Below are 72089 nucleotides of genomic sequence, written 5' to 3' on the forward strand. Positions count from 1 at the left end.
TTGTTTCAACTATACTGGCCGGATTGGTGTTTCCCGGATTAATTGGGGTATACTTACTTTTAAGTGGACTTGTTCGAAAGGCTAAGGGGTGTCCAAATAAGGTTAATTTACCTAAACACCCTCACCAAATTCTTTTTTTTCCAACCTGAAAACCACTTCACTCCCCTCCCCAACCTAACAACCACTATTTCTAATCTTTCATCATTGTCACCGTCGATTAAAAGTATCCCCTTGTTTTTATCAAACTCAAATGAATCCATTTTCCTTCCCAACCTAACGACCTTATTTTATTGTTTGATTTCAAAGTAAGGTCAAAAAATTGAAATTGTTGATTTGCAGTTATATAGTCGTCAGGTATCTCTGTATCGACCTTCACGACTTTTTAAGTTTTATTTTGGTCGTCATCTTCTTGGAGTGAATATCGTGACGACTTTTATTTCCGACTAGTGCTATGTTAATTTTTTAGAAGTGTATGGCTAGTATGGTTTCATTTCCGTTACAAACAAATATTCTCAAAAATCTTCTGACAAAATCCGTAAGTTCAATCCAACCAAAACAAAATTTGATAAGTTTTAGTTCAACTCATTAAATTAATTAAATTAAACATGTTTATTAGTGCTAATCAAACAAGGGCATTTTAGCCATTTTTTTGAAAATACATGGCTAAGGAGCTTTGATTTTACTTCGTAATGACCATATGTTGTTTTATATGGTATATCTCAATTAATCTGGGTATGCCCCAATCTCGCAAGTTAAGCTATAACCCCTTGTATACTCGATCTAATGATGGATTTTTACAGGTATCTCAATGACCTTCGATTAGTAGGCACTTTACCAGATTTTAGCGACATGGATGCTCTTGATGCCATGTGAGTCAGTGTTGCAGTAAGAAATAACCTTTTGATTTTGATATAATTTTTTTTAATTGTTATTATATTTTTATCTATCTATTCTACAGAGATTTGCACAACAACAGTTTGACGGGAGAAATTCCCGATTTCTTTGGCATACTTCCCAAGCTTAGAGTACCGTAAGTTCAAAGTTTCCTTCGTAAACCTTAAAAAATGAATAAATTGTTTTTATTTATTTTTTTGCTTCTCGTAGAAATTTGGCGGACAACAATTTTTCAGGAACAATACCTCTATTACTATCAAATAATGTCAATTTGAAATTAAAGTAAGTTTATCTTGTTTTTGGTTCAGATTAATGCATCCAATTTATCTTACAAATTTGAACTAAGTATCGATTAATTTTCTTTTTGTAGTGCATCGGGTAACCCAAATTTGTCTTGCAAAAATACCCCAGTTTGTAATACTGACACTAAATCGAGAATTCCTTCGCCTAGCAACAAAAAGAGTTATGTAACATTAACGCGACTAGTATTAATACTCCTTATTCCGCTTTATGGCTTATTATTATAAGCTGATCACAATCACAATGGCGCAACATGGTAAAGTTAACGAATGATTACTTCTGTTTTCGTCTCCTGAAAAACTCATCTTATGGAGAATTTTATGTATTTGTATAGAATGCTAACTATGATTCTAATTTTTGTGGGTTTCATTGTATGTGGTGTGTCGTGCTAGTGTAAAATCATAGGGTACTTATAGATATGTGTACTACAAGTTGGATGAGATACTTCTTGATATCGCATTATTGTGATGGTATTTCTTTTTGTGGTGGTGTGGTGAGACAATCATAATATTTCCCGATAATTTTTTCTTTTTGTCCCCCAAAAGAAAAAGATAGTTCACTTATTAAAAAGCTACGTATGGATGATATTGATAAGATTTATTCGATCATGTTCACGCTTGGAAGTAATATTATTCAGGTAGCCAGGGGTAATTCTATTTTTCTGAGAACTGTAAAAGTCAAGTCATGGTAGCGAGTACATGAACTATATTTATTGGTATGCGTAGATACAAAACACCCCAACCACAGAGGGTAGGAGAATCGATATATTGAAGTACCCCTTCGGGTGTGAGTAACATGCTCAAGTTGGGTCTACTCACGTAACAAAATCGACTTGAAGCTCACTGTCGTCTGGTAATAATTTTATATTTTTTAGATCTCACTGTATCATGAATAACACTTTAAATCCAACCTAACGTGTAAACAACCAATCTATGGTCAACCTTGAATGGAATTGTCCCCAACTTATGTACAAGCATTTCGTTTATATAGTGTGTAATATAAACTTTTGTTTCCTTTTATATCAATCTTGGTTTGACTGTTAGTACTATTACACAAGTTTAACGACACTAAGTATGCTTGAAAGAAGGGAGGTTACCAGGTACACCACTAACTTTTTTGTCACCTAACCGATAGACTATTTTCTTGAGTAAACTTTAACTCAGTGATTAAATCGGATAGGAAAATATCCTTGGATAATCTCTTATAAGATATTCTTGAATCACAAGGATTTATTAACTTACAATTTGTTTGTACTTTTAATTATAAAGATACGATTAATAATACGAAAAATAAAAGTAAAGAAAGACACCAGAAATTTTGTTGAAGAGAAAACCTGCAAACTAGCAGTAAATCCTTGTGATTGTGTCCAGTTTGAAGACGCACTGTATTAAGCCGCTACAAATACTAGCCTAATATAAGACATGGGTCTGGAATTTATTTAAGACAAAATAAATACTCCAAGCTACTCTATCACAGTTGTGCGCATACACATCTTGATTCTCTCAAGAATATATGCACTTGATTCTCCTAGGTGATATCCTTTATATCCTAAGAGTTTCTCCATAGTCCATCGTTAAGACTAGCGCTACCTTCCTCTAACCAGATGCCTATAATTTCCTTTTTGATCAAAGATCAAGGAAAAATCTTTCCTTTGATAAAGATAAATTTGTTAGAGCATTGCTCGGTCGAACTCGCAAGTGTTGTTATCTCAAACTTGTTGTCAAATTTAGTTGATTAAAATATATCTTGTTTTCTAGTGTACTACGTAGTCATGTCTCGGTTTATGATAAAAGTGTGTAGTTGAGCATCAGATTTCAGTGCGTTTACCAATTAAAGAAGAAGATCAACTGAAGACTTTAGATTGGAGATCAATTGAAGAACTTCGTCGACAATAGGTATGTGAAAATTGAACCATCTATTCACTCAGATATATTCTATTATATCTACTAAAACGAGACTAAGTAGAATATAAATTATTACACAATGAAAATTTCGAGATGTGTTTATTCCAAATATATTCCTCGAAATATGAGTTAAGTTATATGTCATTCGAACAATTTATTGTTCAAGATGATCAATTAAAAATAGCCTCGAACAATGATACGTGTGAGATTATCATTGCTCAGGAATGTTTCGAATTGATTCATTTCAATCATTTTGAAATAACCTTGAACATTTTATATTATTTGTGTGAGACAATCTTCTAACGTTAACTTGGGATGTTTCGTATTGATTAAGTAATCATTTGAGAATTACTTGGGTCAAGTGGTATGTGTGAGATTACCATTGTCGTCTTCCAAGGATGTTTCAAATGGATTATCTAGAGTTTTACGGAAATACTGATTTCTGGATACAAGATAGTATGCGTACCTAGTACGCATACTGGCGAAACTAGTTTGGGTCCGGAACTTCAGTATGCGTACTCGGTAGACGTACCGAAGAGACTAGGAAATGTCTAGAACTTTAGTATGAGTACTCAGTACACGTACTAGTCAGTTTATGTTCATCTAAAGACACCTTGGTACACATACTCAGTATGCATACCAAAACGTCTGTGCTCGTGAACTCAGGGGAGTATGCGTCCTCAGTGTGCATATAAGAGTTCCTGAACTGTAACTTCCGTGAGGGTGCACATACCTAGTATGCATACCTTAGCATTACAACTCACGAACTAGATGTAATACACAATATGTGTACTTACCCAGTCGAATATATTCAGATGCATTCGAAAATATTTCTATGAGATATCGAGCATTTGAATAACTCTCTAAAAACACATGTTAGATATATATTTGATTGTTGATTAAGTTTTGATTGATTATACAGTTAAATCTAAGTGTTTTACATAAATGACGAGAAACTTATTACATTCATATGGCTAAATTTGATTAACAGTTATTGAGCCTACTGATGCGTGTCGTAACCACAAGAAATTAATGAATATTTTTCCACTTAATTAACAAGTAATATGGTGGTAGTTAAGTTCGTTCCCACGAGGAGAAAGAGGTTTTAGTTGTCTTATAATGTCATAAAAGGGGGTTTTGGTTTTACATTTTAAAAAAGAAAGAAAATAAACAAAGCAATTAAAAAGATGAAGTTGAAACCAATAAGAGAGATTAGATCAAGGAATCCTTCTTCACTGCAAAAAAATGAGTCAAGATATGTTTTTTTCTTCTTACCCAAAAAAAAAGAAAGAAAAGGTTATCTTCTTTTCCACTTTTTATTAGTCACAGATTATCACCAAACTTAGGTTAACAGGTTCGCTTAGCTAACCCCAAAATTCCTCGCTTCACTGAGTAACATGTCTGCTTAGTTATCAGATTTTATTCCAAAGAACCACCTTGAGGTTCGCTTACAAGATGTAATTCAATTGAATGCATTAAGATTTATGAATTTAGGTTTGATACTAGTAGTTAAACTTGGTTCGCTCGGTCCACTTTCTAGCGTTGTTTTCACACACAATTGCTCCACAGAATCCCTCTACAAGGTCTCGTGTTTTCTACTTGTGTAAAGAGTCAAGAAACAGTTACTTATACCCTAACTTCTACTAGCTTTAGATTGAGTTAACAAATCGATTTAGCGTGCACTCTAAACAACCTATCAAACAATCATAAACACTCATATTAATAAAAACAAACGATAATCATGTGAAAACTTCAAAGTAGATTTAAAACAAAACTCAAAACATGTCAAGAACTAGGAATTCATCCTCGATAATTAATAAAATTATCTTCTCATAGTTTGGAGTTCATAAAACAAATTAAAACAAAACAAAACCAAAGTTTAGTGTGTGTAAAAGTGTAGAGAAAAGTTGTAGAGAACTTCTCTATTTATAGGCTTCACTTTGCTTGCGATCCTCTTAGGAATATGATCCATTTCCCATAATAATTCAATTTCCAAATTATTGTCTTTGTAAAATTCTTCCATATTCTCTTTCCAAATTCAAGCCCAATTCTTCATCCAATTCCAAGTCTAGGTCTTCAAATCCATGAGAAATACTCACACAAAACCTGTGCAACTTGGCTTGCCTGAATATCACTGGGATCACCGGAAATCAGACAGAAACGTTACTGTGGGTCACTGAATATTCTTATTCGTCACGATGTCGTCAAATATAATTGTCAAACTAACGGTATTTTGTTAGTCAACTGGGTCAAAAAGATGATAGTCAGCTAAGTCAGTTGATCTTAGTCATGGTCTGAGTTATCTGAGTTGCTGGGTTGGATCGGTTCATCGCCGGTACTGAGTTGAATTGTCAGAGTTGAAAAACGGCCAGGTTCTGAATGTATTCTGGTGCATTTCCTGGCCAACTTCAGGCCATTACTTCGGTCTTCTTCCTGCAAGATTTGTGTCCTAACATTCATCTATTTCTGATTCAATCATTCATTCTTTTGCTAGTGTTAACAACGACGCTTTCTTCTCATTCAATCAATAGCTCTTCTCAAAGATTTGACCCAATGTTTATCTCCTTCCTTTCCCTGTTTGGCAGCACCAAGAAAAACCATTCCCTTCTCTTCATCTTGGTTCATTGAGCATCTCATTCAACAACTTCAATTCCCTTTCTTCATTGTATCTCCGTGACATCAATTCCACCACTGTATCTCTAATCATCAGTAACAGGTTCAGCTTCTACCTGTTTCTTAACTCCAACCAAATACATAACCCATCTTCATCACAACATCAACATACTCATCTCCTTTTCCAACAGATTCATGATAGGACTAGAAGATGCTTACAATATTAAACCGCAAATGCACAGCGTCTACTATGTAAAAAAGGGAAAATACAGGTCGAGCCCACAGAGACTAGATCAGTGTAAGGTCAAATTCATAGATTTGATATACTAAATTAGATCAAACAAGGGGTTGTCTATACGACAAGATGATTGCTAAGAATACCAAACTATAAACAAAACAGAAATAAAGATGCAACGAGAGTCGAAAACAATCAAGTAGGGAGCACTAGGGCAATTGAATATACCACATAACTTATTCTAGATATTTCAGCTAATGAAAATACTCCTGTCCTTACAACAGATAACGGTGAAGATTCGAGTCTGTCGTGTATCTAAGGTGATCCTAAATGGATAGTTTAGTCACAACTAAAGTATCAATCCGATCATTGTCGTATGCGTCAAAAATAATTTCACTTTCTTACTTACAAATAATATATAATATAGCAAAGGTAAGAAAGGATCGTTTTCACAAAGAGGTCTTGGGTTATCAATATGTTTCGGTTTCCAATTTAAAACAATGGGGGTTTTCTGATTTTTATAAGGTAAACTAAAATAAAAGCAAATAAAGAAAAGTAAACAAATTAAATTAAGTAGAAGAGATATTGGTCAAGGATTCATCTTCATTCACAAACATGCTTTCTAACAATAACTAGAATTAATTTTTAATCTCAACTTAATCAAAAGCCCTAGGATACCTTGATCGCAAGAGTATCCCGCTAATTTCCTCTTGTCATGAACAAACATATTAAAAGATGCGAATATGAATTCTACCTAAGAGAACAACCTAACGTGTAAAAGAACTAATCAAGTTTAATTCCCTAGATGTATTAAGTTCTATGAAATCAGGCCAATCAAAGCAATCGAATGTGTAGAAGCACTAATCTGATTTAGCAAAGGTTGCGGTCCACTTGTGACTATTAGGATGTATCACTACAAGCAATATCCACAATTTTGCTACTTGCAATCATAAATTTATCACTTTTGCGTATAATAAACTCTAATCTAGCAATAAAGATGAAAGTAAACTCAATCGATTCGCGACTCGACTAAACAAGCATTCAAATCATGTAACGATATTATTGGTGAATCATAAACGATAAAGCATGGAGACAAAAATAATTCATTCCACAAAAATCATGTTTGGAATTCCAACTTATTCCTTAACCAAAAGAAAACTAACTCATATTCATGGAGTTCATCTAAAAAAGAAATAAATCTATCATGTTCACAAACCCTAAAACAAAAGTAGAGGAAAAAGTAGAGATCCCCTCAAGAGAACCCAAAAGATAGGTTATATATCTTCTCCTATTGTGTACTGGCTTTCCTAAGTTAAGACTTAAAAATAGTAGGAATTACCAATAGGTACTATTACAGTGGTCTTAGTTAGTGGAAGGTCCACCCACTAAAGCCCAGTAATTGGAGGTCCATAATAAAAAGAAAACAACAAAATTGGACCTAAAACTTTATCCTCTGGTCCTGTACACGTGTGGAACATATGAGGACGTATTTTTAAATACCGAAAACACCCTTAAGTATATAAAAGCAGTAACCAAATCCATTTTTTCTTCATTTTCTCGATCTATTTTTTTTCTTCTTCATTTTCTCATATGTGCTTTGGTGAAGAGCTCCGGCTATGAAGATCTCCTGAGGTATCTTGTAAGTTGATTTACCTATATTGATCTTTAATTATTTTAAGTTTCTTCTTGATTTTATCTTAATCTGAGATCCAAATCTCTTGATTTCATGGAGAAAAATTCAAAATTCAGATTTTAGGGTTCCGAAAAGAGGAATTGAATTCATTGTTTTTGTGTTTATGTTCTTCATGCTTGATTCGTTAATTTTTTACTTCAATTTTGGTAAAAATCCTTCAGATCTAGATAGAAAGTCATGTTTTATGTTCATTTCATTAGTAAATCTGATGTTTTAATTCCATTTTGTTGGTATTTGGTTTTTTTTTAGTTTTCTTTGTGTATTAATCATCAATACGTATATAATGTACTGGTGGTTTTTGATGAAAATAGTCCACATCTAGTTATAAAATCATGTTTTACGTTCGTTTCGTTTGTAGATATGGTATTTTAGTTTCATTTTGGTGACTTTTGGTTTGGTTTCAGTTTGGTTTTGTGTATTAACCATCAGTACGTATATGACGTACCGATTTTTCTGTGTTTACAATGCTTCTATATGTTTGATTTCAGCTTTTGCTTGTGTATTAAACATCAGTACTTATATGACGTATTGTTTTTATGAATCTTGATCCTAATTATCCGATTTTTTGGTTAGATTACGATGGTTTTAACTTATTTGAACTCTCAATTTGATTTTCTTGTTATTTTCGTTCTTTATTTTCTCAAAATCATACTTATTTGTTGTTTCAGGGGTATTATCCATCAATACATATGTTGCATACTAATACAAACTACTTTTGATTCTATTTTATTCTTAGTTTTATCACTTGTTGTTTGATCCATAAGTACATATCTTCGATACTCAAATAAGATTATGTCGATTCTGTTTTTTTGATAGATTCATTGCATGTAGTTTTTTTTCAGTTCATCAATCAGCAGTACATATGTGGCATATTTATACGAACTGCTTCTGATTATGTTTTATTCTTAGTTTTATCACTTGTTGTTGTTTCATCCACAAGTACATATATGCGATACTGAAATAAGACTATCTCGATTCTGTTATTTTTTTTGCCATGGAGTTGTTTTATATAGTGAATTAACAGTACACATACTAAAAACTGAAAAACTGCTTTTTGAATCTGTTTTATACATAGATTTTAGTCAGTTAATTCTTATGATTTTGGCAATGCATATATGGAATACCGAAATAAAATTGAACCATCGTTAGGTAATATTAATTTTGATGTTTGTCATATTACTTGTACTGTTCATTTTTATCTATTATTCATATATGGATTGTTGTTGTGTTTTAATTGTTGCATTTTGGTCACGTTTACAGGTTCAATATGTCTACTGTTAAGAAGAGTGTTGGCGCTTTGGGAGGACGTGGTCCAATGGGAGTGGAGCACTAGAGAGATCCTGTGTTTTTGTAGGATATGAATTTTTACATATATGTAGTGAAAAAATTCATTTTAACCAGTTTCTTTTAAGTACATCATATATGTACTGCTGAATTATATTGTAAAAAACAACTAAAGTAAGTGATGAACTTACACAAATAATGAAATTTAACCTGCAAGCAGTGTAGCAGATATGTACCCAAATTATGTAAGCAGTGTAGTAGATATGTACTCAAATTATGTAAGCAGTGTAGCAGATATGTACTTGAATTTGTAAACAGTGTAGCGGATATGTACTCAACATAATGAGCATGTAGACACACATGTTTGGTAGTTGAGGGTATTATGGTAATTTCCATGTTTTACTTAATTTTGGACCTTCGGATAAAAGAAAATTCTGGTAGGACCCTACTATAAATAACTATATGGGCTTAGGACCAAATAGCAAATTTTCCTGCAATACCACTTCGACTAAGCCTGACCACTTCCAGCCCAGTAGCAGCCACGGCCCAGTCAATACAGGCCCATGTAGATCACTAAGCATGTCAGTCTTGTGGAACTGACAACGCATTCAGCTCTAGAACCACCAGCTAACTCACTAACCTTGTAATTCTTCTTCCCTGCAATACCAGCTCATCCATCCATTTAAGCTTATGTTCCACAACCACATTCTCATATAAACCAGATCAACACATACGTTGTAGCTCATTCTTCTCTTCTTGAACTGCAACATTCTTGCCACCATAACTCAGCTGCAACATATCCATTAATCCTAGTGCAGCATATGACAGCATCTCCAGTACCACATGCGTACAACTTCAACTCCAGCAGCAACGACTATTTTCTTTTTCTTTCCCAATTTCATCAGATGCGGAGATGAATTGAATGTGTCTTAGACAGTCGATCCCAATTAGGTTTTAGATGTGGGGCGAATATTTGCACCCATAGTGATTGGATACGGCCACCCAATGACAACCCCTTAACCTCAGTTGGTTGTCTTTAAACTCCTCTAAAAAAGAGTTGTCCCTTAACCTTGACTCGACTCCCAATATAATTATCATGTGAGATGACCTTTTTGCCCTTTCGGCTCAGTTTCAGATAATTTCTTATTATTTTCCTCAGTATGACTCCAAAGTAGCTATAAAACTCAAAACACGCGTAAAATACATAATTTACAAGAAAAAATAGCAAAAAAAAAACATAAACAATAGATAATAAATATGCTTACACCTATCACCTACTCATTGTATACGTTTAGGTACGGTTCATCCTTATCCAAGATTGTATATTTCATTTGTGTGAAAGTCAAGCTAAACCATCTAACGGTGGATATGATTGCTTATTTTTTAAGCTATCTTAGCTTGAATCTCAAGTTAGAATTTCATCTAACGGTGGATGTTGTTTGCTTGATTACAAAGCTATCTCCGCTTAAATCGTTAGCAACCTCTGATCTTGAAAGTCTATATAAAGAGAACCTCTTGCATCTGGGAAAACTAATCCCAACACTTTCGTGTGCCCTAGTTGCAAACTAGAGTTGATTCTCTCTTAACTTAGGTTTCCAGATTTTTTTTGTGAAACATAATTAGGTTTACGACTTAAAGACTCTTGGAATTCGTGAAGCCAGGTCCGACTATTTTATCTTTGATAGTTCGTGTATTCTGATCTAACTCTTCTATCCTTTTGAGTTTACCTCGTTTCTGAGTTATCTCGAGTGTATCTCTGATAGGTAAGATATAAATAAATCACAAACTTCTTCATATCAGACTTTGTGATTCCACGATAACTTATTTTATCTATTAATTAAGTTATTGTGAGGTGAATAATAATCTAGGTTGCTCTTCGAGAGTCATAAGTACCGGATTTTAAGGATTGCTGGGATTTATGCTTATTGCAATTGATTTCCTGTTTCACCTTGATCTTTGATCTAAACGGAAATCAGAATATACTTATCTATGGGTGATAGATTGGTTTGTAAGTTTTCTTCTTTGGTTTGAAGCAACCTTTACACTAGTACAAATCTTCACTTTGGCCACACTTAATCACCGTGTCCATAGGCTTTTGGTCATGGATTTTTTTCACTCCAAAAATGTGGCATCAGGTGCCGAGACAAAAAGGTATCCCTATGGATACGTAAACTTTGAGTGGCTATAAAATATGATTTACCATGGCCATAACTCTAAAACCGTGTCTATATGGTACTCAATATTTTTTTTGTAGTTAAGCATTTTCACTATCACCATGGCCATAGGATCCTTATAGACACACAATTTAATTATATATGGCTAAATTTTACCTTAAAGTCACGTGAATTTTATCATAGCCGTGGCCTTTGTCATCAATTGGACATGCAAAATTCATTTTATCATGGCCAATTCATGAGTTGCAGTCACACTAATTTTTCTCAACCATGGCCATCTCTATCATTTGGATACACGAAAAATAATTTAACATCGCTAATACATGATTTGTAGTCACGTTTAATCTATGGTACCATGGCCATCCATATATTTGGACACATGATAAACATTTTACATGGCCACTTAATAAGTTATGGCTACTAAAAATTTGTAGCACCGTGGCTAAATTTTTTCGAAAGACACATCAAGTGTTTTGAATGTAGCTATTGTTCACCTTTTGGACACATCAAGTGTTTTCAATGTAGCTATTGTTCACCTTTTGGACACATAGAATACCACAAACCATGGCGATAACCTTTATAAAATGACACAAAACATATTCAACGTGGAAAATATTAGCTTTTAGTCACTCGAAAAAATTGCAATTTTTATCGCCCAATTTATCTTCACGGACCTATTGGCCCCCTCTTTTATCATTTGTAGCAAAATTCACCTAAATAACCATCCATAAAAAATTAATCAAGACTACAATTATAATTGAACCAGTCTAAGATCTCAACAATTATCGAATCTTAAAATATACCAGCATTCATTAAAATGTAATCCATTAAAATGTGACAGTATTCCAACACTTGAGCTCTTGCAATTTTCTCCTTTATTAGGGTGTAACAAAATAAGACCAGATTTGTACAATGATAAATTAAAAAGAAAATCCAGTCAATAACCTAGATAAGCATTCAGGTAGTTGACCTTCCACCTGCACCTTGCGGATGTTTTGTATAGACATCACACTTCAAAACTGACCACTCAAAGGAGCAAGCAAGTGATCTGCAGCTGACAATTGACAGTTTCAGCTTGAACCAGGGATTCATCCTTGTCCTTGTTGATCTTCTTTAGACCTGCAGAATTCAAATTACTTGTTTTTTAGCTGAACAAATTGAAAGAAAATTATATCATATGAAGCTATATGCGCTCTAATTTTTTATTTCAAAATTAACGATGAGAGATAAAGAGTAAGTTGTGTTGGCATGTATATGCACAATTAATTTAAGTTAGGTGATTATCATGTAAGAGGGTAAAATCTAAGTTAGGTGATTATCATGTAAGAGGATAAATAAAGATATCAAGTTACACTTAGTTTTGTTCGAACCAAAGCTTAATATTATCTTAGTGTGACCGACAGTATGACACCATGATGGAGATCACCCTTGATTGGCAAGCAACTTAGCCAGGCATGGACAACCTTCCAAACAACAAAACATGCATATGTTATGTTTCTGAATTCCTGACCAATTCTGTATAACAAAGATAACTGGTCTAGGTAAATAAAACTCAAGTTATGAGTCGAACAAAATAGTTGATTTAAGTTTTTGGAAAAAAAGCACAATCAGGCATCAGCAACTCTAAAAATTGATTATAAAGACATAGCGAAGAAGGATGATATCATACGAAAAGGACCAGACTCTTCCATAATCTTAATTAAGAATCATCATGCTATAAGAAGGAACTCAAATTCCTTTTCACTGAGAAGTGCATATAGGAATATGAGCTTGAAAAGTCATATTATGAAGGAGAATAACTAAGAATATGAGCCTCAAGTGCAACTAATACCTGAGATGAATCAATACTGTCTCGATGGTACCGTCAAATTTTCCCAACAGCTGAAAAAACATTGTCATACGCCATAACATTGTCCATAGATAGCGTATTTGGATGCCTAATCACAACATTTAGCCTGGAAAGTTCCTCTGAAATGAAAATTATGAATACAAGTCGGTACGCTTTTATATATCTTTATACCAACAATTATTATTGTTCATATCAAGAACCCACAGCCAATAGTTCATAGAATGCGCAGTAAAAGTAAGTTACCTCCTACTAGAGGTTTGAACGATGCTCCACCAATCTCTATGCAAATACCAACTCCGTATACAGCAGCCTGAAGATAGTATTTCATATTATATGAGATCCATATATAAAGAAGAGATAGAAACTGCAACAGGACTCAGTAAAGAATGAACCTGGCGAAAATCTGAATTCTCATCATTGCAAGCCTCCAATAGGAAGATAAGTATCATAATATTCGTGTCAGCAAAAGTAAATTAAATAGATTTGAATAAAAAGAAATCTAAACATTCAGAATTGAACCTTATTATATGGTGCTTACTTGAGAGCAGCTTCTTGACACTGCTCGGCAACATCATCAAAAATGCATATAGCAACCCTTTTTTCTGCAATCACCAGCTCAAGCTTACCTTACAAGCCTAGCCTGAAATTATGACAAGCTCTCAGTAGCAACATTTGGCCCCTTGCAATCTCCATCAAGCTCACTGCAACACACCTGCAGTTTCACTGCAACCAAACAACAGTATCAGCTTTAGCCAAATTCATTCTTCAACACCGCTAGATGGTGTGGTTAGAAATCACACAAAAACTCTTGCAAGTATACAAGGCCAAGTTTTAGTATAGAAAGTAAGCAAGGGATCATTCCACAGGGACTTGGGGTGTATTGAAGTTTCCTAGACTAAAGTTATCTAAACAAGTAACTAAGTGGCAGTGAGATAGTGACAGTGGAAGTTAAACAAAGGCAGTGAGCCTAAGGCAGTGAACTAAAGAACCAAAGAAACAAAGAAAAACTTAACCAAAACAGAACATGGGAAAGAAATTGTGGATGGGAATGAAGTGTATGGAGATGGATGAGAATTCCCTTCACCTAGCTAGTTCACCTAGGTTAAGTTTTTGTCATATGGCTAGTTAACTAACCTTACAGCCTTAGCTAACCCCTAGTATTGGCTGTCTGTTTAAGGCACAGGCAATCACAGGTCAACTAGGCAGTGGATTACTAACTAATGTAGCTGATTAACCCCTTAGAGCCACCACTGACCCCTAGCATTAGTGGTCTTCTTACAGCACCACTAATCACAAGTCAGTTGGGCTTTTAGGAATCTAACTAGCCTAAGCTATTTTGAGTTCAACAAAAACTATCCTAATGGCTAACCATCATGGTTCAGTTGTCTTCTCGCCCTAGTGGTGAATTAGAACATGTTGCAGTTAGGAGTCTTCATGGTTGTCAAGCATTAAGACTCAAAATAAGAGCATGTGAGTTAAACAGGGGAATTACAGGATCATGTGTAGAAACAATACAAACATACTAATTAACACAAACATAACATGAACAATACATTCACATGATGAAACTGATATTTAATTGAAGAAACTAACATTTAAACAAAACCTAAGAACCAAACAGTGAAGCATAAATTGAAATTGGAAAACAAAGAAATCTAAAACTAAACCTAATTGACACACTGGCTAGTCCAGGTATGCCCCAATTTCACACCCAACACCTTCTATTTATAGTTTCACACGTCTAACCCTAGAATCCCCAAAATATCATAATTAGGGTTTCAAAGAAATCAAAATTAAATCATACCTACTTTCTGAAAACACTCAATAACGTCGACCCATTCTTCTATTGTGTCTTCTGTGTCTTCCCATGCCTTCAATTTGTCCATTGATGCCTACCAACTATTCTCTCCAATTTCACACACAAACGGCTAGGGTTTGGGGCGATGTGAAATTGAAAAGGCTAGTTGAGAGACATAGAGGTGATGATGGACTTAGGGTTGGTGGTAAGTGGAGTTAGTGGTGGTTGTGGTAGTGGCAGAGAGTTGGTGGCGGAGCAGGTGGTAGAAAAGGTGGTGGTATGGCGTCTGTAGAGGAATGGAGAAGATGGAGTCGATGGAAAGAAGGAGGGGAGTGTTTGGCTAGGGGTATAGGGTGTTCGATACTTGGGTGTTAGGCGGGTTCAGCGAGGTCTGATGATCTGCGACAAGAAGCGATGGATGGGAAGATAGTAGGTGGATCCAGCGGCGAACGGAGGTAAGCGTGGAGCGACCGTCGGATGAAGGGATGTAGCAAAACGGACGACCCAAGATGGAGATGGGCGTTGCGATGTAAAGCAGGGTCTTCGGAGTTTGATGTGCGATGATGGAGCGACCGTAGGATGCTGAAATGCTTCGATCTGATGGCTGAAATCCGAGACGGGCTTGGATAGTGGAAATTTGTTTGAGTAAGGGTTTTGGGCCTTGGGTATGCCAAGCCCATATCTTATTTAAGGACAATTCTTCTTCTTCAAGACCATTCCTAGCCTCTTGGTTTTGTGCACAACGTTCTTCGCGGCTTCCTTGCGTAACTCCTCCCGGATTTTCACTACTTTTCTGCTCTATTCCGCTCCGCAATTCATCAAAACTTTATTTATTACCTAAAAATATAAAATTAAGTAAGAAAAATATTTATTCTTGAAAACAATGAAAATACAGAATATGGGATAAAATGTAGAATTAATGCACAAAGGATGAGTTAAATGCCAAGAAAAATATATATAAATATGCACTTTTTAGCACTCATCACTAGAACCTACCTTCAAAACAACTTTTCAAGGCCATCAGCTGCTCAAACCACCTGCAACTTGGATTCAACTCAATCATTTCTTCCATGTAGCTGTGTGTATATCATTTATCGCATCTTCTCAGATTCATAACCCGACAACCACAAACCCATGGCATCAATATCTCAAACCCTTACGTAAGGACTCAATTCAATCAAACCCTTACACAAAATCTCATGTAATAAGAATTCAAACAAACCCCATCTCTTTATTCTTCTCATGTAATACGAATTCAAACAAACCCAATCTCTTAATAAGAATTGACATGTTGAATCAAGAACCAACCATGTTCAATCGAATCACAACAACAAAACTAAACCTGTTACACTATCGTTCAAATACTAAATCAAAACACCAAATCAAACATCTATATTATGAAAAACCCAATTATAAAACCTAGGGATTCATTATGATGAAAACCCCCAAAAAATTGAAACAAAATCGAATCATTACAAACAAAATGAGGTGTAAAGATAAAAGTAATCGAAACGAAATAAAGAGGAGGAGCAGAAAAACCAGTTGAAAAAGAAGAATTAACTGTCTGATCTTATGAGAAGAAGACTTCATATCCTCACAAACAATAACAGAAAACATCATATCCCACCACTTAAACCCTAAAATCGTTTCATAAAAAAATCAATAAAACCCTAAATCCAATTAAACAACGTAGATTGAAAATATAAATCAAATTACTATCACCTTATTGTGCTTCTCTGAACTCAGTCATGGAAAACCCATGTTCCTATTTATCTGAACTCCCATTATGTCAAACAAATTCAGGGTTATGCATCAAAAACAAAAGAAGAGAGATCAGGGTTCTTCAAATCGTAAGATGATAAAATAATAAAGATGAAGCCAATTTGTTTCTCTGGAAATTTTTTTTTGGTAGAGTTAGGGTTTTCTTTGTTTGAGAGGCGGAAGAGATGAGGGAAAAGTGAGAGAAGGAAAATGGGAGAATTTTTTTTTTTGGTTATATGTAAAAGAATTTGAACGGCGATAAGAGTTGATTTAAGACTGTCATGCGGATTGTGAAACTCTTTGGATGGCCAAGATTTGATTTAAGACTGTCATACGGATTGAGAAGCTCGTGTATTTTTCTTTGCGCTAGTTCAAACTCGTGTATTCGATCTTATTACCAACTTTCGATATGAAAAAAAAATCCGAAAAATATATGGGAATGAAGCAGAAAAATAAGAAAGTGTGTTTTTTTTTGTGCTTTCTCTTTGTGTTTTTGTGCTTTCTCTTTATGCTTCCGGTTTGAATTTCGACTAGTCACATAGTTCATGAAGCAATTTTGACTAGTCATACAGGTCATGAACTTCAAATGTGGTACAACAATGCACAAACTATGAACCAAAATCTTTGGTGGGTTCTGATTTCAGCAGGATACATCACCGAAATCAATCAATATGAAGTTAAGTGTCGATTCAAACTTCAAATGTGATATGAAGACACACAAACTACGAACCATGAATCTGCAGGAGGGTTCTGACTTCAAACTTAGCATGATACATCATCGAAATCGATCAATATGAAGCTTGGTGTCGATTCGAATTTCAAATGTGGTATAACGCCATGCAAACTACGAACCAAGAAGCTATGGGAGGGTTTTAACTTCAAACTTAGCATGATACATCATCGAAATCGATAAATATGAAGCTCAGTGTCGATTCAAACTTCAAATGTTGTATGACGACATGCAAACTATGAACCAAGAATATCCAGGAGAGTTCTGACTTCAAACTTAGCATGATACATCATCGAAGTCGATAAATATAAATCTCAGTGTCGATTCAAACTTCAAATGTGGTATGACGACATACAAACTATGAACCAAGAAGCTCTATGAGGGTTATGACTTCAAACTTATCAGGATGCATCATCGAAATCGATCAATATGAATCTTAGTGTCGATTCGAACTTCAAATGTGGTATTATGACGTAGAAGCTTAAGTCGGAAACTTTGTAAGAACGATGAATCCAACCATTCATATGTAAGATTCCATCGAAATATTCTACGGAACCTTAAGCTAACCCTTTTCTGGCATATTATATGCACATCCTTGCTCTAAGATCGAAACCTGGCCATGAATGGACTATTATAAGTCAGAAACTTGGTTAGAACGATGAATCCCTCCATTTACAGGTAAGATCCCTTCAGAATATTCTCTGAAACCTTAAACAAACCCTATTCTGGCATATTGTATGCATACCCTGGCTCCGAGACTGAAACCTGGTCGTGAGTGGACTACTATAATTCGGAAACTTCGTAAGAACGATGAATCCATCCATTTACAGGTAAGATTCCTTCGGAATATTCCACGAAACCTTAAATAAACCCTATTCTGGCATATTATATGCATACACTGGCTCAGAGATCGAAACCTAGCCGGGAGTGGACTACTATAAGTCGGAAACTTGGTAATAACGATCCATTTACATGTAAGATTCCTTCATAATATTCTCTGAAACCTTAAACAAACTCTATTCTAGCATATATTATGGACACATAAACAAACCAATGTGGCTAAATAAATCCTCTTTCCGCCACGGATTAATAGGTGTGGCTATTGCCATCCTACACTTTCGACACATACATAATTATTTAATGTGGCCATATAGGCATCTATGGCTACATGTGATGGGATTAGACTGAAAACTATGACCAAACGATACCCTATGGATACAGTTGATGGGTTTAGGATTAAACCCATGACCAAATGGTGAACTATGGCTACATGGTAACACAAAACGTGGCTATAGTTATACTGATGACCAGTAGACACACAAATAACCCGAAACGTGGCTGGGTTGTAAACCAAAAAACGTGGCCTATGTGAAGGTTTGTACTAGTGTTAGGCTGTAAATGACGTCAGCTAGGAGAATCAATTACGCAGAGTCATGATGGGATTCAAAGGCGTAAGGAGAGCGACTATACCTGAATCGGTGTGAGACTGGGTTCGGTCTCAACTACATTCTAGACCGAAGTTATTCGTAGTAGGATAGAGTTTGTAGCGGCTTAATACAGTTTGGTGTTCAAATCTGGACTAAATCCCAGGATTTTTCTGCATTTGCAGTTTCCTCGTTAATAAAATTTCTGGTATCTGTGTTATTTACTTTCCGCATTATATTTTGTTTATATAATTAAAATATCACAAGTTGTGCGTTATATCAATCATAGTTGATAAATCCTTCCTTGTTTGTTGGAAAATACTTGATTAAACTTGGATATTGATTTTTGAGATCGTCCAAGTACTCTCACGTTATAATCAGGTTTACATACACATTTCTGTTTAGCGGCTGATTGTGTAGAGAAAAAGATAAAGCTATTTAATATTGTTCCTTGATTGAGTATCATTAAGTTGTCACTCTCAGAATATTATTAAGGCTTAGTCCATACAGGTTGCCGAACGAAAAAAAGTTGGGCATGGTTGTTGTACCCCGGATTTTCAAAATTTAAATCACAAGATTATTTTTTATACTTTTAAAAATATTATAAGAATACATAATCAATCTATCTCACAAGAAATTAATCTGAAATCAAGTCGTGGGAGTAAAATAATGATACCGATTAACCCATTCTATACAAGGGTATTTTATGTAAAAAAAATCAGTCATTTCAAGTCAGGTCTGACTGAAAAAACAAACACATTTGCTAAGTCAGATTTTAATGAGTTAGATCCAGATGAATCGGGTGATTTCAGTCAGATCTAGACGACTCAGATGAGTCAGGAATAAACAAATAAGGTAGAGGTCTCATTTTTCCTTGCAATTTGTTGCAATATTTTCTTTAATTCCAGGACTCAATAAAATTAAGAAATATTGGTAGGAGATCCAAAGTTAAAGTTTGACATTTTAAGGCCTATCTTATGCACAAGGTTAAAAAAATATGTTTGACATACCAGGTGGCATGGCAAACGAGTTGCGCCACTTTGAGAAAACCACTAAGCGAAAGAGTTTCTAGCGAACTAAATAGATAATATCTCCTGCTTTAAAGTCTTTATCGTCAGCGCTACCATGAATATCGCTCGATATTAACTATTTCGTTAACGTTCAAAATAATATCGCCGACGATCGACTTTGTAACGCCTATAAATACCGCACCTTTCACATCTTCCCTTCTCATCTATTCTCTTCTCTTTGCTAGTTTTACTTCCTAAAAAAATATAAGTGAGAAAAGAAAAATAAACAAAAAAGTCAAAGGATCTACTAGTACCCCAGCCAATGGATTAAGTTATGTTGTGGATAAATAATATGAGTTTCAAAATGTCAGAAAACAAGCCAGTGATGATGCGCACCTTATGCATATATCTGGCCATCTGGAGCGAGTTAGTTCAGTATCCATCTGGAGCGAGTAAGTTCAGTATTTCTAAGAGGTAGATGGTCTGAGTTCCGTATGGTGTTTGGGTTGCTTCCCCCTGTTGTTCAAGAGAGAGTCCGAAGATATCCTTGGCGACATTTATATCATATACATCCTAGAAACCACATGACTCAAGTAGTTCAAGTTATATTCGGACGATGGTGGATGACTACAAACACGTTCTTTTTCAAAGATTTTGAATCTGGTAAGTTAGTTTTTTTTTTGTAATTAAATTGTTAAATTATGTTTTTTGTTTTATAAAATTCAACAAATTTAATTATGAATATCTTGTTAAATAGGAGTTACACCGTTAGATTTTTACATGTTAACGGGAATTCCATGTGAAGGTAACTTACTTCCATTTAACAGACTAAATTGGGTATCAGAAAATAGATGGAAAGTAAGACTTCCTTTATACTCCAATGATTTAGAAGGAAATGATACATATAGACAAATAAAAGCACATGGTTTAAAAGTGGCTGGATTGAAAAGTTTTTTGCAACGTTATGCTAGGAAAATGAATGGGAACGGGATAACAAATAGTCAATATTTGTTCCCTGCGAATTATGAGGAGCTCGAACGTCTGTTTGTGTTGTGGAAAATAGGTCAATGTCTGTTTCCAAATGCTAGCTCAGTGGTGTTAGTCAGTTTTTTTGAAGTATTTGAAGATTTAGAGAAAGCACCAACATATGACCGGGGGTCTCCAATTTTATCAGAGCTTTACATATTCCTCGGTAATTGCTCGACGTGTATTAAGGATAGTTTTAATGCTTTTTGGAGAGTATTGGAGGTAAGAACCAATATTTTTCACACTATTTATTTATTATTTTGACAATGAAAATTTATTAACCAACAATGTTATTATTTTCAGTATTGGTGGTATACATATTTCCAAGCTTTAGAACCTTCTCTTACCAATCCCAAAAATGTTTTTCCGGTCATACTGAAGTACTATTCTGATAATTGGCAAGAACAGATTGAAAATGGTCAACATGCTGCTATTGTCCAAAGGCTTCAACAGTTTAATAGAACAAGCCTTAACCTTATCTCCATGCCATATGAAGAAATCCCTGAGTTCGAAGAACAACAAGTTCAGAGAATGCTACATCTAAGCTTTAAAATGATTGTGTTATACAACCCTATTTCTGAAAGGGTGTTTGGTATTACGTTGAAAGACTACTTCTTCAGTTGCATAGAAAAGGGAATATCGTCGTTGGGAAGAAGCTGAAAATTTGATCCAGGAGCCAATGGACAGAACTCGCTGCCTATATTGGTTTAACACTATTTTCAAGCCCAATATTGATACAACCGCAACATTTGAGTCGGATAGATATTCTTTATTCAAGTAGGATGCCACTTGGTGATGAATTTTTTCCTTCCCAACCTCCACCAGAGATGGGCGACGCATTTGCATATCCTACTCAAGCGGGTTCATCGTCGACTATACCATCTTTTTCTTGGATGTACATACTATATCCACCATATCTGGACAGATTGTTACTCATCCAATTTTTTTCAGTGCACTTTAATGGATTTATCCATACTAGGGGGTCAATGCTACATCTGAGCAGTATCAGAACCAGTTGAACGATTATCGTGCTCTACTACAGGGATTTTAGAGATTCCACTTGGATGAGTTGTAGAAAGTGAGGGAGAGCATGATGTTTGACATGAGTCCAGGATGTCTCGGTCATGATAGTACAGGTACAAGTCATGGTAGTAGTAGAGGCATGAGTCCTGGTAGTAGAGGTATGAGTCCTGCTGGTAGTAGAGGCATGAGTCCTAGTGTTAGAGGTATGATAACCAGTGGTAGAGGTATGAGTCCCAGTGGATCAAGTCAGCGAAGTCGCAGAAGTGAAAGAACAAGTTTGAGAATTTATTATATGCATGATGTACCAGAAAGTTCTACTCCATATGAAGTGTTAGATACTCAGGTAGTGCATGCAGCTGATGCAGAAATTGACATGGATACAACTCCTGGACATTTGTTTAACCAATTTCCAACAAACACTATGACTCCTGGTGATGGTGTGAATATTAAAACAGTTAGGCAAACGAATCTTTTTACCCCAATTTCCTCAATCGCATCAGCATTTCAACCATTTCATCGAGCACTAGCATTTAAACCTCATGCATTTCAAGATTTGTATCATGTCCCCGAGTGAACCCGTCGCCTATCAAGGTTATGATGATTTTGATGAGACTCGATCACCAAGTCAGTATCAAACCGCTCAATAACTGATATGTTGAACAACACTCTCTTGATCCAGAGAACGGGTGCAATTGGATCTTTGGTCAGGGAAGTAACTATTAGGGAAATGAGTAGTTTATGGGCGTAACTTAGTATAAATGTTTCTAATATAATATTTTTGTTTTAATTCGAAAACTATCTTTTAGGTTAATGTTAAAATTGAAACTAGTTTTACAGTTTATTAATAATTAACCTTAATTGCATAACACAATACTTAATAAAAATTGAATCCCTGCACGTGAACCTTATATAGTTCATAATATTTTTCATGAATAAACCATCTTCTGTTCTCTTCAGCAAATTTGGTATGAGCACTAATTTTTAGTTCTTCAGTTGACAACCCAGCTTGATCCCCTTTTATCATCCACATAATTTGCGCACACTTTCTCATATCCTTATTGATGAAATAATAACGATTTTGAAGACACTCATTTGTTCTTCTTGAATTTACACGACTTAACGTCATAAACCTATGAAACACAGTGTCCCATAAGTTAAGAGTCTCTAAATTGAGATTTTTATTGCTTGCAACTGAAATCCAACATTGAATTAGAGAAACATCTTCTTCTCGAGTGAAGGGAGCACTAGCCACTTCAGTTATGCGAATACTAGGCATGTTAAAATGAATTTGAAATTGAGATGGTGTTCGTTGAATTGGGTATTTATAGAGGGGGGAAATTGCAGTCGTTGGATGACAACTCAGCGAACGACATCTTGACTATCGATGGCGCTGGAATGACAAACGAGCGATACTATGATCATATAACGATGGACACTCTATCGCTCGTTAGAGACTCTGTTGTGTATGCCTAAGTGGTATTTCTGGTACTTATGTTTATTCCTATACACATGTCAAACACTATTATTTGGCACTTTAGTACCCACTACGAGTATGCCAAAGTGTCAAACTCATATGCATATAGGCGTACAAGATGGAGTTTCTATCGGGCGATGGTCTTTCCATCTCCAGCGATAGTCTCTTTATCTCCGAAAAATATATATTTTTAATCAAATTTGTCATATATATCATAGTAGGAAAAATCATTTATCATGCCACATGGCATGTCAAATAGAATTTTTTAACATGGTGCATAGGAATAGGCTTTAGGAAAATATGTTTACCACTTTGGCATACCCATAATGAGTGTTAAAATGGCAAAATCAGCTGCTTGACATGTGCATGGGAATAGCCCTAAAGACCCATATGCAAAACTAGACAATTTATCGCGACTTGAAGTCCAAACGACCCTAAATTACAAATGACCATAAATACAGCAATTGCAGCTACAGCTACAAGCCTTTGAATTTGTTTACATTGATGTGGTCATACTACGACTTGATCCAACACCTACAAGGTGGTTGTCCACGATCATCACCACCATTTGAGAACACACCGCACCACCTTGATAACATTAAGCACTAATTAAGTACCAACTTGTAGTTAACAAATTCAGACTTGAAGCTTATCCATTTCAGATGAAAAAATTATATAAGCTCCCTCTCTAAGTTACTGGCACCCTACTTCCCAATCTTTTCAAGTTAAGATTACAACATGAACTCCCTACTTCTCAATCTTCTTCTTCTTTCACTCTTTTCGCATTTCTCATGTTTTCTGGTCCTTGTACCAGTAGAAGCAGAAGGTCATCACTCTTAATCTCTAATATTTTACATTATTGTTACATTAAATGCTCATCGAGTACTAACGTTTTATTGTTTGTAATTACAGTTTTTTTGAGCATAGATTGTGGTTCTTCTTCATTGAAACCTTACACTGATGATAATTCAATCGTATGGGTCGGGGATGATCCTTACATACGAAGCGGAGAAACTCATAAAGTTATGATCGATGCACCTGATGTAGAGGCCTGGGACTCTCGTGTTATGAGCAGTCTTAGAGCATTCCCAACTCGTAAAAAGAACTGCTATTCCATAGATATTGATAAAAAAGCCCAAGATTCTACAACGGTTGAACGAGTCCTTGTTCGAGCTAGTTTCTATTACGGTAACTATGACAACAAGTTGAATCCGCCGACTTTCAATCTTCAATTCAATGGGAATAGCTGGTCACAAATTATTACAGATCAGGACGATATTATATATACAGAAATGATATATTCATTGAACAATGGAAACAATATAAACATATGTCTTGCTCAGACGGAACCAGACAACATTCCGTTTATATCAGCTCTAGAAGTCAGAAGTGTGGATCGATCATCTTACCATTATGTGGATTCAACTTATCCACTGTTTTTCTTTGAAAGAATTGCTTTTGGTGCCAACACAACTATAAGGTACGCGCATTTATATATTCCACCTGCAAGGGCTGCTGAGTAACTCCATATGCATGAATAAATACTCGCAATATATAAAACCTTGGTTGATCATGTTCATGTAGGTACCCTGAAGATACTTATGATCGAATTTGGGGGCCAGTTGACACTAATAGTAGGGTTAGGAGCAACTCGTTATATCGAAATGTCAACATTGACGACGCCAAAACTCTTGAGGGTCTAAGCTCAGAACTTACACAATTGATTGAGGTTAAAAAAAGTAACACGTCCTCCCCGCCTGTCTACATGTCACCCAAAAATTTCGATAATCCTCCTAAGGTTCTACGAGAGACGCATTTGAGTTCATTTGGAAATATGGCGCATACTGGAGTTTCAGATCCTAAAGTTCCTGTCCATTACAATGCGTTTTTTGCAGAAGTGCATAGACTAAATGCTACACAGAAACGATCATTTTATATATTAGTGAACAATAAACTCCATACTAGTATTCGTCCTAAGGGCGCTGTGATTCCACCTCACAGAGGAGACATAGATGAGGTCCACATTTTCAATGTGACTTCTTCTGCCACCAATTCTTCATACTCGATTGATTTTGTACCGACGAATGATTCAACTCTTCCTCCATTAATCAATGCCCTTGAAGGATATACCATTGGTGATAAATTAGTTCAAGGAACCAATTCAGATGATGGTAATTCTCTCTCTTTTTTTCTACAAATCCTTGAACTATATGGAGTTTCTTAACTTGTTTTATAAAATTTATTTTAGTGAATTCGTTGAGTTTATTGCAAAAGAGTTTTGTGCAACTTCGAGATTGGAATGGCGATCCTTGTTTACCTTCACCTTACACTTGGGATTGGGTTGCATGTAATGCTGATGCAGATTCTCCTCGCATTACAGCACTGTAAGAATAATCTTTCTCTTACATTTCTTTATTTATAAGCTGCATCCTAGGTTTGAATTCGTGTTGGGAACAAACGTGAAAAACACAAATAAACTCGGGGAAGCTATAATACTCAGAATGTGGTAGTTGTAAGCTATAACAAAACCTAAGCTAATGGTAGCAAACCTAACCGTTGATATTTTTTAGCCATCTACGATTTGGTATTGACCTAAATAATCATTTATATCCAAACAGTTATCAAAGGGTATGTATTTTTTATTTATTTGAGAGATGAAGCACCGTATTTTAAACTTTTCACTGATATTATTCACTTACGTAACAAAATTCAAAATAATGTGGGTTTCATGAAAAATAAAAAATAAAAACAAAGGATTTTTTTTTCTTTGGGCTTTTTGATAAAGTATCCCCACTTTTAACATTACACTAAAAAAATGTCCCCGTTTGTTTGTTTTAAGTTTGTTAAAGTACCCTTGCCTTAACAGTTTTATTCAAAAAAAAAAACGGTAAACGCCAGTTAACAGTTATTAACGCTTAGGTGGCAGAGTCAAAATATCCAAAAATCCCCTTCTCCTGAGTAGAGTTGGATTTTCTTGAGTCACTGATTTGAAACGCCGAGTCGAGTCTAGTCCCAGTCATAATGGCCCCTTCTTCTGCTGCTCCAAATCAACTCCACTTCACCATGCTCTACAATACAAACCAGTCCACCAACATGCATTCAACCATTCTCATGCTCAGTTCATATACATTCGGCACATCATTGCATTTCTCTAGCTTCTTCAGTTCCTGTATTCTCAGCTGCTTCATCCTTGATTTAAATCCCAACTGCACAACCTCAAAACTACCTGCAATACATTACTTCCATGAATTGCAACAAATACAGCTCTTGCAGCTTCACCATACCAACTCCATAATTACCTCCATCTCTTCAGTCTTCTATAGCTTCAATCCCACAACTGCTCACCATCACCTGCAATTCAGACCTGCGCATCCATTGTCTTCCCTTACTCCAGACCAGCAAAATCATGTACTCCGCTTACCATTAAGCTTCAACAGCAACATCTTCGTCAATTAAAGCTTGAATTCATCACTACCTAGCCATGAAAGTATCACCAACCATCTCATTGCAACTTCAGTTGAGACCCCTCTCTGCTTCCATCTTTGACTCAGCTTGTAATGTCACCAGTTTGAGCTAAGCAATCCAACTCAAATCCTTACAATTCAAGCAACACCTCTCTGTAAATTCCTAACATACATCTATTGAACATCAAACCATCACTTTCTCAGTCTTGTATTCACACTGTACCAATTCATTCCTAAGCATACATCTACAGTTCATCTCCTCCATTAACATGGACTGCAATTGCAACCCATTCCATTATACAATCACCAACAGAGAACATCTTCTTCTCCATCTCTAAAATTCACCAGTGACTCGAACAATCTCAACATCCAGCTGCAACATTAATTGCAACTTCATCTCAGTCACAGATTCAACAGCTCCAACTGCAACTGCATTACCAACTCGAGAACAATCAATTCAGCTCATACCAACTGCCACCAGCATATCCACCTCATGTGACCTAAGCATACATCTAAGCAGCCACCTGCAATATCATGTAAGTCCACCTGCACTCACCAGAACAACATCAGCATCAACTTCATGGTTTGAACCCCTTCTATCAACATCTTCTCTAGATCTCAAAAAGGAGACCAACCTCTTCTGTAGCAGCCATATCGTCATTATTGTCATATTTATCATAAAGCCGATGAAGCTGACGACTGAAGTGCATTTTGCATACTAGTTTGCACTCGCAAACAGACTCAAGTGGCACCGAGAAAGTATCTCTAACATAATATCTTACGGAAGAGACTTCATATTCCCTATCACAAAACAAAAAGCCACCCTGTGAGACTAAAATCTGCAAAGTGTTTGAACCAACAGAATACGAATTGGCAACAACACAACCACAATCAACACTGACTTTTTAGTGAGTCAATTACACAAACACTTTTTGTCCTAACAACAGTATATCCCCAATACATTGGTTGATTCAAATCCATTACAGTGATATAGCAATAAAGATAAGAAGATAAAAACAAATCTATAAAACAATAGTACTTTACAAGTTAGACTCTTTCCTTGAAGCATTAACAACCCATTTACACTGATATTGATATAAACATGGATGAAAACTTACCAAGAGATGCAACAGCGAACATAATCAATTCAACACTGGAATATGAAATCGACCTAGATTCTTCTTCTAAGAACCCTAAATCATCATCAATTGATCTAATTTCATTCACCATCAGCACAATCATCATCACAACCCCATGAATTTCTTCTCAAATCAAACCCTAACCCTGTATTATTTCTCCATGTTCTTCTCTTCCTTCCAAGCCTCTCGACTCATCAAACCCATCTATTACTTGACCACAAAACCTCAATTTATCCCTTTCTCTGAAACTTTCATTCAAATCCACTTATTCTTCTTCTGTAATTCGATTAGCAGCACCCTCTTCTCTGTCGAACTTTGAGAATTCAGGAACCCCAAAACCCCTTTTCTTCTTTGCTCTCAAACTTCGTTTGGTGAATACTCCACTGATCTCTAAACTGTTAAACCCTTACTTTTTGCTTCTCATCCAACTCAGACCACCAATAAAAGCTCTTGATTTTCGGAAACAGAAGAGAAGGAAGAAGAGTATTTTCGGCTGAATGAAAGAAGATGAGTTTTATTCTCTCACTCAGATTTAGGTTTACTGTGGATTTTATGGTAATTTAACTCGTTTTTTTTTACTTGGTAAACGACTATTGACTCAACATGTGGGCCCGAGACGTGAAAGCAAACAACAAGGGCATTTTAAAAAGTTTTTAAAAAAAACGGGGCCTTAATTTTTTATGGGTATCAGAAAACGGGGGCACTTTATCAATATTCCCTTTTCCTTTTTATTCTCATTCGCTCTATATAGTATTTTTTTGCTTGGTAAAGATAATTTAAATAACATAATATTACAAATTATATTTTAAATGTAAATGCAGAAACTATTCTTCTCATAGGAAATTTGTAAGAAAAACCCCAATCACATGAGTGCTAGGGCTGCACAATGGATAGGATGGGTAGGATATGGCCTATAACCGTAATCCTACCCGTTTACTGGCGGTTAAGAAAATCTTTACCCGCCACCCTACCCACCAAATAATGGATAGGGTAGGATACGGTTAAAAAACTGGCGGGTAGGGTAGGGTTGGCGGGTATGAGTAGGGTATGTGCACCCCTAGGTAGGGTGGGTAGGATATGGCATATACCCGCCACCCTACCCGTTTACTGGCGGTTAAGAAAATCTTTACCCGCCACCCTACCCGCCAAATAGTGAATAGGGTAGGATACGGTTAAAAAACTGGCGGATAGGATAGAGTTGACGGAGATGGGTAGGGTATGTGCACCCCTAATGATTGCTATAGAATGAAGCTTTTCTTCTCATGAGAAATTTGTAAGAAAAACCCCTATCACATGATTGCTATAGAAGGAAGCTTTTCTTCTCATAAGAAATTTGTAAGAAAAATCCCTATCACATGACTACCGTAGAATGAACGGTTTTTTTGGCACCATCCTTTTTTTTTTGGCGGGGGTCATTATGTGATAATAATGTTTATTCTATAGTTATAAGGGGTGTCCTAAAAGTGGAAATGACTAACCCACCGTTAACCTAATTTAATTTATAACTAACCTAATAACCACAAATATATATATATATATATATATAACAAAATCGTTAACAACAAAATCAAAATTATAACAAACCCATTAAATTTAATTTTTCACAAACCCATTATTTTTAGAGGGTTCATCTTCTTCTCTTCTTCCCCTTACCTTGTCATCATCGATTCAAAAAATTTCCACAACCCATTACTTGTGATTCATTTTTGGTTGAAAAATGAGTAATAATCATCAAAATGAGTTGAAAATGGAAGTTGCAGAGAAAAATTCGGCTAGGAATTATGTGAAAAAATTTATTGAACTAGCCGAACTCAGCTTTAATGGAGTTTTTTCTTTCTGAGAAAAGTTCGGTTACGTCGCAAAAAAAAAATTCCTAACCGAACTATGGTTACGTCGCAAAAAAATTCCTAGCCAAACTCTTAGTTCGGTAACGTCGCAATTTTTTTTCCTAGCCGAACTTTTAATTCGGTTAAGTTGCAATTTTTTTCTCCTAACCGAACTTTTCTCTGAAAGAAAAAACTCTATTAAAACTGAGTTTAGCTACCTGCATCTTCAGAACCATTAGCCGAACTACACTAGCAGAAGAGTTCGGCTACCTGTTCTTCAGATTTCGTAGTTGAACTCTACTGTCATAGCCGAAATCAGCTTATAAAATTTTCATTGTTTCGAAAGTTTTGGCCAATCCAAGCAACATTAACTAAATTTGAAGCATACCTAAGTACCAAAAACCCTCATTTCCATCTTAAAAAAAAAAATCTTCTTCCTCTCAAAAATTATTCGTCTAAAAACACTCAACTAATTAATCTAACCTCACTAATCACTAATTAACTTAATTTAATTATTTAACTAATCATTATACTAACCAATTTAACTAAGAAAGATAAGTTTGGTATTAACATAAATGTTTAGATAAGAGGTGACTCAAGATTACTTCTTAATAACCACCCAAAGTTGAAATCATGGTCCCCATGAAAAATAGGTTGTGCCCAAAAAAAAACGATTCTATAGAATAACACCAACAAAGTTTAGAAGCCCACTTCAATTGACAAACAAACACAACCCTTTAGAAGCCCACTCCAATTAACAAAGAATGATTTTTTAGGGACCATGATTTGTTTGAGGGGACCATGATTTTATTAAGCCACCTTCCTTATAGTGATAAGGGGTGTCTTAAAACATTGAAATGACTAACCTACCCTTAACCTAATTTAATTTAAAACCAACCTAATAACCACCTATATATATCACCACCACCTCCTCCCACCACCACCGCCGATTACCACCACCACCACCTCTGATTATCACCACCACCAACCACCGCCCACCACCGCCGATTACCACAACCACCAGCTCCGGTTGTCACCACCACCAACCACCGATTACCACGACCACCTCCTCCCACCACCACCGCCAACGCCTATTTAAGAAATGTAACAACATCAATGCAATCACAATTAAGTTCGGTTACATAATAATTTTATCGAGTATAAAAGACGTCAGTCGCAACCTGATTCTGCCATGGGACCACTCCGGAGGTATTTTCCAACAAACCATTCACTTTAATTTGATTTTGATTGCTTCAATCGAATAGAAATCATCAAAATAGGGTTTTAATAGAAGTTACAGAGCTATGTTTGGTTAGGCCGATTTTCCAAAAAACCCTAGTTTACTAACCGAACTTCTTGAAAATGAAGAACACAAAGAACAATTCGGTTCTATTGGATTTAAAACTAAGTCACCGAACTCTCTGTTCGGTTGTTTCGCAAAAAATTTTAAAATTACAAAGTAACCGAACTCCACGCTTAGAACCGAAAAAAAACAAATCCAGTCTAACCGAACTGTGTTGTTGTGGCCACTATATTGAGTTCCAAAATAACCGAACTTAGCCAATAAAGTTCGGTTTATTCGCAAAAACTTTTAAAACTACAAAGTAACCGAACTTGGCCAATAGACGCTGGAACTTCACATTTTTTTTGTTTGTTAAGGTCGGTAACTTCACAATTTTATCGCAGAAACCGAACTCAGAGTTTGGTTAGTTAGCTGTTAGGTTCAAGTTTGCGAAAGAACCGAACTTTGTAAACTTATATGCTCTTATATTACGTAAAGTTCGGTTAGATCAAAAGTGCATGCAGTTTGCGAACCAACCGAACTTTGTACACCAAAGTTCGGTTAGTTGAGAACTAACCGAACATAACGCTGTAACTCCTAGAAATTCTATTATTTGAGAGTTCGGTAACCTGCGTATTTGGAACAAGTAACCGAACTACACTTTAAGATGAGTTCGGTTACTTGTTCATCTCACGGGGCAACCAAACTACAGCTTGAGATGAGTTCGGTTACTTGTTCTTCATATAAAGTAATCGAACTGTTCAAAATCCAGTTCAAATCCGGATCATTTTGAAGATTAACAAATATTCTAGGAGAGGATGGAGATGAAGAATCAGATGAGTTTTCATCATTTGAATACTCAAACTTAGTGAATTGGAAAAAAAAAAATTATTTTCCATGTTTTTCTCCTTCATCTTCTCTAACTCTACTCTCTCAATAATTCTACTCAACTAATAATAAACACATCTTTTAATTTAATCTCATTAATTGTTTTTAACTAAATCATTCACTAATCATAACCTAAAATTAATTAAGAGGGTAAATTAGATATTAAATAAATAACTAAATATGGGGTGACCTAAAATTACTTCTAATGCCTTTACCCAAAATAAAACCATGGTCCCCCAAAAAAACCATGGTCCCCAAACAATCGTTCTTACCAAACATAGACAACCCTAAAGAGACTCAAGCCCATACCCTTTTATCTTTCTCAGAATCGTTGGCTCTAAAATTTTGAAACTCTAAATCTAACTCACCGCCAGTAGCTACAATTTAATCCAACTAAACTAGACTAACTCATTGATATAATCAAATGAGAATAATCAAGTGATTATAGAAAATATTTGAATAATGAGTTTTAGTTTTACTTCAAAACAACTATATTTCATGCGTATAATCATGCGATCCTTCAAGTTTTTGCAGCTCTAAAAACATGATTTTTCAATTCTCGTAGACTTTTTTGACATGATTTTAGTTTTCTCTGCATACTTTTAACTAGTTTAGCCCATAATGTTTTAGCTGATCACGATTAGTGAAAATATATATTGCTTTATCATTTGGCCCATGTTGTGTGTTTTTTCTTCTCAATAACTATAATGGATTTTCCTACCAAAAAAGGGCAAGAATAATACTTAGTAAAATGGATTTTATTACAAAAAAATAAATAAAAGCAATAATCACTAAAATGAATTTTAACCGGACAATTTATTTTTCAGAAAAAAAAAATATAATCAAATATCTTTGGTGTTATTATAAAAAAGAATAATCAAAGAGGCCTAGATAGTGAAAGTATACCCGCAAAAATATTTCAATTTATTCTTGAGCATAAAAACGTGTTAAGATATGTGAAACTTTCAACATACATGTGTACGCTCACGTCTAGAATGAGTCTACATATATGGGATGTACGCTAGTTTATGTTATTTAACAGATTTTCAATTCATTTTTCAGATTCGAGATATACAAGATAACACTAGTACTAATTATGTAAAATCATACGGTTTTGGAAACTGTAGACAACCTTCCAAAACTTTTTATACATAAAGCAAAAAACAGATGATCAATTGAAGAATTAAAAGAGAGCTTGAAGATTCGTATATAAATATGAAATTAATTATTTTTCTATTTTTTGGCATGAGCCTTCGGGCTCGTTTAAGTCATTTTATCATCTGAGTTAGTTTTAGGTTTACAGGGTGTGATTTGAAAGTTATCTAGGATGTTTCAAGAAAGTCTCTAGCTTCCAACAGGGTGTGATTTGCAATAAATTAGTTTAGAATCGAAGGAAATATGATCACCTGGATAATACATGTGAAATATGAAAAACATGATTGAACTGACAACTACCACGGATATGTAGACACTCTCATAAACATGTTTATTTTGGAGTTCCTGGTGTGTTTAAAGATTATATAAAACATGAAATACATCTTTTCTTAAGCTATACATCCAACCATTTTCGTTTCATTTATTTTTTTCAAAAAGTAGTAGTATTTTCCAAGATTTGTTTTAAATGATTTTAAGCTCCAAATACTTTACCCGTACGATAATTTTGTAATGGGTTATTTAGATTTTAGTACCCGTCTTTGTGTCCAAAGCTGCGTTTAGATTCCAGAAAGTCCAATATTAAAGTTTGGTACCCAAGATTAATTTTGAAGTTAACGGACGTCAGTTAACCCTAAAACTTCAATTTGGTTAAGATTAGATATATATAACTTGTGGACGCCTATAAACCATTCATTAGAAAGAGTAAGATTAGCCATTGATTAGTGTGACACCTCGCTGGTTATAGGTTATCCTTTTCAGTCCTCATCTTTTTCATCCATTACTCTAATTAATACATTCGACGCCACCTCAAATAATCCATATTTCATTATTCATTAGTTAAAATTGATAAAAAAAAATGTGTATTTGATCGGAGATATATATCATTAGTATCATCACATTGTAATGATATGAACTTATCAAAAATGTAAACATGAAACATTTAAACGGGATGAGTTAAATGATATTTTTCTTCTTTGACCACTTTGACTTGGTCAAACACCAACAAATAGGTTGAAAAACATTAATAATGGCGTTGTTTTAACTAAAATCCATTTTATACTTGACTTGATGATAAATCTTTACAGGTATCTTAATGACCTTGGATTAGTAGAAACTTTACCAGATTTTGGTGCTATGGATGCTCTGGAAACAATGTAAGTCATGAAGTTATTTGCAGTAAGAAATAATATTTCGATTTTAATATAAAATATCTTAAATATTTCTTTTGTTTCTATACTTGGTAGAGATTTGCACAACAACAGTTTGATGGGAAAAATTCCCGATTTTCTTGGCACATTTCCTAAGCTCAAAGTACTGTAAGTTCAAATTTTTCTTTCAGCTTTTTTTTGTACTATATAATAATCCATGATAAAAAATAATAAATTGTATTTTCTTGCATTTTCGTAGAAACTTGGCGGATAACAACTTTTCGGGAACAATACCATTATTACTGTCAAACAAAGCCAATTTGAAGTTAAAGTAAGTTTATTTTGTTTGTAGTTCAAATTGATACATTCAGTTTATCTTACATAATTTATCTAAGTATTGTTTAATTTTGTTTTTGTAGTGCATCGGGTAATCCAAATTTATCATGCACGAACACCTCAATTTGCAATTCTGGCACTAAATCAAAAATTCCTTCCCCAAGCAACAAAAAGAGCTCTGAAACATTATTACGATCAATAATACTCTTAATTACACTTTTTGGTTTGTTATTGTAAGATGATCATAATACAATGGCGCACCAAGGTGAATTTCATTATCAATATTGATAAGCCTACATAATTACTTAAATTTCTTGCTTTCTGAAAAACTCATTTTATGGAAGATTTCATCAACTTTTACAGAATGTTATAATTTTAGTTTTGTGGGTGTCGTTGTATGTTGTGCGTCATGCTAGTGTAAAATAGTATTGTATGTACTATAAAGTGGGACGAAATACTCTTTGATATCACATATGTTATTACGACGATATCTCCTCTTGTGGTGTTGTGGTGATCCAATCAAATACAATGTTTTCCGGATAAATTTTTTTTTTCCGATCTTCCCTCCAAATAGATAGCCCATCTGTTGAAAAATTACATATGAATGTAAACGATAAGATTTACGTCGCCAGAACCAAAATTGGGAATAATATTATCCAGATAGTGAGGGACAATTGAATTTTTCTAAACCTGAGTTGATCCTGAAGTATTCTTAGTATAGCCAAAACCTGGGGGAACATTAGAATTACTAAACTGACCTTAGTCCTTAGACCATGAAAGGTTCGGATGGTTTCTCCAACCAGGATTATAGGTTTCTGAATATGGGTCAAACTTCTGACGGTTATCAAACCTAATGTTATTATAGAGAGCATTTGCTTGCTCTTTATTATTCTGGCATTCCCAAAAAGGCTATACTCCACCGCTAGTGTGACCCAATTCTAAAGCTTCTAACCTTTTTGTTATAGCAGCAATTTTGGCATCTGATTCATAGCCTCCTTATACCCTATTAACGTTTCCTCTACCTAGAAGAATTGTTTTCTTGGGTTCCCTACAATATTCCCATTGTTGGGTCTTTTCGGTGATTTCATTCAAAAATTCCATCGCCGCGTCAACAGTTTGGTTTTCAAAACCACCAATGCATAGAGACTCAACCATGGTTGTTGTCGAATAATCTAAACCCTCATAAAGGATTTGAACTAGCCTAACCTTTTCTAAACCATGATGAGGACATTGGGCTAATAAGTCATTGAACCATTCCAAATACCTATATAACGATTCTCCCTCCTGTTGAGAAAATGTGCAGATTTGCGTCCTAATAGACGATGTTTTGTGCCTAGGGAAAAACTTGTTCAAAAAGGCAGATGTAAGTTGTTCATATGTTTCTATTGAACCGGAAGCCAAACTATATAGCCACGATTTGGCTTTATCTTTCAGGGAAAACGGAAATAACCTAAGTTTCAAAGCATCATCATCAAGGTCTCTAATCTTTAGGGTACTACAAATTTCCTCAAAATCCCTAACATGGAAGTATGGGTTTTCATTTTCTTTCCCTAAAAAGATTGGGAGCATATGTAGGGTCCCAGGCCTAAGTTCATAATTTGCTTCAGTTTCGGCTAACCTGATACAAGAAGGACGAGTAGTCCTAGTTGGGTTCAACAAAGCTTTAAAAGTTGCCATTGCTGGCACTATCGGAATATTTGGGATTCTATGCAATCACAAAACAAGGCTGACTCAACCAAATCAAACCTAATTTTCTAGCAAACAAAAAGCATGATGGTTCCACTTAGATTGTTTCTAGACCAGCTTCTATTCTTTCGAAAAGGAACTCGTTACAATCTGAGCAAACCCCTATGGAATCAATCTGAGTCAAAGTAAGTTGAATCGAGGCGAGGGAAACTCAGTGGAGCTTTGATACCCAAGGCCTCACCGGTTACAAGGCGGCGCTATCACGCATTCAACTCACAGAAACCATCATGAACTTCGAAGTATGCTCAAAAGAGTAACCAATATTTTTCGAACGACTTTCCTATTAAGCTCGTTACCCTATCGGTCTCGTTCGAGTCAAAATTTTAGGCTTAGGTTCGCGTTTGGTTTCGTTTTCCTAAGGCGGGAAAGAAGAGAACGGTGATGAAATCCGAACCCTTATCTTGTATGGCCAGTCCTTGCCCTTTACTAGGAAATTAAAGAAGCCGTTTTCAAGTCCTCAGCATATATGCAAACGAAGGAATACAGTAAACCCGCTGACAGGGGATTCGCGGGTGTTTCTAAAAACTTACCTCTCGTACCAGACGGGCGAACAACCGCTGAAGTCGACTCGGGCCACAACTCTTATGTCATGTACGAACCCGAGGGGCCGAGGCGATATCGTAATCACCGTCCTTCTCTGCACACAGTTTTTATTTAAACCAACCCTTTCGTAGGGTTTAAAAATAATAATGTCCCAGTCCAAAAATAAAGTCCAAAAAGTATCCAAAAATAAAAGGAAAAATTACAAAAAAATAAAACCCTATTTACAGTTTCTAAAAATAAACCAAAATAACTATATACAAAATCTTCTTCTTCATTCCTTTCGGATTCCTCTTTTCTTTCCTTCTTTGGCGATGCTTTCCTTTTATAGCACTTTTTCTTTCCTTGTAGTTTCGCTCGAAATCTGAAAAGAATCAAAAAATACCAAAGGCGTAAAAGAGAAAAAAAATTCTAAAAGAAATAAAATAAATCTAAAACCTAATACAAATCCGCGTCGGCGGCGCCAAAAATTGATGTAGTTTTTAAGTGGTAGTAAAGTTCGTTCAACTCGGATTATGTAGACTCGATTTTAGACACAAATTAAAATAAAAAACTTAAAAAGAAATTGTATTCAAGTTTATAAAAAGCACTGAGACTTTGGATTCCACCAATCTCCAATTTTTATGTGATTTAATCTAGTCAATATTTATGCAACTCTTTACGTTTAAAGTGATTCTAATATTTTCGCCTAGACAAGTATATTCTCAAAACAATAGTTGTAAATCGAAAGCATGGACCATCAAAAGATTAACCTAAGCATGACCCATCAATTGAGAACACAACCACTTAATCAGAATCATATATTCGATTTCAGTTCAGTGCAAATAATCATAAAAGAATTACGAAAATTAAATTAAATAGAATTTACCACATAATAATTGGAAAAATGGCTTCCTCCGTCGCCTCAGCAATGGGGTTTAGCTCCTCATATTAATCACTTGCTCAAAATATTTGTTTATGGTTCAAAAGTTGATTAAAAGATGAAAAACTATAACTATGAATGTTTGCAACGGTGTATTGGAGTCGCAAAACAAATGACTGACTGTTACAAAGAAGTTATTGTAGCAGAGTTACAAATTTGAGACGATGTTCTTATTTGAAACGGATGTTCTTCAGCAGCAGCAGCAGAAATACGGGTATCCTGCAACTTGATCAATTCTCCTCTGTAGTGTTACAAACTCCTCTGTGACTGCTCCAATAACTTCCTTTTCTTCCCTGGGACTTAAACACACCTTTTATACTACTCAGAAACCTAAAAATAGTGATTAATTCTCTCTTTTTCTTTTCGTGCAAGCCACGGCAATAATCTCTTCTGCCGACTTCCTTAATCGTTTCTGAGAATTCCAAACCATCCTAAACTCTTCCTTAGATAGAATACTACCTTAGGAAACAATATCACGCGTTTAGTCTCCCTGGAATTCCTAAAATAATTCCACAAAATTTCCGTGCAAAACTCAAACTCTGTTTCCTTTTTCCGGCTTATCCAGCCCAATTCGATTGATTCCAACGCACATACAAGGCCTTTTTAGTTGAATCACGTCCAGCCCAGCAAATTTCAGTGATTGAATCTCACTAAAACATCTTCAAAATCCAATCGAAAGTTTGGTTCTTCTCTGGTTATTTCTTCCCGCCTTTTTCTGAATTTAAACGAAGAAGATGACCTCCCCCTATCCTGTGCTGGTCTCCCTTTAGCAGATGTCTGGAAATGGAAAAACCATTTTTTTAGCCAATTTCGACGCAAAAGCTTATTTCTCCAAAAATACCTACAGGGACATAAAAAGCCATAATAAATATAAAATCGAGCACTAATAATATATACAATTGAGATTATATAAGACACAAAAATGTGCCTATCAGAGTACGTTTGAAATTAGAACCAAAATATGAGATCAAACCAAGTGTTATATTAATGTACAATTTAGTTACTTTAATTGTAAAGATAAATCAATATAATGCGGAAGTCAAGTAAATCACACAACACACAAGATTTTGTTAATAAGGAAACTGCAAATGCATAAAAACCTCAAGACCTAATCCAGTTTTGAATTCTCTCAGAATGAAACGCTATACAAAGATACCTACAACTTTATATAGTTGTGACTAAGTAAACTAACCCCAAGTTACTTAGTTCTTCCAGTATCTCTGCCCCTACAATCAATCTAGTCTACGCATGTAAATACTTAGATGAAATCTGTTATCTTAAGTTGCTTCACCTGCTGTCAGAAGTCTTCTATCACTTAACTCCCACTTGTAGTAGGGTAAAAACTGATCCTGGAGAAAATGGTAAATTGGGTGTCCCGGTGAGAATCAAATATGAACCTTAAACAAATGTACTGCACGGCAGTACTTTAGATTCGAGAGATAAATCTGTACAATCCTGTACTAAACCAAGAATGGGTGTTCCAGGCTTTCTTCGGTCACAAAATGAAGGAGAAGTGTTGATCTTAGGGAGGAGAAGCAAAGAAAGTGTTGAGATCAGAATGATGAATTCTGTAAAGTGTAGTTTTATGACTTGTGTCAGAATGCAGACTGCTTGCAAAATGTAAGTTGTGAATCCTGGATGGTTTTCTGAATAATTGTGTTGATAACCCTCCTGGTTGAAATAGATTTAAAACTTATTTATACAAGTCATAGTCTAACACACTGATCTCGCTGGAAGCGGGAGTTGTGAAGTAGTGGAGATCGTGGGTGAGTGGTGCAAACTGTATCTTATAGTTATGGGAAGAGTGGACTGTTTGTACTCCCACTACCCCTCTACCTGTCACTTATCCATTATTCCGGGCACTTTCTCTTAATGGGCGTGTTTCATGCCGCACACTGTAAACCGCCATACGAATACCCTGATATACATACCCAGTTGTCACATGTTTGATGTCTTGAGTATTTGTAGGAAATAACACTTAGTCATGACTGGAATTATTTATATTACTATGGATCCCATGTAAAATCCTACTCGTATAATATGATTTACCTGAATGAGGCCCTTGAGTAAGTCAATCCGTACGAATAAGATTTATTGTGAGATGGCGCTCAAAAAATAGCTTACAATGCTTTTAGGTTAAATAATTAAATTATTTGTAAAATCGATATTTATAAAATATCGTCTTTGATCGATGCATGTAAAATATCGTTATTAAGCAAGCAGCTTAAGCATAATCGATGCATGTAAAGCATCGTTGTTCATAGACTACCCAAACCGGTCGCGGATTTCACGGTCTTATAAGGAGCATGACCGACTATCTGGAGCATGACCGGCTATCTTTGAGCAGCTTTCAAGAGCCATTTGATGTAGGTTGAGGACGGGTAACCGGTCCTCAGAGGAGAGGGAAGAACGGTAATCATCATGGCACCTCATTGGTTAGCTCAAATTAAATCTAGGCCGGTCAAATCAGCCGGCTAACTTGAGCGGTTGCGATGATTTGCGACGATTGTTGGTTGTCGTTAAATTTATTTTAGATTTTATAAGTATCATAACTCACCTACTTTGGCCTATGATTCAGAAAGGTACTTGCGGGCTAGGAGCGACGTGATTGATCAAGGCCAAAGATAGGTCCCCGATGAGCATAATGACACTTCATTAGTCGCCCATGTTTGAATCTAAGCTGCCATAAGTTGAGCGGTTGTTATCAATTTAAGACTGCCATGGGCGGTTTTAACCTGATTAAGACCCTTTTAGGGCCGCTTGACTGGCTTGCCTCGGCTTAGTGATTGTGAACACTTCTTGCGGGTTAGGAGAGTTCTGATTGGCTGGGATAATAGAGGGCCCATCTGAGAACATCATGGAACTTGTTTGGTCGCGCTAGGAAGGGGTCAGGCTTTCCAATCGATCGTCGTACGGCCGTGATCGTTTTTGAGACTTCCATGGTCAGTCTAAATTCAATTTCCTTGATAAAAAAGATGTTCAACTAGCATACTTTGACCAGCGATTTGTATTAAAGCCGGTAGTCTAGGAGCGATGTGATTGGTTGGTTGGGAAGAGGGGTTGACGGATAACAAATTGGAGCAAGGTCGGTCGGTGATGGAAAGCGCCAGCGAGGGAAAACCTACCGGCAATTTGCGTGGGCGCGCCTGTTTTGCTACTGCTAAAATTGGTCACGGATTCCCTTTTCTGGTTTCCGATTTTCGGTAGAATTTTATTTCTACTAGCCCCAGGGCAGGTTTACTAGATTTCCTAGGTTTAGTCTCGACCAATAGGGATCGATATATCGTACAAGCTCCATTTTTTTTTTTTTGGGGGGGGGGGGGGAACCTAATTTTTGTAAATTTGCAAAATTAGGTCAAAATTGAATTTTGTGAATCGACACAAAATTAATCAATTTTTTGGTGAATTTTTCACGCTGATACAAAATCACTATTTTTTATCCTGGAGAGCAGCGCATCTCTACGCGCCTCCGATTGAGTATTTTCATGCGCATCTTAACCTTGACACTTCGGCAAATTCATGCTACTCCGCTGAGAGTGAGCATTAATTGTCATATCATGTCAATGTTAAGAGTTCAGTCGGGAACATAGCATAGGATAAATACTCAGCGGGATCTGCATTAATGAATAATGCGACCAGGAGCTTAAAATGAAATTCATAGAATATTTTGGGATTGTTGCAACATGCACCAATATTACTCTAATAAATTTCGTAAATACTGAATTACACAGTACATATATAAGTAGAGAGGTATAGACGCTCATCAGCTTCCTGACAGCCCTACTTCTTTGTTGAAAGCAGGCATACAAATATGGAGTTTTATAGTTTTAGCCTTGAACTAAAAACCATCATCAACATTAAGTTCCCTGCTTAGTACGTAACGGTGACATTGTTGCGGGGTAAGCACTAGATGGTGACGGACAAAACAAAATCAATGAGAAGAGGCAGATGTTACCAGGTAAGCGATTGGCTTTGATCCAAACAGAGACTGAAGCGTCAGTCCAAGGTGCATGGTTGGTTGAGGAGTGACCGGGAATCAATGTATGCTGGTAGGACAGGGCATGGTCGGTTGGGGAGTGATCGAGCATCCCAAACCCCATACAAGAAACAAATCCTTCTACTGGATATATTTCCACCGCGAAGCAAGGAGGTAGCAATGGCTTCGAGTTCAAAAGGATAAGTATTTATTAAGAATTCTTCGCAATAGCTTACACGATTGTCAGGACTCATCCTAATAATGCGATGATTCTTCTCATCCTTGAGGATGAACCGACTATGCAGTCGATTTCTTCTGAACGTATAATAAGGGTTTTTCCTCCAGAAGAATGAATATCCAGCCTCTCCAGTAGACTTCAAGATTTTTCAGTCCTCATTACGCTCCTATACATTCATATGTAGGTGAGGCGAGATGACTACCACCCTGGAGAGTGTGGATGTTTTGCTGAATCTTCTAGTTGTTGGGAATTTTGACCTTATTTGCTTTGATGAAGAGGAAAAATGGTGTGTGGCCCTGGTCGAGAAAATAGTGGAGTACAACCTGAAAGATGATCATGCAAAGTGTTTTTATACTTGGTGGGTGTCTCAGTGGTGGCATATGATACCAGGACTAGACTAGGTAATGAATGACACCTTCAGTATTGCAGCATTCCAGTGTCTGTGGTTTTCTAGAGATATTTTTGATGACTCCTCTGATATGAACATAATAAGAACAAAACTGATTCTCATCACCATCAAACTGGCACAAGGCGTTGCTCTTCCTATAGGTATCTTGTTACTTGGTTCTCTGTACTCCCGCCTTGATTCTTTAGTATCCGATATGTATGTCTCCAATGGGTACTTGAAGGTAGACTCGCATGTTCATACCGCATTCCTCTAGGCATGCTTATGAGAGCACTTCAATGAGTATGCTCTTATTCCTAGTGTCGCATTCTCAAGAGTATACAACGGTGCTAGGATACTCCGTTGGTCAGGGAAACGTTTGAAACCAGGTGTAAAATTGATTGATTTTTTGGGCAAGGTAAGCATGGTGAACTTTCGTCCCTGGGCGCCGGTCCATCCATCTGTTGTTCAGCCGAATGCCTTTTCCTCTTTCCCTAATCAGATGTTACGTTTAAATGGAGACAATATGAGTGTCGATGAAGCTATATTTATGCAGAGCTCCACTCCTGGGCATGTCTCGTCTTTCTTTATGGGATGTTTTGTTGGAGAACAATATCGAAGAGCTTTCCTTTTTGCAATTGCGTGATAGACCTGGTCTTGGATAATCACCCAGGTTGAAGCAACTTCCCGGGAGAAAAAGGAAAGCCTATGGAGAATCGACCCATGTGTTGTGATTCTTAGAGATGCACACAATATACTTGCAAGTATACAAGGTCAAGATTTGTAATAAAAGGGTGAGTAAGGGTTTGTCCACAGGGAGAGGAGCATATGAGAAGTTTTCCTAACTAAGATGTGTAATAAGCTAAGGGCAGGCAAGGTTTCAGGCAGAGAAATAAGAACACAAGGTAAGGCAATAGAGAAGCAGGCTAAGAACCAAAGCAGGGAAAGATAAGCAAAGAACCAAAAATGCAGGGAAAGGCAATAAAGAAGCAGTTAAGAAAAGCAACAAACAACCAAGGCTTGGCAGCCAAGGGCAAGAGGCAGGATTGTGTTCAGTGCACTGACTTCAGTGCACAATAGTTATAAAATGCAAGAAAATGAAAGGCAAGAAAAGTAACAGGTGATACAAGCATACAAGACTGAAATTAAAAGTGACTGAAATTAAGATTGATTAAAAGAGAAGTGGTGGGTAAGCCAAAGCATATGATCCACCTTGTATCCTAATCAAGTGACATGGTCTAGGTTAGTTCATCCTAAGCATACAACTAGAAATGGAAGAACACCAACTTGCTCACTAGTCTACCCCTAGCATTGGCTGTCTTTTGACAGTACAGCCAATCACAGGCTCTATGACATTGACATCTCTCATTTGCACAATCAAACATAGCAACAGGAAGTAACTATCCTAGCTCATTCACACTTGACAGTGCACAAGGCTTCACTGAGCCTTGGCCTGAGATGATTAGCTCATGCTAACCATGAAGTGGCAACATACATACACTAAATGAGATAAGTTAAACACAATTGCACATAACAATAACTACAACAGAAGCAATTGCAACTGTAAACATACAACTAAAATTTTAGTTCATAAAATTTTCAATTCTCTACTGGCTAGTCCAGAGAGGTAAATAGTGTCTTCTACACACTTCACATAACACCAATTTATACCCATTACACATAATTGGTTTTCCCCCAATTTTCCCCAAATCAGTAGAACTAGGGTTTGGTGAAATTGATTTACCTACTGTTGATGAGATACTCGCTCCATCTCGTCGACCCAATCTTCTCCTGCTTCTTCTCGTTCCTCTCGAGCTCCAATTGATGCTTTAATCATCATTATATCCCAATTTCTCACCTAGGGTTTCAGGCAGAGAGATGAGAAATTGAGGTTGTAAATGATGATTAAAGAGATGGTACGTGATGGGTTTAGGTAGAATAGAGTTGGGGAGAAATTAGTGGAGTGATTTGGGGGGTCAGGGAGAGGTGGTGATGATGGTGGTGGCAGGTGGAAGGTGGTTCTGCAGAGGGTAATGGCGGAGGAGAGGGTTCGATGGTTTGGAGAGAGGGAAGGTGGTGTTTGGTTAGGTGGATGGGTTCGGTCGCTAGGGTGTGAGGCGGTTCGATCTTGATGTTCTGACGCTGAGTCCTGGATGGAGATGGAGTAGATAGATCGGACGGTGAGTGAAGTGAAGCTTGTAGAGACCGCAGATTTTTTGATACAACGAAGTTAACGGCTCTAGATGGGGTTAGGTGTTGTAGTGTAAGGCGGAGATATCAAACGTTGATGAACAGCAAGGGAGCGACCGTTGGATTCAACTACCATCTAATCTGAAGGCTTGGAATTTCAGCGCTGTGGTGCTTGGCAGAGACTTCAGATTTTGATGCTCTATGAAGGAGCGACCATCGGATGCTTCTGGGAACTGATCTGACGGCTGAGAACGGAGGCGCTTTTGTGTGTAGAAAATGAGGTTGTGCGCACCATTCTTCGCGGCTTCCTTGCGTAATTTCTCCCGGCTTTTCACTACTTTTCTGCTCTTTTCGCTCCGCGACTCATCCGAACTTTATTTATTACCTAAAAATGCAAAATTAATTAATAAAAATATTTATTCTTGAAAACAATGAAAATACAGAATATGGGTAAAATGTAGAATTAATGCATAAAAGATGAGTTAAATGCCAACAAAAAGGGATAAATATATACAATATTTGGCACTCATCAAATACCCCCAAACCTGAATTTTACTTGTCCTCAAGTAAAACAAAACTAAGGAAATCCTAACTATACCACTGTCGCTGGTCTCTCGAATGCATTTAGCGTATGCACTAAGCCTTTTAAACCACTAAGTGTCCCTAGTGGACGAGTTGAAGTCTCGTGAAGGTTTACCAGAGGTGTGCCTACAAACCTAGGTCAAAATATAAGCTCAGATTCCATCAAATGTGACATGTGCAAAACAGTTAAGCTCACAGCAAAATGGAGATGTCAATCTAGCTATCGAAGGCACAATCCTAGCACTGATAACAAAAAAGACATGTGATAAGAGTGTAAAGTGTATCTACACATGTGTAAAGAAAGATCTGAAGTCATGACTACTAATCACCAAGAGATAGTTTCTCAGGCTAAGAACTGAGGTCGAAATCTAGCTAGCTGTCCGGACTTTACGAGAATTGTGAATGAGTTGGAGGTATTTCACAATTACTCGCGTTGTACATCAATGGCATACACCCTCCTTGCTTACAAACAAAAACAAAGATGATTTACATGACTCTTATTTACATTGAATTCTCTTTTTATTTTTGGAACAAGAGGATGGAATTGATAAATACTTGATTTTTTTGTATTTTTCTGATATTTTTTTTTTTTTTTTTTTTTTGAATATATACATCGTTTTTTTTTTTTTTTTTTTTTTTTTTTTTTTTTTTTTTGAAAGAAACACTTTTGATACATAACAAAAAGAAACAAAAGATTACATGACACTTTGCAAGAGGTAGCCCTTTTTGATGCACCCAGTTAAATTCGATGGTTGTCTTTCTTAATGTAACCTCCACCTTCTATCCCAACCAACCAAAGAACAAGCTAGTCCAGTTTCGTTCAGTATTCTAAAGTGATTGGCAATCGTAACTTCCTATCAACACCTTGAAGATCGAGGCCATACATGTATTGGTAGATCGTGCGCGTGCAAATTTCTTATCACTATGTGAATTGTGCTAGAATCAGGGTGCCTAAATATCTAGACTAAGACTCCTAATAAAAATACATATTTGCACAAGAGTCAACATTTCAAGGTAAATGAGCTCCATTTTTATGATTTTTATTTTTAATTTTTTTTGAATTTTGATTTTTCAATTTTTTTCAAAAAGAAGAAGGAGTTCGTTTTCAATTATAGCATATTATCATGGTATCTACTCTATACCCCCAAACCTAAACTAAACATTGTCCTCAATGTTTCAAAATATGGAAAGAATTATAAAACAATATATGAAGAGGAACATGCTGAGTAGAGTAAAAGGAGAGAGAATACCCGATTGTACGGCGACAGCTCGATTAAAACTCCGTTATTCAAGGCAAAAATCCATCATATTAGCAGTCACAATGGATGAGCACAAAATATACACAAAAGGAAATTTAACTAACACATTATCTACAAGAAAATTTTGGTTTTTAATGGGATTGGACTTTTTGGAAAAAAATTTGGTTTTGTTGGGATACATTTGGTTTTGATGGGAAAACGAAAAATTTTGGTTTTTAGGGAAACATTTGGAAAACTTTGGTTATTTAGGGAAAGAGTGGACCAGTTTAGTCCACATAGACTGGGTCCTCCAGGTGGTTGTTTCAATGTCGGGTGGAAATGGCTCAAGGAATGGCTTTAATCTCTGCCCGTTGACTTTGAAAACGTTCTTGTTGGAGACATCCTCAGCTCTACAGCTCCATGAGGAAAAACTGTGCGTACTAGGTACGGACCCTTCCATCTGGAACGCAGTTTTCCTGGAAAAAGATGTAATCGGGAGTCATACAGCAAGACTTTCTGACCAGGAGTGAAGGATTTGCGCAGAATACGCTTGTCATGAAATATCTTCATCTTCTGCTTGTACAGCTTGGCACTGTCATAAGCCTCATTTCTCAATTCTTCCAACTCGTTGAGTTGAAGTTTCCTTTGAATTCCAGCTTCGTCCAGAGAAAAGTTCAGCTCTTTGATTGCCCAGTAGGCACGATGTTCTAATTCCACAGGTAGATGGCACGGCTTTCCATACACTAGACGATAGGGGGACATGCCAATTGGTGTCTTATAAGCTGTTCTATAGGCCCATAAAGCATCATTCAATCTCAATGACCAATCTTTCCTGGACGGGTTGACCGTCTTCTCCAGAATGTGCTTAATTTCCCTATTAGACACTTCCACTTGTCCACTAGTCTGAGGGTGGTGGAGTAGAGTAGCCTTGTGAGTTATGCCATACTTGCGTACTAAAGACTCAAAGTACTTGTTACGAAAATGTGAACCGCCGTCACTGATGATAGCTCTAGGGGTACCAAAACGTGAAAATATGTTCTCTTTAGAAATGAAAGTACCACCTTGTGGTCATTTGTTCTGGTTGCTATGGCTTCTACCCACTTAGAAACGTAATCAACTGCGACTAGGATGTACAACTTGCTGTCAGACATGGGAAATGGACCCATGAAGTCTATCCCCCAAACATCAAAAATCTCCACAATCAAAATGGGGTTATAACCGGAAAAGCCATCTAAAAACAGTAGTGACTGTGTCCAGACACACGTTCTAGCATTTGGTCAATGAAAGGGAGCGGGAAGTGATCCTTCCTTGTTACTGTGTTCAACTTCCTGTAGTCGATGCATACTCGCCATCCTGTGATTGTACGAGTAGGGACTAATTCATTCTTGTCGTTCTGAACAACAGTAATGCCTGACTTCTTAGGCACAACTTGAATGGGACTAACCCATTTGCTATCGGGAATTGGGTATATGATACCCGCATCAAGTAGTTTCAGGATCTCTCCTTTGACTACATCTCTCATGTTAGGATTAAGTCTCCTTTGCATTTCCCTCGATGGTTTGGCATTCTCTTCAAGGTTAATGTGGTGCATGCAAATGGTGGGACTAATTCCTTTGAGATCTGAGATGGTCCATCCTAAGGCCTCTTTGTGTTCCTTAAGTACTTCTAAAAGCTTACTTTCCTGTTCCGTGTCTAAACATGATGAAATAATGACAGGTAAAGTATCAGAAGAACCTAGGAATGCGTACTTCAACGTACTAGGCAATGGTTTCAATTCAAGCTTGGGTGGCTCAACAATGGATGGAATAAGCTTGGAATCAGAGAATAGGGGTTGTTCCACTTCATATTTCCTTTCAGTGACGTCCATTTGAGGTACAGATTCGAGCAGAGATAGGACGTCACTACAGTATGCATCATCATAGAAATCAGGGTTAAAGTTCTCCATACATGCTTGAAAGGGGTCAACGGATAGAATGTTAGTCAACGAATCTTGCATTAATCCTTCAATCATATTAACTTCATGTACATCATCATCATCAAGATTCACAGGTTGTTGACTAATATCGAACACATTCAATTCTACCGTCATGTTACCAAAAGACAGTTTCAACACTCCATTCCGACAGTTGATGATCGCGTTGGACGTAGCCAAGAAAGGACGTCCTAAGATGACAGGAATGTGACAGTCTGGGTTTTGTACAGGTTGAGTGTCTAAGACAATGAAGTCTACGGGAAAATAGAATTTGTCAACCTTGATCAAAACATCTTCCACCACTCCACGAGGAATCTTGACAGATCGGTCTGCCAGTTGTAGAGTGATAGATGTTGGTTTCAACTCCCCAAGACCTAACTGCTCATAAACAGAATATGGCAGTAGGTTAACACTTGCACCTAGGTCTAATAACGCTTTATTGACCGTGTGTTCTCCTATAGTGCAAGAAATTGTTGGACATCCTGGATCCCTAAACTTGGGTGGAGTTTGTTCAGAATGATGGAACTCACCTGCTCAGCTAAGAAAGCACGTTTTTGCACATTGAGCTTGCGCTTTTGAGTACACAAGTCTTTGAGGAATTTGGCATAAGCAGGGATTTGCTTGATTGCTTCAAGAAAAGGAATGTTGATGTTGACTCTCTTGAACAGATCTAACATCTCATTGTAATGGGTACTTTTCTGTTGATAGATCAATCTTTGAGGAAATGGAGCAACAGGAAGATGAGTTGGCAAAGGGACATTCACAGCAGTAGAATTGTCAGATTTTCCAACTTGCTCAGATTCTTTGGTTTTCTGGGGTTGTGGAGACAACGTGGAATTTGTATCAGACTCATTAGGTTCGCCTACGTTGTTCTCGATGACTTTACCACTTCGGAGGGTGGTAATGGCATGGATTTGATCAGGTGAGGTTTCAGTGCAGGATGTTGTGCCTGTTTGAAATATCCTCTTTGGATTTTGTTGGGGTTGGCTCGGAAGTTTACCCTTTTCTCTCTCACATATTTGATCCATCTTTTGATCTAGATTTTTCTGACTTTGCATCAAACTCTGGAACATCTCTAGGTGGATAATCTCTTGTCGGTATTGTGTTGAGGATATGATTGTTGTTGAGAGTTTGATTGTTGTTGAGGGTTTCTCGGGTGTTGATAACCTTGATTGTTCTGATATCCCTGATTGTTTTGATAGCTCTGATTGGGTTGAGATGGTCCTCCTTGAGTGGGTCCTTTTGACCATGAAAAGTTAGGGTGGTTTCTCCATCCTGGATTGTAGGTCTGTGAATAAGGGTTATGCTCTGGTTCTGAAACATGGCATGTGCCTGTTCAAGCCTAGACTCCTGGACTGCAAGCAAATCTGGACAATTTTGGAATTGATGGTTGGGGTCGTTACAAGCAGCACAAACAGATGAAGCGACATGTTCTCGGAGAGTAGTGGTGGAAGGTTTTGAATTTTTATGTAGTTCTAACTCTTCTAATCTCCTAACTATTGATGCCATGTTTGCTCTACCCTCAAAATCCGCTTCAATCCTAAAAGCCTTTGCTTCGGATGTAGTCTTTCTGGTTTCACGGATGGATTCCCACTGTTGCGTCTTTTCAGCTACTTCAATCAAGAAGTCCCAAGACGCGTCAGCAGTTTTATCTACGAATAGACCATTACACATCGACTCAACCGTTGTTCGGGTGGACACATCTAGACCTTCATACAAAATTTGCACAAGTCTCCATTTTTCAAAACCATGATGGGGACATTGGAGCAATAATTCATTGAATCTCTCCAGGTATCTAGCTAAGGTCTCACCTTCTAATTGCACAAAGCTATTCAGACTTTGACGAATTGTCGCAGTCTTGTGGTTCGGGAAAAACTTTTTGAAAAACTCCTTTATGAGGTCATCCCATGTCATGATGGATTGAGGCTGTAAAGCATAGAGCCAGGCCTTTGCCTTATCTTTCAGGGAAAGGAAAAAGCCTTAACTTCAGGGTTTCGTCGGTCATTTGAGTGAAACGCAGAGTTCCACAAATTTCCTCGAATTCTCTCACGTGGTGGTACGGGTTTTCATTCTCAACACCTCTAAAAATAGGAAGCATCTGTATTGTGCTAGATTTCAGCTCATAATGGCCATTAGCCTCGGGTAGCACAAACAAGAAGGTTGACTGGCTCTAGTTGGGTACATATAATCCTTGAGGGTACGTGGTTCTCCCATTGTTTCTGGTTGATCTGGACTGTCTCCCTCAGAACTTAGAATTTCGATAGGTTCGTCTGGGTTAATTCTAACAAGTCTGTTTGTCTGGTCTCTGTAGGTCACAATCATGTCCTAGTAGGTACCTTAACTAACATGTTGGTCAGACAGAGCAATCGGAAACAATTTGGCCCAAGGGTTATGAAGATTTGGTTTTGAATGGGTTTTGGTTTAAAGAAGGGATTTTGTTTTTGGTTTAAAATTTTGGGTTTTTGAAAATTTTTGAACTAAACCTAGCATAAATTATCACAACTCATAAAAGAAAATAAAAACAATAATAATAATTAAAACAAACCCATAAAAGAAAAAAAAAAAAAAAAAAAAAAAAGAAAAATAAAGAAAAACAAAAAAAAAAAAAAAAAATTATTACAGTCCCAAATAAAAAAAAAAAAAAAAATAAAAAAAAATTATTACAATCCCAAAATAAATAATTAAATAATTATTACAAGCCCAAATTTGAATTTAAATGAGGCCCAAGTGGGTTAACTCATGGGTTAGGCTTACTTGTTTTTTGGAGGGAAGCCCAAAAATAGGCTTTTAGTCCCCTTTTAGTTGCACAGCCCAGTTGGGCTTTAGGATCGTCCTAGCAGCTCACGTCCAAGCCCAGCAGCAACAGGTGGAGCAGAGCCCAGCAGCAGCAGCAACGGAGCCCAGCTGAAGTTGCAAGCCCAAGAACAGTTAAGGTTACTGAGCCCAGCTCAGTTGGTTCAAGCCCAGTTCAGAGGAAGTTGCACAGGCCCAGCAGCAGCAGTTGGCAGCAGTTGGCAGCAACTTGGCAACAGCAACAGCTTGGCAGCAACAGCACCAGCAGAGCAGCAGCAGCAGCAAGCTTGGCAGCAGCTCAGCAGTTGGCAGCAGCAGAGCAACACTTGCAGTTGCAGCAGCAGCTAGGCAGCTTCAGTTGGCAGCAAGCAACAGCAACAGCAGCAACTTGGCAGGGCCAACAACAGCAGCAGACTCTGAAAACTTCAAAAATATGGCAGCCAGCTCCCCGGCAGCGGCGCCAAAAACTTGTTGTGATTCTTAGAGATGCACACAATATACTTGCAAGTATACAAGGTCAAGATTTGTAATAAAAGGGTGAGTAAGGGTTTGTCCACAGGGAGAGGAGCATATGAGAAGTTTTCCTAACTAAGATGTGTAATAAGCTAAGGGCAGGCAAGGTTTCAGGCAGAGAAATAAGAACACAAGGTAAGGCAATAGAGAAGCAGGCTAAGAACCAAAGCAGGGAAAGATAAGCAAAGAACCAAAAATGCAGGGAAAGGCAATAAAGAAGCAGTTAAGAAAAGCAACAAACAACCAAGGCTTGGCAGCCAAGGGCAAGAGGCAGGATTGTGTTCAGTGCACTGACTTCAGTGCACAATAGTATAAATGCAAGAAAATAAAGGCAAGAAAAGTAACAGGTGATACAAGCATACAGACTGAAATTAAAAGTGACTGAAATTAAGATTGATTAAAAGAGTGGTGGGCAAGCCAAGCATATGATCCACCTTGTATCCTAATCAAGTGACATGGTCTAGGTTAAGTTCAATCCTAAGCATACAACTAGAAATGGAAGAACACCAACTTGCTCACAGTCTACCCCTAGCATTGGCTGTCTTTTGACAGTACAGCCAATCACAGGCTCTATGAACATTGACATCTCTCATTTGCACAATCAAAGCAAGCAACAGGAAGTAACTATCCTAGCTCATTCACACTTGACAGTGCACAAGGCTTCACTGAGCCTTGGCCTGAGGATGATTAGCTCATGCTAACCATGAAGTGGCAACATACATACACTAAATGAGATAAGTTAAACACAATTGCATCATAACAAATAACTACAACAGAAGCAATTGCAACTGTAAACATACAAGTGCTAAATTTTAGTTCATAAAATTTTCTCCAATTCTCTACTGGCTAGTCCAGAGAGGTAAATAGTGTCTCTACACACTTCACAACACAATTTATACCCATTACACATATTGGTTTTCCCCCAATTTTCCCCAAAGTCAGTAGAACTAGGGTTTGGTGAAATTGATTTACCTACTGTTGATGAGATATCGCTCCATCTCGTCGACCCAATCTTCTCCTGCTTCTCTCGTTCCTCTCGAGCTCCAATTGATGCTTTAATCATCATTATATCACCAATTTCTCACCTAGGGTTTCAGGCAGAGAGATGAGAAATTGAGGTTGTAAATGATGATTAAAGAGATGGTACGTGATGGGTTTAGGTAGAATAGAGTTGGGGAGAAATTAGTGGAGTGATTTGGGGGCGTCAGGGAGAGGTGGTGATGATGGTGGTGCGGCAGGTGAAGAAGGTGGTTCTGCAGCAGGGTAGGCGGAGAAGAAAGGGTTCGATGGTTTGGGAGAGAAGGGTGTTTGGTTAGGTGGATGGGTTCGGTCGCTAGGGTGTGAGGCGGCTTCATCCAATCATGTTCTGTGACGCTGAGTCACGGATGCGAAGCTGGTAGATAGATCGGACGGTGATGTGAAGTGAAGATTGTAGAGACCGTCAGATTTTTTGATACAACGAAGTTAACGGCTCTAGATGGGGTTAGGTGTTGTAGTGTAAGGCGGAGATATCAAACGTTGATGAACAGCAAGGGAGCGACCGTTGGATTCAACTACCATCTAATCTGAAGGCTTGGAATTTCAGCGCTGTGGTGCTTGGCAGAGACTTCAGATTTTGATGCTCTATGAAGGAGCGACCATCGGATGCTTCTGGGAACTGATCTGACGGCTGAGAACGGAGGCGCTTTTGTGTGTAGAAAATGAGGTTGTGCGCACCATTCTTCGCGGCTTCCTTGCGTAATTTCTCCCGGCTTTTCACTACTTTTCTGCTCTTTTCGCTCCGCGACTCATCCGAACTTTATTTATTACCTAAAAATGCAAAATTAATTAATAAAAATATTTATTCTTGAAAACAATGAAAATACAGAATATGGGGTAAAATGTAGAATTAATGCATAAAAGATGAGTTAAATTGCCAACAAAAAGGGATAAATATATACATTATTTGGCACTCATCACCATGTGAGTGTTTTTGTTTTCAGCTGATACCTACCGCACCTTGACACTTACATGGTTTATTTGATGTTTTGGAGAGGCATCCAAGTGAAACCTCAGAAAGATAGTGATAGACCTGAGGACAGTCCCCATGAGAGGGAGATTCAGTCAAAAAGGTTTGTTGGTGGCATTCGAACGTCTCCAGTGGTTTTTAGTTCTTCAGACGTACATGTATGTGTACATTTTTGCTTGACTGGTCGAATTATCCGAGTAACTATGGACTGATGTTGTTGAACTTATTCCGATCTTTTAGTACTCCAAGAAAGTGAACGCTTTTATTAGACTTGCCTTAGCCAGACGTATCTTGGATGACAACGCGTCTAAAGCCTCTCCCGTAAATGACGAAGCAAGACCCGAGGATACTGAATCACAGTTGACTGGGGATGACCAGTCGGATTCAGAATCTGGTGAAGACGGAGATGACACTTCGGAGTATAAGTATGACGGTTCTGACTCTCCAAGCCAACTTCCAGGGAGATATATCAGAAGATGACATGGTGGGAATTGATAATGTTAATGACAACCCCATACCTTCCAGGGAGAATGAAGATATCAGTATCATGACCGTGGCCATGAAAATTCCTAACGGTAGATTGCCACGACCAAGAAATCCAGTAACAGTGTTGTATTAGCAAAGCACGTGGAGGAAGCTCTATCTTCAGTAGATGAGATGTGTGGTATGACCAAGCATGCTGCTTCTGAATGAGCGATCGGGAGTATCATCGAGACATGTGCGTAGACTTAGGGTTTAATGTTTCCTGGTTCCATCAAGGAATTGCTAATGCGATGGATTTCAAAATTGCAACAGGTTTGTTTATTTCTAGTGGTCTCACCACGCAAAGCGAAGCAGATGAGAAGCTGACTCAGGAACTGAAGTTGTTCTTCAAGAGATAGGAGAGTGTTCTCTACGAAGGATGAAATTTTACTAGATGATTTCTCTTGAATGCATGTATTCTCTACTTAGAACATTTTCTCCTTAGGTGTTATGAAAGGCAAGATATATTCTTTTGTGATTTGATTTTCCGATTTTTGAATAAGTAGGTAATTTTCTAGCAAAGATATTTAGTTTATCGAGATCTTGCTTTGAAATAGTTTGTAAGCATGAAATATTAAAAGGGGCCATCCTTCCAGTCACATCTCCTAGTCACATTTGGATTGATAAACGGATCAAATCCCCAGGTCCTGATGGGATGAAAAATAGATGATTATAAAGAGGGTTTTCAACAAGGCTTACTTGTGTGTGGAACTTTCGGATGCATGAACTTGCATCCTCTCCAGGAATTTGCTTCATATATTCCAAGTGACGATGTTCCGAAAGCAGGTAGTCTTACTTTTTTTTGTTGCAGTAATAGGCACGAATGGGACAGTCCTCATATAGTGGTGTAGCTCGTCTCGTTCCTTAGAGCTAGCAGCGGTAATATGGACAGGCGCATCGAGCGAGAAAAAATAGCATGAGATGATGACTCGACATAAATGTAGCAGGTAACACCAAGGTAGAAAATAAGAGACGTGTGGAGAAGATGATGATGGAGCCAGTAGCTTTCTTGATGTTGACAGAAGCAAGCTTTCAACTTGGCAGACTTTTTTTTTTTTTGCCTTTTGGTTGGTGCTGGAGGAAAAGATAAGAAGGAGGAATACAAGTAATTTCTTGAGGGGTGGATACCCAGTCCCCAGTTCCAAGCTGGGATGTACAGGATGAGGTTGTGCAAATATGATGAAGTTCCTGACATGGAGAGAGTACATGTGCATCCCTTTAGTCCCCCTGTGCAATCTCCTCCAATAATTCAATCACTTCTTCCACGGGAGAGGAAATTCTTAAAGTGTCTCTCTTGTTGACGTTTTTGCCGTCAGGACAGATATAGTGTAGATTGGACATGGTTTTATCATTGCAGCAATCGCGCCTGCGGTACTGGAGTTATATGTATGCGCAGGTTGCTGAAGTGGTGGATTTCTTGTTGCTCCTTCAGTGAAACTGCTTACAGGAGGTCGAGGGTTTTATTGCTCGTTGATGAGACGTATGCTCCCACGAGTCTCATGAGGTTCTTTATTCCTGGCAGGCCTAGCTCTTTCTAGCAATATTGGTGTTGTTTTACCTGAGCGTTTAGCGGTTGCATGAAGCTCAGAAAATGTCTGGAAGCACAGGTGTTAGAGCATAGCTTGGTTGAGCTCACCAAGCGTTGGTATGTCAAGTTTGATTGTCATATTCTAGTGAACCAAAAATCATTTAAAGAGTCGCTTGATTATCTACTAGAGTCAACTTCGTATAGGTTATCTAGAAAGTTATTAGGATATGAGACATACAAGTATTACTCGAAGACTTGAAGAATGTGAAGAAGCAAAGAGCTACAACGACGACATCATCCTTCCTCTTGAGGTTAGTAATATTTTGACTTGAACTATTTCATTCCTAACGTATCTTTCAAGTCGTGCTATATTGAAAACATAACTGCGAAGTTGCGAATAATTATACTCTTGTTAGACGTAGTATTAAGGAATTATAATACGAAGTATAACGTCTATCTTTTGAACTTCGTATATAAGACATCGACATAATCGTATGAATGTTATTGTGATTATGTGTATGGGTATGGGTGAATATTTTTCCCTAGGAAACAATGTTTTTACATTCGTTTAAAGGAAGTATAATTCATAAACTTGTTTTGTGAATCGAAAGGGAAATCGTTGGGCTTATTAGTATTGTTATTCATTGCAAATCTCTGATTACCAATATGTGTGTTTAATATAACCGCTCATAACTTGTTTATGTATCTTGGTAAAACTATCAGAATGCCTAACTTATGTATCGGTATGACTTTTATTAGTGAAACCAATCTTAAGTAATCATCTGAGATGGTATGATCAATATTTGTAATTGGTGTGACCATTCTTAGTCATTAGGTAACTCATCCTAGAACTTGGTAGGACTAATCACAAGATGTGTAATCGATCCTTGTAGTAGGTTAACAAGTTTTAGTAAATGGTGTAACCGATCCTATAACTTGTGCAACCGATCACAAGTATGTACCATAAATAGTGGTAACCGATCCTGGTACTTAGTTAACAAAGTTTTGGAAACTATTATGACCGATCATAGTAGCCACTTTGAGGTGGAACCGAACTTGTGTTTGGTAGAACCGTTAAACCCATGAATGGTGAATGAATGTTTTTGATCAATCACATAGTTCTTGGAAAACAGATGAACCAATTCTAAACTCGTTTGGAAGTGTGGCAAATCAGTTCCAAGATTGTAAATATGAAAAAGGATTTACATAGTAAAGATGTCCACATACTTTGAACATGTGCAGTAATTCTTATCTATTATTGTTCAAAGATATTCCTTAATAACTAAAGGAGAATCCCGGATCGAAATAAATTGAATATCTTTTAATTGAGGTTTTTAGTTTTATATGCTTTTAATTTCCAGCCATTAAATGCATATCTTTAGAAAATAAAAATTGGTAATGTACATTTGCTAATTGGAAATTTTCTACTGAGATTTTGGTCAATATTTGGACAGAGCATTTCCAGGAATTATGAAAACCGATTTTGGCTTTATTGCATATCTTTGAGAATATTCGGTTTTGGAAATTCCTTGGTGTCCAAACTTCCTTAGTCTATAAATATTGAAGTTTGCATTACGAGCAAACTAACCCTTAGAGCCAGCAAAACTACCTAGTTGTGTTGTTACTGGTGGAGTCGTCTATTCAGAGAGGAAAGTACCCTAATTAGGCGAAATCTCTTACGACCGCTCGTTTTAAAGACATCTTTGGTATTGAGAAGCTCTACGAGTACCGTTGGTGGGAAACTAGATAATTGCAGTTTATTATTAGTTTTCGATTGATTTGATTGACTAATGGTTGTTGAACTTTGATTGCACCTAGTTTGTTTATGCTTGAGAATCTTCTATTCTGAGATAAGATTCACTCAAACTAAGATCGAAGTATCGACTGGGATCTTTAGACTGTTTGTAGATCTAAAGACGTCTTGTGATAATCCATCGTTAACAGACTCCGTTCTGTGTGTGATTAATCACAAGAGATTAAAGTTGTTTGTGTGCAGGTGTTTATTCAAGATCTAAGAAGATTTGAAGACAAAGAAGATTTCTTATTTGAGTTCATAATCTTTGGTGTGCACAAAACTTGATCGGCTGGGGATCCAACTATAATCGGTTTGTCTTTTGATAGATTGGATTGATTAGTTGTGTAGATCGGCATCAATACATTTCTTTGTGATTCATAGCACTGATTGCATAATCTAAACAATTACTTTGGTAGTTGTTGAATAGATTGATCTAAGAACCCGACAAATGAGTTTATTGGGATAAACGGAAGAGCCTTTTGTCAAACTCATATCACGTTGTTTGAAAAGAGTTGTTACCGAACAGATTTTTTGTAATTTTTGGAATACGAACCAAAGGAATTGTTCCAAGTGCATGACTTATTACAAGTTGGAGGCGCAGGGATACTGAGGGAACTAGGTGAACTATAGATTTAGTTGCTTGGTCTCAACTATACGGCTTAATTCTGAGAGTATTCAATTCTGGACAAGGTCCCGGGGTTTTTCTGCATTTGCGGTTTCCTCTTTAACAAAATCTTGGTGTGCCTTTTACTTTTCTGTTTTCGTAATTATAATTTTTTTTTTATAATTAGAAGTAAAATACACAAACGTTAATTCCTAATTATTTGATAGCAATCCTATAGTGTTTGGTTAAGTCCGAACCTATTATCAAGTAATCATACTTCGTTGTTATATTGTCTCGATCTTGTATCCATAGTCAATCACACGGTTATCTTGTTGTCGTATTATCTCGATCTTGTATCCATAGACGACCACACGAGTGTGAACCGATTAGTTTTATTGTGTCGAGTCAGTCCATAGACAATCACTTTCGGAGAAAGGACTTATAGGTGGAAAAGTTTTAGATTGAGGTATATTTGGGTACCCTCGTCTTTTCAATTGGTATCAGAGCATGCAAACACGAAATGATCTAACAATCTGTGTTTGGCATGATCCAACCTATAAGAATTGAATCAGATGAATGATTCAGTTAACATCTTGGCAGGATTAGATGACTCAAAGTTGTTTGAATTAAGAACAAAAAATGAAATTGTTGAGTCTCTACGATCAAAAGAAATTTGGTCACTAGAAGAGTGTCAACTGTATCTCAGACTCACTGAAGATCCTAAAGAAAAAATGAGTCGAAAACTCATTGAATTTGTTGAAATTGAAAAACAATCAGTGATCTATCTTTAGAACTCGAACTTTACAAATTAAAGGAAGAGGAGTCTCTTAGGATTCAAAACCCATTCTTTGAGAGGAGTAGAAATCCCATTTTCGAATTTGTTCATGGGCCTCATATATTCCATAAATGTTTTTGGAAGCATTTTATCGAAAGTCAATTCATTTTCTCTGAGAACAGTGTTTGAACAAGATGAATCACTGGCATACAGACATTATTATCTGAACATATTTCTTTAGAGTTCGAATTAGAAGATCTAGATTCAGAACTTAAATTATTTAGAGAAAAGTTCATGCAATAATCATGCAAATACTGACTTCTTTCAGACACTGGTTCTTTCAGAGTTTTTTTAATAACTTCAAGTTCCAAAAGAAAACTATCCACTTCATCTTGTAATAGTTGACTATCACTGAGGATTTTGCAAGTCTTTTTCATGGAGCAACTCCCAAACCGATCCATGTGAGACCGATTTTTAACCGACACCGTTGGTGATAAAACCAAAGAATAAAAATTCAATTCTCATTCTATTCTTCTCAGGTTCGAACAACATAGAAAAAACCCACTTCAAATCGAAAACCATTTTCAGTTTCGATCTTTCTCTATGTTTGATATTGAAAAGTGACTTTATCTCCTTCAATTATCAAAGGGTCTTTAGTTTTTCCTTCATATTCACACCAAGAAAGGTATTTCGGACATCAACAAACATCATCTATTGTAAGTGTTCTCTTCTCTATTTCTAATTTGTGTATTCTAACAACATGCACAATAGGGATTTTACAAGAGGAGAAGGTTCTAATCAAACCCATAGGAGAATCACACCGAACTTGAACTTTACTGATGAAATTATCGATTCTCTTGCATCTCTTTACTTTGATGTTAGTACTGGAATTTATTTTGTTGATCGTAAGTGCTTCGAGAAGTTTAGTTCAATGTATGATAAACAAATCATTTGTGAAAAGAAATATGTGTATGTTGATATAAAGTATTATAATGAACTAATTCCTAATCGTAATGACTGGGGAGATATTCATTCCGGTAGCTATCCTGGTTCTCCAGAGTTAACTAGGGAGTTTTATGGTAATATATACACAGTGCGGATGAAAAAAACTGTAAGTTCTTCACTATGGTTAGGACGCGTAGCTTTGAAGTAAATAAAAGAATTGTTGCATATCTACTTAGTTGCCGTTTGGAAAATATTTCTCTACCCAGGAGCAGAGACTTCAACAAACAACATATTGCTGAAATCCTTGGTAGAAGTAGTTGGAATGGTAGCAGTCTCTGTATTGATGATCTTCCAGAACATCTCAAGTTTTTTGGTAAGCTTGTTGTACCCAATCTTTCACCTAGCAATATGCACAAGGTAATGTGGAGTCCTGAAGTGACAGAGTTAATTTATCACATGGTAATTGGAACTCCAAACTTTGATTTTTGTGGGTTCATTATAAGACAAATGATTAGAATCTAGAAGAATGGAAAAAGCATGGGATTTCCATCCTTATCACTAGAATCTGCAGTTCTTATGAAATTGCTAAAAATGATTCTCAATGACTTGTGCCAAAGCCTCATAATCATTCTATCATCAACAGAATGAGGGGAAAAAATACCAAGACTAACACAAGTTCTGGTCCTAGCACTTTTATGCAAGATGTTGATCTTTAGACCTTCTATCGAACGCTATCATAGATATAAAATCTCGAGCCAATTATTTCAATTGTACTCAACACGATAGAAACAGCAAGATCAGATCACGCAACTACAAAGATATAATAGTTGGGTCTGGATTCACAATCCCAATAAAGTCTTCAAGTCGTTAACCTACAGGGTCTTGAGAAGAAACCTAAGGTTAAAGGAGAATCGACTCTAGTTATGCAACTAGTAACACACAGGAGTTGTGGGGATTAGGTTTCCCAGTTGCTAGAGTTATCCTTTATATAGTTTTCAAATCAAGGTTTGTAATCCAAGTTACCTTGTTAACAAAGCATTCAATAATCACCGTTAGATGAAAAACCTGATTCAACCAAGCTAATATCTTTCAACCGTTAGATCGAACTTAGCTTGTTACACACAAATGAAATGTACCCTTATTTAGGTTTATTTAACCGTACCTAAACGTGTACACCATGTTGGCTCACAAATAGTTAACCGAGGTTAGCCATATGATTACTCTCATTTCAACCTTATTCATCTCAACCATAAATACTTCAAATGACTCAAATGAAACTAGTTAACGAGTTGTTCAATTTTTATAGAAAACACGATTGAAACCAAATCGGTTTGATTCACTTGAATCAATCATGAAAATTATAGCCACGGTTTGCAAAGATTGCATTCCTTATGATTTAAATGTTTAAGTTGATGAACTGGCCGATTTAACAAAGTAACCAGCTTAAGTATGCGTACGGGTATGCGTACTTAAGCAACCGGATTTGAGTTTGTTCAGTTTCCAAACTCAGCATAAATTTTCGGTTCGAAAACTTCCGCTTGTATGCGTACGGGTACGCATACATAAGGTGACTAGTTTAGGAGTTTGTAATTCCCAAACTCAGCAGATATTTTCGGTTCGAAAACTTCCGTCAGTATGCGTACGGGTACACATACTTATCTTGTCTCCTTCACCAATTTGGGATACACACATATGCATACACTTAGCTCCCGGTTTATGGACTGATACACTAATGTGCGAACACACTATATATGCTTATATCCAAACATGGTTACATTCTCAACTCTTTATTTTAATCATTGAAACATTCTTCTATAATGACAATAGCCGTTTTCATACACTATTAACATCAAAGAAATTTTCAAGATATTGAAATAATCATTATCGAAACATTCCAAGCCTACATCAAATGATTGTATCATACAAACCATGTAAGATGTTACACGGCAATTTTCTCATGATATAAGATGAACTTGGTCGAAGCGAAAGCTTACCAACACATATTTTGAGAAAATGTAAGCGAGATATACTCAGCTCGAAACCTCAAATGTGTATAGAGAAAACTATATCTGAACACGACTTATGTCGCAATATAGGAGATAGTAGAAATAGACTTTCCAAGTGATATATGAGTTCAAGTATCCACATACCTTTTGTCGAAGAAGTTCCACAAGCTCCCCTTAGTAGTTCTTCGTCTTCAAATGATGAACTCTGTGAAATCTAAGCTCAACTACATTATCTATGTCCTAGTCTGAGACATCTATAAATATGCTAGAAATCAAAACTTATAGTTTTGATCACTAACATTTACAAACATGCTTAAGATAGAAACGCATGCGAGTTCGACTGAGCAGTGCTCTAACAATCTCCCCCTTTGTCTATTTTAGAGACAAAACTATCAATACATATGGATTAAAAAATAGATATAAATTGTAGCTTCTCATCCAAATGCTTTATCTCCTTGGCATCTTCAACGCGACTCAAAATCTTCGTCACTTCCAAGTACTCCATGATCCTAAAGGTTGTAAGTTCAGCATCACAGTTGTTGAAGATCCGTAGCGATAACATGAGAAAACAACAATGCTCTCAATCATTGTTATACGGTGTCATAGTATTATTACACAACATCAAAGTTCAATTGTACACAACTTTGACAACAATACTATGGTGATATGTATCATTCCCCTTAGTCAATACTTCATCTCAACATGAAAACCACTCCGCCTTACATAATGATTCGTAAACCATATGTATTTGTAGTATCACACTACACATTAATTCTCCCCCTTTTTCCCAATATAAATTTGCAAAGCTACGAAAACTAGTGGGATCCTCATGAAATTTTCACAGAGATACTTCATGACCAAAAGAGAATACCATATCAACTTATTTAGATGTCATCATAAAGCCGAAGCTAAATGTATTCATCAAGGAGTTTATAAAGATACAAGATAACCCCTAATATTCCACAGCCGCACTCCCCACAAAGATTTGGCAATTAAGCACAAGTTCAAAATGAACTCTCCCCCATAAAATGTCATTCCCGAAAGAACAACAAAGGCGACCTTAATTTCACGAGAAAAGAAGGATTTCTTTGGACAAAATCAAATCACATGAAAACATGAATTTGAATCCAAAGTATTCAATTGAATTATCCATAAAATAATTCAAGATTAATCCAATCGAAAAGCACAACTAAATTAACCACAAGAAAACCCATGATTAATTCAATCGGAATTACACAACTAAATTAACCACGAGAAGGTGATCAATTCAATTGGTCATGCTCGACATAAGAGAACTTACGGAGCAACAACTAAAATAACCAAAATAGAATGATCAATTTAGTTGGTCATGCTCAAACATAAGGAACCTTACGGAGCAACACAGTATATGCACAAAAATGTGGATCGGAGATCGACCGATACTGCGGAATACACAAGGATTCATTCTATTTTCCATCACTATTTGCACAATGACATATAATAGACTTAATCCTTGTAAACAAAAGTTTTATCCTTTATTCCATCAAAAAAATGACATAAAAGGCTTTAACTTTTGTAATGTCAAAAGTTCATTTTATCTTCTATCAATACATTCATACCGACATAATAGAGATAACTTTTGAACAAGTATGGGACAGTCACAGGTTTCACGGACGTAAATAACATATCCCATAATAGTTTGCAATATATAAAATTGCAAAAATCATCTTCCAAAAACTTAGAATTTAAATAAATAAATCTAAAAACATAGAAGATGAAAAATTGTTGGACATAGCTATGTGTACTCACAATAATGGTTATTCCAAACCCTAGTTATTCTTCTAAAAACAAGAAATAAATTATCTAAAAGAATATTTACTAGACAAAATCAAAAACAACTCCTATGAAGAATTTCACTTACTTTGGATACTCTTCTCATATTCCATAAAATCATCAAGACAAACTCGTAATGCACATATAAGATGATTTGTCCTTGGAGGGTAGAATCAATCTTTTTCGCATGGATTTACACCAAGAATAGCTACCAAAGGCGTATAAAAAGATTTTCTTAATAAAGAAGAACATATAAAGTCATTAATGACCATGCACAATAGTTCACATAAGATGATTGTGAACATTCAAGAATTCCATAGTAATGCGTACTACTGTCCATTCTTGAACTTCCTTCTTTGTGATTCACCAACAACATTCTTGTAAAAGCTACAAATGAGCTTAGAAGAGTATTACTCCAAGAATCCAAGTGCCCAAGTCCAAGACACTCAAAAACAGGAGACAGAATAAATACCAATCTTAACTTATCCAAATTCAAGAATTCTCATCTCCATTTCGAAGAGAATTCAAAGAGAAAGAGAATGCAAAAAGAATGAGGTCATTCCGAGTTCGGACAAAGAAGATACAACCAAAACAAGTTTACCGAATATCGACGTCTACAGGCCGGTATGCATACGGGTATGCAAACGGATTTTCAGTATGCAAACTGGTACGCAAACGAATTTCCATGGATTTTATTACAAAAACTCCTTTGTAAACTGGTATGCAAACGGGTATGCATACCTGAAGTGTACCATGAAGGCCAAAACATCTCAAACAACTATTTTCAAACCGGAATATTTAAGAACCTTAAACACAAATCAAGTTAGATAGACATGAATGTTACACAAGGTACATAGATTATCATAAAACTTGCTCAAGTTTAGAGACATACCTTTTTAGAAGAATCCGAATGAATTCTACAACGTTACCAAACATTTCAAAATCATACCCAGCATAATATTTGTGCCCAAATTATTGTGATTCCCTCACCGTATACATAACATGGCATTTCCTGGTGAGGATGCACTTTCAACACAATCAAGTTTTGTTGAGATGAACAATGTCTTGCTCACCATGGCACCAAGAAAGAGTTTCTTTCCAGCTACTTTTGCATTCAACAAAGTTGAGAAAATCCAAGAATCTGTTTTGACAAGTTTTGCAAAAGACTTTAGAGAGATACACAAAAATTTGAGTCCCTGATGTCTCATTTCAAAACTTAATAGAAACAGTGTCTGCAGATAATGCAGGGAAACTCTTTTGGTGTAATAAGACATCCTAACATGTTTACAACAGTAAACAAAACAATTATCATGACACATTGTATCAGGAATTGACCAATGAACTGATTCATGCTTTGACGTGATACCGTCAGATGACTCAGATTTAAACTCCTCTTATAATACGTTTAGTTTACTACAACCAAGTGGATTACACAGAAAGGAGCATTTCTCTCACTAATTAGTAAATCAATATCAACCTCGACATGAGTATTATTCATCATAACTTGATTTAGCTTGTCAAGAGATTCTTGATCTTTCTGGAGGTATAACTCAACATCAAGAGATAAGCTTTCAAGTGTTTTTTCAAACCCTGAAAACACTTCAAGGGATTTTAAACCTGGTGGAGGTTTAGATATTATTTCTTCTACAGATTTTATTAAATCAGTCATAAAAGAAAATTATCTAATCCCTGGATCTGGTGGTGCATTTATTGAGATAACACTACTGTCCATATCAGATCGCTACAAACACAGACTTGTAAGGTCTTTAATGTGTTTGTCTGCTCTGATACCAATTGAAAATGCGAGGGTCTAACAACCACACCCAACAATTCGTTTGGCAATCTAAAAGTACTTACTCCGATATACTTTCTAGAGATTCAACTAGACAGTCAGACTCAATCTAGAGTAAAGTATATCAAAGAGTTTAATATCTCTAACTCTTAATTCAATCCGAAATCAGCAAATAGAAATCTGCGAGCCCGATTGAATAAGAGGAGTAACTTGAACGGTACCAAAGACCAATGTTCATGTGTCAATCAATGTAAATTAATAACCCAAGGTTGTATATTCTAATTGATTGATCTTAACGCACAACCTGTGATATTTCAATTATATAACAAAATATAATGCGGAAAAGAAATAATACAGACACCAAAATTTTGTTAACGAGGAAACCGTAAATGCAGAAAAACCCCAGGACCTAGTCCATATTGAACAACACACTGTATTAAGTCGCTACAGACACTATCCTACTACCAATTAACTTCGTACTGGACTGTAGTTGAACCCTAATCAATCTCATACTGATTCAAGGTACAGTTGCGCTCCTTACGTCTCTGATCCCATCAGGATACTACGCACTTGATTCCCTTAGTTGATCTCACCCAAAACCAAGAGTTACTATGACCCAAAGTCGAAGACTTGATAGACAAATCTGTCTCACACAGAAAAGTCTATAGGATTGAATAAATCTGTCTCCCATAGAAATACCCAAGAGTTTTTGTTCCGCCTTTTGATAAATCAAGGTGAATAGGAACCAATTGATAACCCGAACTTATATTCCCGAAAAACAGCCTAGAATTATCAATCACCTCACAATAAACTTAATCGACTAGTGAAACAAGTTATTGTAGAATCACAAACGATGAGATGGAGATGTTTTTTATTACTTTTCTATCTTTCCTATCGGAGATATAAAATCTCGAGCCAATTATTTCAATTGTACTAAACACGATAGAAACAACAAGATCAGATAACGCAACTACAAAGATAATAGTTGGGCCTGGCTTCAGAATCCCAATGAAGTCTTCAAATCGTTAACCTACAGGGTCTCGAGAAGAAACCTAAAGTTAAAGGAGAATCAACTTTAGTTATGCAACTAGTAACACACAGGAGGTGTGGGGATTAGGTTTCCCAGTTGCTAGAGTTCTCCTTTATACAGTTTTCAAATCAGGGTTTGTAATCCAAGTTACCTTGGTAACAAAGTATTCAATAATCACCGTTAGATGAAAAACCTGATTCAACCAAGCTAATATATTTCAACCGTTAGATCGAACTTAGCTTGTTACATACAAATGAAATGTACCCTCATTTAGGTTTATGTAACCGTACCTAAACGTGTACACCATGTTGGTTCACAAATAGTTAACCGAGGTTATCCATATGATTACTCTCATATCAACCTTATTAATCTCAACCATAACTAGTTCAAATGAATCAAATGAAACTAGTTAAAGAGTTGTTCAATTGTTATAGAAAACATAATTGAAACCAAATCGGATCATGAAAATTAGAGCCACGGTTTGCAAAGGTTGCATTCCTTATGATTTAAATGTTTGAGTTCATGAACTGACCGATTTGACAAAGTAACCAACTTAAGTATGTGTACGGGTATGCGTACTTAAGCAACCGGATTTGAGTTTTTCAGTTTCCAAACTCAGCATAAATTTTCGGTTCGAAAACTTCCGCCAGTATGCGTACGGGTATGCATACTTAAGGTGACTAGTTTAGGAGTTTGTAATTCCAAAACTCAGCAGATATTTTCGGTTCGTAAACTTCCGCCAGTATGCGTACGTGTACACATACTTATCTTGTCTCCTTCACCAATTTGGTATACACACATATGTATACACTTGGCTCCCGGTTTATGGATTTATACACTAATGTACGAACACACTATATATTCTTATATCCAAACATGGTTACATTTTCAACTCTTTATTTCAATCATTGAAACATTCTTCTATAATGACAATAGTCGTTTTCACACATTATTAGCATCAAAGAAATTTTTAAGATATTGAAATGATTAACATTCCAAGCCTACATCAAATTATTGTATCACACAAACCATGTAATATGTTACTCGGCAATTTTCTCATGATATAATATGAACTTGGTCGAATCGAAAGCTTACCAACACATATTTTGAGAAATATGTAAGCGAGATATACTCAGCTCGAAATCTCAAATGTGTGTAGATAAAACTATATCTTAACATGACTTATGTCTCAATATAGGATATAGTAGAAATAGACTTTACAAGTGATAGATGAGTTCAAGTCTCCACATACTTTTTGTCGAAGAAGTTCCACAAGCTCCCCTTAGTAGTTCTTCGTCTTCAAATGATAAACTCTGTGAAATATAAGCTCAACTACGCTATCTATGTCCTAGTCCGAGACATCTATAAATAGGCTAGAAATCAAGACTTATAGTTTTGATCACTAACACTGACAAACATGCTTATAGTTTTGATCACTAACACTGACAAACATGCCTGAAATAGCAATGCATGCGAGTTCGACCGAGCAGTGCTCTAACACTTTTGTTTAAATCAGTTAAGTTTTTCTTGTGATAGTAAGACTGTGTTATCTTTTGAACATTTTATTTTAAGTATTGTAAAATTCTAATATTGTGTTCTGAACTTATGTGTAATAGTATGATGTTTTCAGTTTTTAATTTTATTTCAGTACTCTAAAAAACATTATTGCTATGTGTTATGGGATGTTTGATTTCGGTTTTCATAAACTTAATATTCGATCTCATATTGTGTGAACCCTTATGGTTCGGGTGACTTTTTGGTTTAATGGGATTAGGTTGTAGCCCATGTTGGTAGGCTTTATCAACGGATCATAAGGGGTTCCGATTGAATATCATGTGTGAAAAAGTCACAATATATTGAATCGTTTTTGGTTTAGCATAAAAGCATATGTGTTTCGGGTTTTCAACTTTTACATCGCATTAGTTAAAACCGATTTAAACCTTTCTCTGGTAGCGGTTTGTGTTTGTTGTTGTTCTTTTGTCTTGCAAGAGGATGACGACACAGTGATATTCCTCCCCTAAAATATGCGAAGAAATGGAGAAGAGGATGCGGAGCTTGAGGTGACGAATTTGTTAGTTAATCGTTTTCCTGTTTAAGAAAAGGCTGATTTCATTTCATATATTTTGCTTTTGCTTAACAAAATTTCGGTACAATTGATGTTTATTCCATTATGTGTGTATGATTCAATTGTTTCCGATTGAGAAAAACTATTGTTATCTTGCTTTATTATTTGGTATCAATTGTTTAGGCTTAACGAAATTTTGGTGCAATTGTGGTGCTTTAATGTCTATGTTTGTTTCAATTGCTTCCGCTTGAGATAAATAATTATTCAAGTTGATTTATTTGGTTTGTATGAATTGTTTATGGCTTAACAAAAAAGGTTTTCAGGATCAATTGTTTAGTCCAATTCGATTCTGGATAAGAGAAACTAAGTTAATTCTGATCTTAGTTAGACTTATCAAAGTGGAGGATTCGATTATTCAAGTCCATTCGAATGTCTTAACAATAAATACTAGTTAACTAACCTAGTGCTTGTCTTTTTTAAAGTGAAAGGTCTAAGTTATTGCTCGAATAATTAGAACCTGATGAGAAAAATAGAGTTAATTTTGATCTTTATTTTGGTCTTATCAAACAAGCGATTGTATTTGTGCAATCGGTTTAGAAAGAGAACTAAGGTGCTTAGTCAATTTTCGCTTTGCTAAACTATTAGGGAAATTGCTTCGGGAAATTGTTTCCTTGGTAACATATCACAATAAAATTACTTTGTAATTTCGGTTTTGATATTGGCTATCTAAAATGTTGTATGGAACCCTCGTGCTTAACTCTTGTAGGTTGCAAGTCTTTTAAGATTTGTAAGAACATTTCGGTTTGTCCTTTATTTGCTCGTACCTTTGTCATTTTGTGACAAAAAGGGGGAGAAATATATGGAGTAAACAAGTGATTTGGTATCACTAAGGAAAGGACAATGGTGCTTAAACGTTATATCTAACGAAAGAGTAAAGCATAGACTAAGGGGGAGTAACATATCATATTGATACTTGTGGTTATCTTAACTACAAAGGAAATAACAAAGACGTGCGGATTGAAAATCTACCTATCTTACCTTTAGGGGGAGTATTAGCTTTGTTATTATAATGTCAACATCGGCATTTGTGGATTAAATGTATACAGGTTATTGTGTTGTTGAAACTTGGAATCAAGCGTATGTATGATGAATTCTTGTAATTTGTTTATCCATATGATGTAAGAGTTTTGTCACTAAAATTGACAAGGGGGAGATTTTTAGAGCATAGCTCGGTTGAACCCACCAAGCGTTGGTATGTCAAGTTTGATTGTCATATTTTAGTTAACCAAAACTCATTTGAAGAGTCGCTTGATTATTTACTAGAGTCAACTTCGTATAAGTTAGCTAGAAAGTTATTAGGATATAAGACATACAAGTATTACTCGAAGACTTGAAGAATGTGAAGAAGTAAAGAGCTACAACGACGACATCATCCTTCCTCTTAAGGTTAGTAATATTTTGAATTGAACTGTTTCATTCCTAACGTGTCTTTTAAGTCGTGCTATATTGAAAACATAACTGCGAATCTATGAATGATTATACTCTAGTTAGACGTAGTATTAAGGAATTATAATACGAAGTATAACGCCTATCTTTTGAACTTCGTATATAAGACATCGACATAATCGTATGAATGCTATAGTGATTATGTGTATGGGTATGGGTGAAGATTTCGCCCTAGGTAACAATGTTTTTACATTCGTTTAAAGGAAGTACAATTCATAAACTTGTTTTATGAATCGAAAGGGAAATCGTTGAGCTTATTAGTAATGTTGTTCATTGCAAATCTTTGGATTACCAATATGTGTCTTTAGTATAACCGCTCATAACTTGTTTATGTATCTTGGTAAAACTATTCATAATGCCTGACTTATGTATCGGTATGACTTTAATTAGTGAAACCAATCTTAAGTAATCACCTGAGATGGTATGATCAATATTTGTAATTGGTGTGACCATTCCTAGTCATTGGATAACCGATCCTAGAAATTGGTGGGACTAATCACAAGATGTGTAATCGATCCTTGTAGTAGGTTAACAAGTTTTAGTAAATGGTGTAACCGATCCTATAACTTGTGCAACCGATCACAAGTATGTACCATAAATAGTGGTAACCGATCCTGATACTTAGTTAACAAAGTTTTGGAAACTATTGTGACCGATCCTAGTAGCCACTTTGAGATGGAACCGAACTTGTGTTTGGTAGAACCGTTAAACCCATGAATGGTGAATGAATGTTTTTTATCAAACACATAGTTTTGGAAAACAGATGAACCAATTCTAAACTCGTTTGGAAGTGTGGAAAATCGGTTCCAAGTTGTAAATATGAAAAGGGATTTACAAAGTAAAGATGTCGACATACTTTGAAAATGTGCAGTAATTATAATCTATTATTTTTCAAAGATATTCCTTAATAACTAAAGGAAAATCCCGGATCGAAATAAATTGAGAATCTTTTAATTAAGATTTTTAGTTTTATATGCTTTTAATTTCCAGAAATTAAATGAATATCTTAAGAAAATAAAAATTGGTAATGTGTATTTACTAATTGGAGATTTTCTACTGAGATTTCAGTCAATATTTGGACAGACCATTTCCAGGAATTATGAAAACCGATTTTGTCTTTATTGCATATCTTTGAGATTATTCGCTTTTGGAAATTCCTTGGTGTCCAACTTCCTTAGTCTATAAATATTGAAGTTTGCATTGCGAGCAAACTAGTCCTCGGAGCAAGCAAAACTACCTAGTTGTGTTGTTACTGGTGGAGTCGTCTATTCGGAGAGGAAAGTACCCTAATTAGGCGAAATCTCTTACGACCGCTCGTTTTAAAGACTTCTTTGGGATTGAGAATCTATACGAGTACCGTTGGTGGGAAACTAGATAATTGCAGTTTATTATTAGTTTTCGATTGATTTGATTGACTAACGGTTGTTGAACTTTGATTGCACCTAGTTTTTTTATGCTTGAGAATCTTATCGTCTGATATAAGATTCACTCAAACTAGATCGAAGTATCGACGGGGATCTTTAGACTGTTTGTATATTTAAAGACGTCTTGTGATAATCAATCGTTAACAAATATATTATGTGTGTGATTGATCACAAGAGACTCAAGTTGTTTGTGTGCAGGTGTTTATTGAAGATCTAAGAAGATTTGAAGACAAAGAAGATTGCTTATTTGAGTTCATAATCTTTGGTGTGCACAAAACTTGATCGGCTGGGTATCCAACTATAATCGGTTTATCTTTTGATAGATTGGATTGATTAGTTGTGTATATCGGCATCAATACATTTCTTTGTGATTCATAGTATTGATTGCATAGTCTAAACAATTACTTTGGTAGTTGTTGAATAGATTGATCTAAGAACCCGACAAAGGAGTTTATTGGGATAAACGGAAGAGACTTTTTTCAAACTCATATCACGTTGTTTGAAAAGAGTTGTTACCGAACAGATTTGTTGTTCCTTTGCTGTTTGGAATACGAAACAAAGGGATTGTTCCAAGTGCGTGACTTATTACAAGTTGGAGGCGCAGGGATACTGAGGGAACTAGGTGAACTTTAGATTTAGTTGCTTGGTCTCAACTATACGAAGTTGGTTTAGATTTTGTATAGCAGCTTAATTCTGAGAGTATTCAATTCTAGACAAGGTCCCGGGGTTTTTCTGCATTTGCGGTTTCCTAT

The 72089-nt window shown here is 36.3% G+C and overlaps 2 protein-coding genes and 1 long non-coding RNA gene across 3 annotated transcripts in view; 2 read left to right on the plus strand and 1 right to left on the minus strand.

Annotated features, from left to right (window-relative positions):
- LOC113291818 (probable LRR receptor-like serine/threonine-protein kinase At1g05700) overlaps positions 1-1180 on the plus strand; it is a 3024-nt gene extending 1844 nt beyond the window's left edge. The window contains exons 5-7 of the mRNA XM_026541308.1: positions 801-869; positions 959-1030; positions 1105-1180. Coding sequence (XP_026397093.1) covers positions 801-869; positions 959-1030; positions 1105-1180 — 217 coding nt within the window. The remainder of the gene's footprint in view (positions 1-800; positions 870-958; positions 1031-1104) is intronic.
- A 22750-nt stretch (positions 1181-23930) lies between these two features.
- On the plus strand, positions 23931-25580 carry LOC113291819 (probable LRR receptor-like serine/threonine-protein kinase At1g05700). The gene is made up of 4 exons (XM_026541309.1): positions 23931-24018; positions 24105-24672; positions 24777-25363; positions 25441-25580. Exons 1-4 carry the CDS (start codon positions 23931-23933, stop codon positions 25578-25580), a joined length of 1383 nt encoding a protein of 460 aa, XP_026397094.1.
- A 355-nt stretch (positions 25581-25935) lies between these two features.
- On the minus strand, positions 25936-28307 carry LOC113290146. The gene is made up of 2 exons (XR_003331440.1): positions 27775-28307; positions 25936-27457 (listed from the first exon to the last, which is right to left on the minus strand). It is a non-coding gene; the product is annotated as an uncharacterized LOC113290146 (long non-coding RNA).
- Between the last annotated feature and the right edge of the window lie 43782 nt (positions 28308-72089).

The sequence above is a fragment of the Papaver somniferum genome, chromosome 6 (assembly GCF_003573695.1).
Source record: "Papaver somniferum cultivar HN1 chromosome 6, ASM357369v1, whole genome shotgun sequence".
NCBI classification, from domain to species: Eukaryota; Viridiplantae; Streptophyta; class Magnoliopsida; order Ranunculales; family Papaveraceae; genus Papaver; species Papaver somniferum.

Coding starts and splice junctions, on each gene's coding strand:
- LOC113291819 (XM_026541309.1), top strand. CDS start 23,931: ATGAACTCCCTACTTCTCAATCTTCTTCTTCTTTCACTCTTTTCGCAT. Junction 24,019..24,104: donor TGTACCAGTAGAAGCAGAAG/GTCATCACTCTT, acceptor TTGTAATTACAG/TTTTTTTGAGCATAGATTGT. Junction 25,364..25,440: donor AGGAACCAATTCAGATGATG/GTAATTCTCTCT, acceptor AATTTATTTTAG/TGAATTCGTTGAGTTTATTG.